This window comes from Perognathus longimembris, chromosome 13, assembly GCF_023159225.1.
Source record: "Perognathus longimembris pacificus isolate PPM17 chromosome 13, ASM2315922v1, whole genome shotgun sequence".
Lineage (NCBI taxonomy): Eukaryota > Metazoa > Chordata > Mammalia > Rodentia > Heteromyidae > Perognathus > Perognathus longimembris.
Window position 1 is genome coordinate 55,090,446 of NC_063173.1, and position 70,103 is coordinate 55,160,548.

The 70,103-nt window shown below is 47.1% G+C and overlaps 3 protein-coding genes across 5 annotated transcripts; 1 reads left to right on the forward strand and 2 right to left on the reverse strand.

The window, feature by feature from the left end:
- The first annotated feature begins 15,238 nt into the window (after positions 1-15,238).
- Positions 15,239-41,990, forward strand: LOC125361816 (inner centromere protein). 3 transcript variants are annotated; one of them, XM_048360418.1, is made up of 19 exons: positions 15,239-15,380; positions 18,255-18,405; positions 18,849-18,962; positions 20,034-20,794; positions 28,184-28,235; positions 29,327-29,381; positions 29,499-29,595; positions 31,818-31,869; positions 32,272-32,389; positions 32,470-32,604; positions 33,061-33,072; positions 35,215-35,324; positions 35,398-35,518; positions 35,869-35,991; positions 37,117-37,292; positions 38,477-38,543; positions 38,711-38,815; positions 40,094-40,244; positions 41,447-41,990. In XM_048360418.1, exons 2-19 carry the CDS (start codon positions 18,266-18,268, stop codon positions 41,656-41,658), a joined length of 2,601 nt encoding a protein of 866 aa, XP_048216375.1. In that variant the 5' UTR covers positions 15,239-15,380; positions 18,255-18,265; the 3' UTR covers positions 41,659-41,990. The 3 variants fall into 3 exon arrangements, with proteins under 3 accessions (XP_048216375.1, XP_048216374.1, XP_048216376.1); XM_048360417.1 differs by having other exon boundaries at positions 38,477-38,542; positions 38,707-38,815; XM_048360419.1 differs by lacking the exon at positions 33,061-33,072.
- Positions 41,991-48,460: 6,470 nt separating this feature from the next.
- On the reverse strand, positions 48,461-48,730 carry LOC125361797 (60S ribosomal protein L37a-like). Its single transcript, XM_048360399.1, has one exon. The coding sequence runs from the start codon at positions 48,713-48,715 to the stop codon at positions 48,509-48,511; it is 207 nt and encodes a 68-aa protein (XP_048216356.1). The 5' UTR covers positions 48,716-48,730; the 3' UTR covers positions 48,461-48,508.
- Positions 48,731-52,159: 3,429 nt separating this feature from the next.
- Positions 52,160-54,720, reverse strand: LOC125362610 (secretoglobin family 1D member 2-like). Its single transcript, XM_048361428.1, has 2 exons — positions 54,666-54,720; positions 52,160-52,386 (listed from the first exon to the last, which is right to left on the reverse strand). Exons 1-2 carry the CDS (start codon positions 54,718-54,720, stop codon positions 52,160-52,162), a joined length of 282 nt encoding a protein of 93 aa, XP_048217385.1.
- Between the last annotated feature and the right edge of the window lie 15,383 nt (positions 54,721-70,103).

Below are 70,103 nucleotides of genomic sequence, written 5' to 3' on the forward strand. Positions count from 1 at the left end.
AATCTTTGGCCATTGGTGAGTCAATCCACCTTCTCAGTCTTCACTGAAGGTGTGTGTGTTGGGGGGGTGGGTGGGGAGGACTGAAAGTTCCAATCCTGTCATCATCCTTTGGTCTTTATGGCAACCAACTCCTATATAGAGCTATCTATAGGCTTCTGCCCCTGAACATCTTGCCATGTAAAGGTCACTTCATTCTGGAGATTCCATGAGTCTTAGAAGATCAGAACTGATGATGATGATGATGATGATGATGATGTGTGTGTGTGTGTGTGTGTGTGACTGTATAAGGGCTTGTACACAGGGTCTCATACGCTCATTTGGCTTTTTCTCTCAGGTCTGGCCCTCTACCACTGGAGCCACACTTCCACTTCTGGCTTTTTTTTTTTTTCTTGCTTAATTGGAGATAAGAGTCTCAGACTTTCCTGCCCAGGCTGACTTTGATCCACAATTCTCAGGTCATAACCTCTTGAGTAACTAGGATAACCAGTGTGAGCTACTAGGACCTGGCTTTAAATTAATTAATAATTAAAATTTAAAAAGCTATCACCTCAATAATAACAATAAACAGATCTTTTTAAATTACAAAGCTATATAAGTGAGACAGTCTTGGAGAATCCTGACACGACTTCTGTAGAAGATGCTAGAGGGTGCCACTTGGGTCACTCCATTGAGATGAGGAATTCATTGGCTCCTCCCCCCTCCTCAGGAGTGCTGGATGCTCATGCCACATAGCCCATTCCCTCTTAGAGATCCGCTCTTGGCCAAGAGAAATGCCTGGACCAATGTGTTCCTATACCCACACCCAGCGGCTGGCTGCCCCCAGCTATCTATCTGCCTGTTGTTCCCATGTGGGACAAATCGGATGCCCCGTGGTAGCTGCACAGAACTCCTGTGGTGGTCCTTGTGTTCTGATCAGCAGTCACAGTCACGTGAGGGCGCTCTGAAGGTCTCTGGAATCCCCTCTGAGCAGCTCTCTCCTCTCCAGTATTCTGTGAAGTCCTACAGTTTTATCCTCTCCAGACTCATCACTTCCTTTAGATGCCCAGTGTCCAACATCGTGGAAACTTGTTCCATGTTATTTTGTCTGTGTTTTGGTTATTATGTTCTGGAAGATAAATTTAGTCCTCTTGTAACTCTATCTTGGCCCAAAATACAAATCTAGCACTCCCTGACTCTTGACTTTATATCCTTCTGTATGTACACGTTGTAGGCCTGTATTATTTGAAAATAAAAGATTAAACACTAAAAATGTTTTTGAGACAGATATTGGTGGCTCATGCCTGTAACCCCAGCTACTCAGGAGGTTGAGATCCAATGACTGTGGTTTGAAGCCAGCCAGGGCAGGAAGTCCATGAGATTCATATCTCCAATTAACCACCAAAGAGCTAGAAGTGGAGCCGTGGCTCAAGTAGTAGAGCATTAGGCCTTGAACGAAGAAGCTAAAGGGTCTCAGAACACAAGCTCTGAGTTCCAGCCCCAGGATTGGTACACACATCAAAAGGGTTTTGATTTGACCCAAAATAGAGACAAGTGATGAGAAACGACCAAAGGTAGCAAAGGAAGAGGAGCAGCTTGATTTCTGCCTTACTCATAGAAGAAAGAATGTAGTAAGAGAGCAAAATGCACCATTGTTAGTATATCAGTCAGTTTTCTGTCACTGTCACAAAATATCCAACAGAAGAACCTATAAGGAGGAAAGGCTTAATTTGGCTAGTGGCCAGAGTTTATAGAGTTTATGGTTGATAGGCTCCATTGCTTTTGGGTTTGTGGCAAAAACAGAACCTCATGGTGGGAGCATATGGTGGAGAATATATCTCCTGGCTGCCAGGAGGCAAAGAGAGAGACAAGAAGAGGCTCAGCCTTGATGAAATAATTTCCTCCCAGCAAGCCTGATCTCTTAAGGTACCACCTTCTGATTGGGCCAAGTGACTCACACCTGCAATTCCAGTAACTTGGGAGGCAGACATAGGAAGGATCACAATTTGAGGCAAGCCCCAGATGAAAAAGTCAATGAGATTTTGTCTGAACAAATAAATCAAGCATGGTGGCAGGCAAGGGGGACCCCAGCCGTGTGGGAGGCATAGATAGAGGATTGCAGTATGAGGCTGCCTCAGGCAAAACAAATATACTTGAAAAAAAAAACGAAAAGTGTTTTTTTTTTTTTGTTTTTGTTTTTTTTTGCCAGTCCTGGGCCTTAGACTCAGGGCCTGAGCACTGTCCCTGGCTTCTTTTTGCTCAAGGCTAGCACTCTGCCACTTGAGCCACAGCTCCACTCCTGGCCATTTTCTATGTATGTGGTGCTGGGGAATCGAACCCAGGGCTTCATGTATATGAGACAAGCACTCTTGCCACTAGGCCATATTCCTAGCCCCGAAAGTTCTTAAAAAAAGAAAGCCTAGGGACACAGCTCAAGTGGTAAAGTGCCTGACTTATTTATTTTGTTGGTTGTGGGGCTTGAACTCAGGGCCTGGGTATTGTCCCTAAGCTCTTTTGCTTAAGGCTAGTGCTCTACCACTTTGAGCGACAGCTCCACTTCTGTTTTTTGTTTTTTGGGTTTTTTTTTTTGAGTGGTTAATTGAAGATAAGAGTCTCCTGGACTTTTCTGCCTAGGCTGGCTTTGAACCACAATCTTCAGAGCCCAGCCTCCAGAGCAGCTAGGATGACAGGCGTGAGCCACCAGCATCCAACAAGTGCCCAACTTCCAAGCACAAGGTCCTGCATTCAAAGTTTGCTACCATCCTGCCCTCCAAATAAAGTTTCCCTTTAGGAATATTACCTGTTCTGTTCTCCCCACACCCCCATCTTTGAACGGGAAGAGGTCTTAAACCACTGCTCTGGGACTGAATCTGCCGTTTACTGGTGAGGAACATTTACATTCCAGAAAGGAGCCCCGCCCCACCCCTTTCTTCTACGTTAGGTACATTTTAGGCCTCAAATGTTATACATTTTCTGTCAGAAAGGTGTTTATTTTTTCCTTCATATTCTCCTATCTTCATGATTTTCCCTCTCATGCAGTTGGAAAAGTCTTTGGCCTTTGTGATTTCCTGATCAAACAACAACAAAACTCTATTTCTTTTCTTATTGCCTGAAGTCCCTCGGCCTTACAAGGCTTTATTGTAGAGGAGCTTGGTATGGAGGGAAAAGCCAAGCGCAGATTCCTTACCCTCCCACCCACATGGAAAAGAACCACACTAGTTGAAGGACAGTAAATCCAAATGCAGGAAGCTACTGCCCCCTAGTGAGCACACAGCAGGCCGCTCCTCTAAATACAGAGATGAAAAGCTGATTTCCCGGATGCTGTAAGCATTTCTCCTAAGGGATGGAACTGGGAACATAAGTTTCAACTCCTTCATCTTGAGGTGGGGGAGACTGGCGACCTCAGGCACACAGCTGGGTCAGGGGTCATTCCACCCCATCACACCACATTAGACCACGTGGACTCCAGCCAGTTCGGTGGGCTCTTGAGCGCCATCCGCCATCCGTGGCAGCATAAAGAAGTGCAGCAGTTCAGGTAATGGCATCCCCAACTTGTTATTTCTATGGTGATCATTCCAAAGAGGGAGTCCTTGAGACCCCAGCGAGGCCCTGTTTTCCCTGAAGTTTCCTTATCTGACTAAAGGTAGAACCTCCAAATACCACAGGAGAGGAAACAGGATTGTTACCTGTTCTGCCCAGAAACCTGTTATTATCTGAACCACATGATCTTTATTCACTATAAATTCCACCTTGCACCTTCCCAGAACGATGTACAAATCTCACTCCCATAAGTCACTAGCCCGGATCCCTTTCTGTAGCTTGGGATGCTGCACAAACTTCAGCTTCTGGTTCTCTTCCCGTCTCAGATTTGGTAGGATTCCTGCCAGGCTTGGTGGTATACACTTGAAAGTCCAGCACTGGAGAGCCAGAAGTGGCAGGATTCTGAGTTCAAGGCCCACCTGGGTTATATAGCAAAACCTTATCTTTATTTTAAAAAAAATCCTGCTGGGCATTAATGCCTTATTCCTATAATCCCACCCATTCAAGAGGCCGAGCTCTAAGGATTGAAGTTCAAAGCCAGCTCAGGAGTTTCTGTGAGACTCTTTATTTCCAATTAATCACCCAAAAGTCAGAAGTGCAGCTGTGGTATATGTGGTAGAGCACTAGCCTTGAATAAAAAAGCTCAGGGACAGTGCCTAGGTTCTGAGTTCAAGTTCTAGGATGGGTAAACACACACACACACACACACACACACACACACACACACACACTTCGGGCCTTTAGAAGACATTCAAGATTCAAGCTATCCAATGAGAGTAGGATAACCCAGAGCCTGATTCTCTGTAAGAGAAGTTTGGCTGGGATGCAGTAGAAAGTGAATGTGCTCAATTACCTCCAGCACTTGCTGCCAAAGATTGGTATTTGTTGTATACCCAGAAGTAAGGGAAATAGGAAATGGGATTGACATCTGGCAAAAGAACTCTGAGATCACTGATAAAAGATCGGGGCAGAGATCTACATGGTCACCTGAACAGAATGAAAGGAAAGTCAGAGGCTCATGCTGCCATTTCCAATCCAGTGGTTATAGGGGCCACTAGCCAGAAGCATTTCCTGTTCCAAAGGGAAAGAGGGCTCAGAGTTACCAACTTCATGTGTGTTTGATCTCATAGGCAAGACTGTCCCCATCATACACTGGATGCATCTGCAAACCATCAACATCCATGCTGATTCCATGAGTATAGTCAACCACAAGATTATATGTGGTTTCCATTGTGCTAAACTATCCCTCAGTCTATCCATCACCTGACTCATAATAAATCCTCAATAAAGAGCTTGATTAGGATTTCACTGACCGGCCTAGGAAAGAGATGGTGTGGATAAATTTACACAAGGATTTTTTTGAGTGTGTGTGTTTATATGTGTGTCAATAGTGGCACTTGAACTCAGGACCTGAGTGTTACCTTAACTGTTTTGCTCAAGGCTGGAACCCTGCTACTAAAGCTTCACTTCTGGATTTTTGCTGGTTAATTGGAGGTAGAAGTCGCATGAACTTTCCTGCCCCAAATGCCTTCGAACTGTCATCCTCAGATCTAAGCCTCCTGAGTAGCTAGGATTACAGGTCTAAGCCACTGGTACATGACTAATGTTTGAGGTTTATTCTTTACTGTAAGTTACTGACACACAAGCACTCTTCTATATATCTTCCTTTCATATGTGCTTTAGCATAGGTAAAGTCTCCTCTCCTAGTCACCAATATTAGGTAGTAACAGACAGGCCTGAATCTTTGAGGTTTTAACAGATTGCAATGCCCCGCCCCAATACAACGCAGCCTGAGGTACTTCTGCAATCAGCTCCATGCAGGAACAGATACAGAATTAGCACTCCTGTCATAAATAACAGTAAAACTAGACAAAACGAAAACACCCCCCCCTGGTGACTCATTTTTTTTTTTTTCATGGAATCATTCTTCTGAAAGAAGAATCTTCTGGGAAAAAAAAGGGACGCCTTATTCGTTGCGGCTGATCATGGAGGGAGCTGAATCTGAGCGAATAGGTGGTGGAGACCTACATTTCTCTGGGGCTCTGGGTCAGGAGCCAAGCGCTGTTAAATATTATCAACACATGGTTAATGATAAGCTTGTAATTTCTTTTGCCAGTTCTGGGACTTGAACTCAGGGCCTGGGCACTGCTGCTGAGCTTCTTTTGCTCATGGCTAGCCCTTTACGACTTGAGAGCCACAGTGCTATTTCCGGCATTTTCTGTTTATGTGGTACTGAGGAATCGAACCTGGGGCTTCATGCATATTAGGCAAGCACTCTACCGCTAAGCCACATTCCCAGCCCCAAGCTTGTGTTTTATGGTACAGGGGGTTTGAACCTCACACTAGGCAGGTGAGCCATGTCCCAACCCCATGAGCCTATATTTAAAGTGTCTTCTGCAGCAGTTATTTCTTTTTCATTCTTTAAATGTGCTCAGCCGCTATGTGCTGGTGGCTACCCCTATAATCCTAGCAACTTGGGCTGGGAATGTGGCTTAGCAGCTGAATGCTTGCATAGCATGCATGAAGCCCTGGGTTTGATTCCTCAGCACCACATAAATAGAAAAAGCCAGAAGTGGCGCTGTGGCTTAAGTGGCAGAGTGCTAGCCTTGAGCAAAAAGAAGCCAGGGACAGTGCTCAGGCCCTGAGTCCAAGCCCCAGAACTGGCAACAAAACAAAACAACAAAAAAGTCCTCGCAACTTGGGAGGCAGAGGTCAGGTGGGTCATGGTTCCAGGCCATCCAGGCACAAAAGGTTCCGGAGTCACCACCTGAAGAGCAAAAGCTCAGTGTGGTAGCCACGTGCCTGTCATCCCACAGCTCCGCTTCTGACTGGTGGCTGGTAAACTGGAGGTGAGAGTCCTGTAGACTGGCTTCTAAGGTTGAGCCACAGAGCAGCCTCCTGAGTAGCTAGGATTACAGACATGAGCCGGAGTTGCTCGCGCTATCACTTTTTGGTTTTGAGCACACACACACACACAAAATCTAAAGGCAGTAAGACCAGATCTCATAGTGTGGCCATCTGTTTCTGTGGCTTTGAGTTATTCTGATTCTGATGTAATGTCTCAGTCTCTTTTCACCTGAGAACAATAAGCGCACCTTTTTCCTGGACTTTGTCCACTCTCGGGTCTAATCTGGTGCCACCACAGTTCCATTCTCCAAACGGGTACCAAGGCAGCCCGAGTGTTAAAACAAACAAGGTCCTAGACATGGAGGGAAGGCATCTGACTCAGAGGGAAATCTTGTTTTGGTCACCTAGACCTAGAGACTGGCTCTATCCTGCTTGCTGCTGACCTGCTCAAGTTCAACCGAGGCAGCAACTCCTACATGGTCAGAACAGAATTCCACCTTATGTCCAACCCAGCACTTTCTGCATGCTCTATGTGGTAGAACTTGTTCTGGACCCTTCCCTATGTATTGTGCTCTCACAACAAGCCATAAGGTTTTATCTGCATGTTATCCGATGCACAGTGGACAAAGAACTGCCAAGACATATAGCTAGAAGTGACAGAGAACTCGAACAAGCCTCATGCCTCTGAGGTAGCTCACATCTGTAATCCTAGCTACTTGGGAAGCTGAGATCTGAGGACAGAGTTTCCAAACCAGCCCTGGCAGACAAACTAAGAAGACTATCTCCAACTAATCAGCAAAAAACACCCAACTGGAGCTATGGCTCACGTGGTAGAGTACCAGTCTTGAGTGAAAAAGCTAAGGGACAGCACTCAGGCCTTCATTTTTTTTTTATTAATTGGACATAAATTTTTTTACAAGGTGTTGTGCAAAGAGGGTGCAGTTACATAGTAGGGCAGTGTGTACATTTTTTATGATATCTTACAACCTGTTTTTCTATCCCTTGTCTAGGTCAGGTTGACATATATGCAATATACAATGTATCAAGAACATATACAGTATTCACAGACTTGGTCTCTACTGTCTCTCCGTCTCCCTTTGTTAACAGTCATATATCAGGGAGATCATGCCCCTTTGTTTTCTGTGTTCTAGGCTTGTCTCACTCAACATTATTTGTTCGAGTTCCGACCATTTCCCTGCAAATAACAATATTTCACCATTCCTAATCGCTATGTAGTATTCCATTGTGTATAAGTACCATGTTTTTTGGATCCATTCGTCTGTGGAGGGGCATCTGGGTTGTTTCCATATTTTAGCTATTGTGAATTGTGCCGCGATAAACATGGTAGTACAAATGCCTTTTTGATATCTTGGATTTTGCTGTTTAGGATAGATGCCTAGGAGTGGTATGGCTGGGTCATAGGGTAGGTCTATATTGAGCTTTTTGAGAAACCTCCATACTGTTCTCCAAAGTGGTTGTACTAATTTGCACTCCCACCAACAATGGAGAAGGGTTCCTCTTTCCCCACAGCCCCTCCAGCATTTGTTGTTTCCTGAGTTCAGAGTATAGGCCATTCTAACTGGGGTGAGGTGGTATCTCAGGGTTGTTTTTATTTGCATTTCCTTTACTAGCAGGGATGTTGAGCATTTCCTCATATGTTTCTTTGCCATTTTTATATCTTCTCTTGTGAAGTCTCTCTTTAGCTCTTTTGCCCATTTCCTAATAGGTTTATTGGGCTTGGAGGGGCTTAGTTTTTTGAGTTCTCTGTAGATGACCGATATCAGGCCTTTGTCTGTTGCTGTGCTGGTAAATATCCTTTCCCATATCGTTGGCTGTCTTTCTATTTTGGTGGCTATGTCCTTAGCTGTGCAGAAACTTTTTAATTTGTAGTAGTCCCATTTGTCGAGTCTTTCTCCTATTTGTTGTGCCCCTGGGACTCTATTCAGGAAGTTCCTTCCTGTGCCTATAAGTTCTAGTGTCTTTCCTACTCTGTCCTTCAGTAGTTTCAAGGATTCAGGTCTGATGTTGAGGTCCTTGATCCATTTTGAGTTGATCTTGGTTCAGGCCTTCATTTTAAGCCCCAGTATTGGCGCGTGCGCGCGCGCGCACACACACACACACAATCAAAAACATTTGATGTGTCAACAGAGCTAAGACCAAGAACCACATCATCATCTCAGCTGATGCCCAAAAAGCCTTTGACAAAATACAACATCCATACTTAATAAAAGCCCTGGAGAGAACAGGAATAGAGGGAACATTTTTTAAAACAATAAAAGCCATATACAACAGACCAACGGCTAATATCATATTAAATGGGGAGAAACTAAAACGATTTCCCCTAAACTCGGGAACAAGACAAGGATGCCCACTCTCTTCACTTCTATTCAACATAGTGCTGGAATCCCTAGCCAAAGCAATAAGGCAAGAGAAGGGCATCAAAGGGATCCACATTGGTAAAGAAGAAATCTAATGATCCCTATTCGCAGACGACATGATCTTATAGCTGAAGGACCCAAACAATCAGTCCTCAAACTCCTAGACCTAATAAACCATTTTGGCAAAGTAGCAGGATACAAAATCAACCCACAAAAGTCAGCAGCTTTTCTGTACACCAGCAATGTACAAGCAGAAAAGGAAATTATGGAAATATTACCATTTACAATAGCTAAAAAAGATTAACCTAACTAAAGACGTGAATGACCTATTTAATGAGAACTATAAAAATCTAAAAAGGGAAATCAAAGAGGACACAAGGAGATGGAAAGACCTCCCATGCTCATGGGTAGGCAGAATCAATATAGTGAAAATGGCCATATTGCCCAAAATGTCATACAAATTCAATGCAATTCCCATCAAAATCCCAGCTACATTCTTCATTGAAATAGAGAAAGCAGGGCTGGGGATATGGCCTAGTGGCAAGAGAGCCTGCCTCGTATACATGAGGCCCTGGGTTCGATTCCCCAGCACCACATATACAGAAAACGGCCAGAAGTGGCGCTGTGGCTCAAGTGGCAGAGTGCTAGCCTTGAGCAAAAGGAAGCCAGGGACAGTGCTCAGGCCCTGAGTCCAAGGCCCAGGACTGGCCAAAAAAAAAAAAAAAAAAAGAAATAGAGAAAGCAACCCATAAATTCATATGGAACAGCAAAAGACCTAGAATAGCCAAAGCAATTCTAGGCAAAAGAAGCAGTGCAGGAGGTATCACAATACCAGATTTCAAGCTCTATTATAGAGCCATCATAACAAAAACAGCCTGGTATTGGTATAAAAACAGACCTGAAGACTAATGGAACAGAATAGAAGACCCAGAAATAAAGCCGCATTCTTACAGTCAGCTGATATTCGACAAAGGAGCTAAAGACATACAATGGAAAAAACATAGCCTCTTCAACTACTGGTGCTGGGAAAACTGGGCAGCTATATGTAGAAAACTCAAAGTAGACCCAAGCCTATCACCATGCACCAAGATCAACTCAAAATGGATTAAGGACCTGAATCCTTGAAATTACTAAAGGACAGAGTAGGAAAGACGATAGAACTTATAGGCACTCTGAATAGAGTCCCAGGGGCACAACAGATAGGGGAGAGACTCGACAAATAGGACTACTACAAAATAAAAAGTTTCTGAACAGCTAAAGACATAGTCACCAATCTAGAAAAACAGCCAACCATATGGGAAAGGATCTTCACCAGCACAGCAACAGACAATGGCCTAATATCTGTCATCTACAGAGAACTCAAAAAATGAAGGCCCTCCAAACCCAGTAAACCAATTATTAAATGGGCAAAGGAGCTAAAGAGAGACTTCACAAGAGAAGAGATAAAAATGGCAAAGAAACATATGAGGAAATGTTCAACATCGCTGGCAGTAAAAGAAATGCAAATAAAAACAACCCTGAGATACCACCTCACTCCAGTTAGAATGGCCTATACTCTGAACTCAGGCAACAACAAATACTGGAGGGGCTGTGGGGAAAGAGGAACGCTTCTCCACTGTTGGTGGGAGTGCAAATTAGTACAACTACTTTGGAGAACAGTATGGGGATTCTTGAAAAAGCTCAGCATAGGAGCTGGGGATATGGCCTAGTGGCAAGAGTGCTTGCCTCGTATACATGAGGCCTTGGGTTCGATTCCCCAGCACCACATATACAGAAAACGGCCAGAAGTGGCGCTGTGGCTCAAGTGGCAGAGTGCTAGCCTTGAGCAAAAAGAAGCCAGGGACAGTGCTCAGGCCCTGAGTCCAAGCCCAGGACTGGCCAAAAAAAAAAAAAAAAAAAAAAAAGAAAAAGCTCAGCATAGACCTACCCTATGACCCAGTCATACCACTCCTATGTATCTATCCTGAACAACAGGTCTCAGGATACCATAAAGACATCTGCACATCCATGTTTATCGCTCCACAGTTCACAATAGCCAAAATAAGGAAACAACCGTGCTTCGCCATCTCTCCCGTAGGTCAGGAGAGCACTGGGGGCTAAAGACCCCGAGATTGAATGGATCCAAAAAATGTGGTACCTATACACAATGGAATACTACACAGCAATTAGAAATGATAAAATATTGGTATTCACAGGGAAATGGTCAGAACTTGAACAAATAATGCTGAGTGAGACAAGCCTAGAACACAGAGAACAAAGGGGCATGGTCTCCTTGATATATGATTGTTATGGTGGGCAGGGGGACAGTAGAGACCAGGTCTGTGAAACCAAAAACTTCTTGTCAAATGGTATTTCCACAGGTTTGGGTCAGCAACCTTACATTATGTATCTAAAACCAAACAACTACTAAACATAAAAAGGTTTAAAATAGACCTCTCAGTGGATCACAATAGCTCATCAGCTATGTATATATGATCATATAAGACAAGGATAAGCAAACTCTATTGTTGATGTTATATTTAAAGTTCTAGGTGAATTTCCTTGGCGTATGCCACATGGCTACTGTATATGATTTTGGTACACTGGGGATTATATATATGCCTACCTGATCTAGGGAAGGGAAAGAAAAACAAGGGTGTAAGATATCACAAGAAATGTACTCACTGCCCTATTATGTAACTGTACCCCTTTGCACAACACCTTGTCAACAAAATTTAATTTAAAAAGAAAACATTTGATGTGTGAAAAAAAAAATCCAGGATCCTGAACTGAGCATGCTCAGGAATGTGCCTACCTCAGCTTGTGATGCTGACCTTCCACAATGAAAGTCCCACCCCTTGATTTCTTGGTTTGGGGAGAGACTGCATTGGTAACTCTATTTTAATTTAATTTTATTGTCAAGGTGATTACAGAATGGTTACAGTTGCATACATAAGGTAGTGAGTACATTTCTTGTCATCGTATTTGTTACCCCCCCACCCTCATTTTTCTCCCACCCTCCCTTCCCCTGCATTGGTAATTTTTGCTAGTGTACTTATAACTTGCTGAAAGCAAAGACTTTTATTTTTGGTGATGGTTATGGGGCTTGAACTTGGGGCCTGGATGCAGTCCCTGAGCTCTTCTGCTCAAGGCTAGCGCTCTACCACTTTGATCCACAATGCCACTTCCACTTTTCTGGTGGTTCATTGGAGATAGAGTCTCACTTTGCTCAGGCTAGCTTTGAACCACAGCTTGGATTGCAGGTGTGAGCCACCAGCGGCCCAGCCGCTGCGTGACATGCATGAAAATGTCACAATGAAACCCACGAGTTGTGTACAGAACCAGCAGATGCCAATGAAAATATAAAAAGAATTTTAGTGTCATGATAGGTCTTCTTCATCACAAGCACCCTTTCATGTTTTCTTCTTCAAATAATTTAAGCTGCTGGGAATTGTTATTTGGCAAACCTTCCCCTGTTGAGTTTGGGAGCTGTCAATCAAGCAGCCTGTTCTTTTTTTTTTGCCAGTCCTGGGGCTTGAACTCAGGGCCTGAGCACTGTCCCTGGCTTCTTTTTGCTCAAGGCTAGCACTCTGCCACTTGAGCCACAGCGCCACTTCTGGCTGTTTTCTGTATATGTCGTGCTGAGGAATCAAACCCAGGGCTTCATCCATGCTAGGCAAGTGCTCTACCACTAAGCCACATTCCCAGCCCATGCAGCCTGTACTTTGAAGGCCATAATGGCAGCCTGGCTGCTTTGAACGCTTTCAAGGAGTGAGGAGATCCAGTCACCTGGAAAGACCACTGTGCCTATGTCTGTGTGAAGGTGGTGACTTATACTTTCAGAGGTTTTGCTCTGACCACTGACTCTGGGTCTTGGAAACTTCATTCTCCTGCTCTGACCTTGCCTGTGGTCAATCCCGACGACTCCACTGGTGCTGCAGCTATTGTCACTGGGGGCTGGGGAAAAGCAAATGTTGTCCAGATTTAATTGGTTTATGCCACAGATGATAGCCCCCCACCCCCCAAGCCTTGTCTAAAGCAGGTTTTCAAGAGCAGCTATACTGGTCTTTGGGCATGTTGTAGAGCTGACTCCATCTTGATTAGGGAGACATGGTAGGAAATGTTGGGGGAAATAGAGCTGACTCCATCTTGATTATTGGGTCAACCTGACCCTAAAATTCTGCTTCTGTAAATGGCTTAACTTATTTGCTCTACCCTGTGTCAACTTCCTACATCTGTGCCACGCTTGCTTTGTGGCGTGCTCTACCCCCTGTGTCAACACCCTACATCAGATTTTACCTTGATAAACCCCAATTTGAGGACTGCTGGGGTGTAGTTTCAGCTCCCGAGTCTGTGCTGCATCCCTGATCAGCCAGTTCGCTTTTTACTTCCCCAAAGAAACCAATCTTTTTGCTTAAGACTGTCTCTGAGTGGTGGACTCTGGGAGGGATGGGGAATTCCCCACCTCGAACCTCATAACATATCTGGTTCCTTGACTGGGAAGAGTCCTTAACCACTTTCTTCTTTTTGGGGAAGACGCCCGGATGAGGAAAAGACATCTCCAGAGGTGTAGGTGTGTGTATCTGAGCTTGGCCAACCAACCTGTTTCTGTGTCTGTGGGCCTGTCTGATTGGCCCTGTCTATAAAAGTGTGCTGTAAAGAGCACTGTGTCTGTGGACCCGCCTGGGTGGGTTGTCTGAATGTCTGTGGGCCCATCTGTGTTGGTCCATTTGAATCTGAAGGTACATTGTCTGGTATCAAGGCACTTCATCAAGCTCTAAGAAGTGGGATGGGTGAGTATATGCCCATTCTGTAGGACAGGTCAGTGGAGGCCTTTCTTTGTCCTGTCTCTTTTGTTTGCAGATAAACACTGGAAACCTGATGGAAATATGAATGATTTGATTGATATTTCTAAAACTGCCCCTTAGGATGAATTAAAGTTGGAAAAATCTTATGAAGAGGGTTAAAAAGGTTTATTTGTATGATGCAACTTGATTTCTGTGCTATTTTGCTAAGTCTGTTTATAATTCTGGTGTTTATAAGTCTTGCATTAAGGAAAAATTGTCATTTGAGTTTAAAGGTCTTCTAGGCAGTAATTCAGACTGAAGAAAGATAAAATTGGGTCTTTTAAAACAGGTAGCCTGGAGGGATTAGGATGTGTCCAGGTACATTAGGGTGAGTCCAGATGGATTAGGGTGTGACCTCAGAAGGGAGGGAGGTAACTGCCTCCAGGTGTACCAGTTACCTAGGTAACCAGAGAGCATCTGCATGGAGCCCCCCTGGGGGTGGACCTCACAGATAGCACTGACCAACCTTGGGCACTTAGAGGCACAGGAAGTAAGTCAAGAGTTTGACTAGGCTGAAAGAAAAGTGTGTGTGTGTGTGGGGGCATTGTAGAGCTGACTCCATCTTGAATAGGAAAACATGGTATGAAATGTTGGGGGGAATATAGCTGACTCCATCTTGATTATTAGGTCAACCTGACCCCAAAAATTCTGCTTCTGTAAATGGCTTGTTTAACTTATTTGCTCTACCCCCTGTGTCAACTTCCTACATCTGTGCCACGCTTGCTTTGTGGCGTGCTCTACCCAGTGTCAACACCCCACATCTGCGCTACGCTTTTACCTTGATAAACCTCAATTTGAGGACTGCTCAGGGTGCAGTTTCAGCTCCAGAGTCTGTGCTGCATTCCTGGTCAGTCAGTTTGCTTTTTACTTCCCCAATAAACCCACCTTCTTGCTTAAGACTGTCTCTGAGTGGGGGCCTCTTGGAGGGATGGGGAATTCCCCCCCTTGAGCCCCATAACAGGCCCAGAGGTGCGGTGGGTGGCTGTCTTATGCACTGGACTTGGCTGAGCAGGACAGCCGAAATTTTTTTTTTTTCCCTTTGCTGGTCCTGGGGTTTGAACTCAGGGACTAGGTGTTGTCGCTGAAGCCTCTTCTGTGCTCAAGGCTAGCACTCAATCACTTCCGCCACACCACCACTTCCGGTTCTCTGGTGGTTAACTGGAAATAAGTCTCACGGACTATTCTGCCTGGGCTGGCTTCGAACCACAGTCTTCAGATCTCATCCTCCTTGAGTAGCTGGGATTGCAGGCGTGAGCTACTGGCGTTCGGCTTTACCACGCATTTTCATCGGGAATGAAGTTTGGAGAAAGCCGGACGGACGTACGGCGTCTGCTTCCCCTCGAAGCCCACGTCTCGTTTCTCCAAGCAAGTGCCCGGAGGACTTCGCGGCGCCGGGCCTCTGCAGTGCACGCCGGGACTTGTAGTTCCCGGAGTCCCGCGCGTCCCAGACCAAACTCTGGAGTCCTCCGCTTTCTACGCACCGTTCCCGGAAGCCGAGGAGGCTTAAAGCGCCCGTAACTTCCTTTCCCCGCCTCTTGGTCCCGCAGACTGGCAACTCGGAAGGCCAATAGGTGGTCAGGCTGATGCTTCCTGTTACTTTATTGGCTTGGGGTTTTGTAACTGCCCTGACAAGCTTGCCAACCATTGGCTGAGCCTTCAAGTTTGAAAATCGTAGATTTCGCCCGCGCTGCACCACCCGGTGAAGTGAGCCTCTGAAGGCTCCGAGCCGTGGGGGTCCGGGCAGGTTTGGCTTCGAGCTCCGGGGGCCGTGGAATTGGGTCGGAACAGCTCTCCGGAGACGCGGTGCGGTCGGGTGAGTGCGCGCGGGCGGCCGGCGGGGTGCAGGGGTGGCGCCTCGACCGTCCTCGGTTCTGGCCTCCGTCCCTGCCCAGGCCAGGTCGGGGGTGTGACCCATTCCTTCACTCCCGCCGCTTCCGGCCGGGGAACCTAGGGGGTCGTCCTGCCCCGGGCGCGAGGGGACCCGAGGTGACGCCCCGGCTTCCCATCTGGGCTCCCGGGACAGACTTCCCGGGTGCCTGACACCGTGCTCCGTGTCTGGGAGATGGTTGACACCCCGGGAGCTGGGAACGAACCGGGCTGTCGGGCCCCTGTGTGCCGGGCGGCCTCTGCGTGCCGTGAAGCCCCGGTCTAAGCGCCCCACGCTTGCCGAGCCGCCTTTTAAAATGTCCAGTTCCATTTCCGGAGGCCCAGACCGCCCGTTACTTTGGCACAAGCCCGTGCAGACTCCGGGGGCTGCTCCTGGGGGTGGCCCGGAACCAAGCCTCGACGCCCACCTCTCTGAAGCTGAAGTGCTGGAGACCCCTAGCTAGTGATTTTATATAATAATAATAATAATTATTATTATTATCCAGTCCCGGGGCTTGAACACAGGGCCTGGGGGCTTCTTTTGCTCAAGGTTTAGCTAGTGATGCTAGTGATGAAAGAGCGCCCTTTCACGCTTCGCCCTCGATTTTGGAGAGACTGATTTAAACGGGTTGCCTCCGTTTCCTTATCTGGCATGAGGGAGAACTCAGTAAATGAGAGCAACTCTTAGAATAGTCCATTCTGCATGGAGGTGTGGTAGGGGAGGTGCTGAACTTCCTGCACCTTTTTTTTTCTTTTTAAAAATTTAAGGAGTTGTACAAAGGAGTTTTATTTCAGCGTTCCAGTTTATGACTTTGATGCATCTCAGTCAATGTCTACCTTCTCATGTGTGTACAGGTTCTTAAACAGGTTAAAGATAAGGATTTTGCTACTGTTCTTAGGAGCCTAATTGTCATTCTGACTGTTCCCAGGGTCACCTCTGTTCTGACAGTGACATTTTCTTTTTTTAATGGCCAAATCATGGTCTACTAAAACCCATTTCCCCATGGGAAGTATTGCTTTGGATTTTGTGAGCAAGGAAATTTGCAGGTTTGAACTGGGTACCCATTGTTGCTCTCTGTAGCTCCTTTGCCTGTCTTTGGTTTCCTTGAATCATTTTTTTTTTCTCCTCCTGGCCTTCAACTGGTGTTTTGCACTTTACCAGGGCTGTGATCTGGGTGCAGAGGAACTAGAGAGATGGCAGAGGAAAAGCTGTTCCCTTGGTTAGTTGGCTGCAGGGCAAAGATCTTTGTCTAAACTGTTTCAATTAGTGCTGCCCTTGGCACCCAAGAGCAGGGCCACTGGATGTGTATTGGCCTGCTCTAACCTGTGCTGAGTTGTTCATTTAGCGTTCCTGTGTGTGGTGCTGGTGGTAGGAGGGTGTGGCAAGGAGAATATGTGGGATTAGTTGATGGCTGGATTAATTTATTTGAGTACAAGGCACTATGATGAACTCTTTTATTGTGTGTGGGGGCTGAACTCTTAAGCTTTGGTTGATGAGCAAAGTGAAGGGCTTGTCCTGGGAAGCAGTAAGTGGGCAAAGACAAGCAATAAACGTACATAAACAATCTCTCATGTACTGTACATAGAATTGGAAACAATGGATGCAGTTGTGGCCTGGGTGATTCTTCAGATGGGTGTTTGTGTTCTCCCTGAGGATCTGAGATCTGAGGGAGGAAGCCATACAAAATGGGAGAATGTACCAGATGGAGGGCAGAACTTGTTTTAGTGACAATGGCTAGTGTTCCCCAATATCAGGCCCAGAAAACCCTCCTGAGGCTGCACTCTGACATGGTGTGAAGCTCCAGAATGATCAAAGATTCTGCATCCTGGTCCTTCCATCCTGTATGGGATGCTGAGCTGGGCATGATTCTTTTTGCTTTTCGCAGTCTGAATCGGGATGGTGGGCACTGCCTGACGCAGGATTGCAATCTGATGGCTTGAGCATGCATTCATCATTCTATGATTGTAGCAATCTTCCTTCTGGCTTGGGGTTTTTGCAGTGATTTTATGATCAGGTCCTAAGCTCCCAAGCAGGATGCCCAAGCTCCCAATCATGTAAAAAATTAAGAAAAATTTGGGCGCTGGGGTTCAGGTGGCAGAGTGCCGTAGAATGAACAAAAGTATCAGATACTGAATGAATCCTTATCTTAGACCAAAAAAAAAAAAAATAAAATAAAGGTGTCCCTCCCCTCCCCCTGGCCTGATATTTGTAGACAAGTTTTCCTTAAAGCAAGACTTTGTTTAGCAACACTTGTCTCAGTTTCCTCCATCCATTTATAGGTCATTTCAGTTGTGGAGGATGTCTCTGATCCCCTTTCTAGTCACTGAGCTTTTAAAGAGACAGATGGGGTCAGTGTCAGATGTGGTCAGCTGGTCACCTTAGTCCTTTCTTACCCATTTACAAACAGTAGGAGGAGAGCCCACAGAGGAGTAAGAGCAGGCCTGTGTTTGGGGCAGATCTAGGAAGGCAGGTGGCCATATCCAATTATCTTAAGCCCCCAGAAGGCCATTTGTAAGGTTCAAATCCAAATTAGTTGGGAAGTGGGACTCTTTTAAGGACAGCCATGATCTGCATGTGGGGAACTGTGTGTGTGTGTGTGTGGTGTTGAAGCTTCTTTTTGTAGAAATGAGGCCACTGGCTTGGCATTTGGAGTTGTGTACTGGGAAGGGGATGTATTCAGAAGGGCCCTGGGTGTGGTCTGGCATTAGGTGTTTTATGGTGATTTATGGGTGAGGGCTGTGGCCTGGTAGACTCTTCCTCTATTTCAGGTCCTGGTCCCTAATCTCAAGTCCTTGTGCCCCTTGTCTCTGCCTTTCCCAGACAAAGCCAACATGGGGACCACAGCCCCAGGGCCCATTCACCTGCTGGAGCTATGTGACCAAAAGCTTATGGACTTTGTCTGCAACATAGATGATAAAGACATGCTGTGGCTCCAGGAGATTGAAGAGGAGGCCAAGCGCATGTTCACCAGGTGAAGGCGGGGGCCTGCTGGTGTGGGGGTGATGGGAGGGTGGTGGCCGGGGCTGCTGGGGCTTTCCTGCTCTACAGGCCAAACGGTCTGTCAGGGCTTCTCCCTGAGCACCTTGCGGGCTGGAGGTCTAGCCTAATGGTGGGCAGGGGAAGAAGGGCTTGAATACCTTGTCTGGCTCATGATGACTGGGCTGGGCCTCTCAGGAGCAGGGCTGTGGTGACGCTTCTGGAAGCTTGCTTCTTAGCTGTGTTTCCAGGAGGAAGCCCTGGGTCCCTGGCAGGTGTCTTGGACTTGGTTGAGGAGCGCTCTCTTGGTGCTGCTGACCTCAGGGTGACCTGTCACTGCCAGGAGCAGGGGACGTAGGAAGGAGGCTAGAGGCGGGGGGGGGGGGGCAGTGGTTTCCAGGGAGCCTCAAGTGTGACCTCTTTGAATTTATAAAACAGAGAATTCAGCAAAGAGCCCGAGCTGATGCCCAAGACTCCTTCTCAGAAGAACCGACAGAAGAAGAGACGTGTTTCTACTGTCCAGGATGAAAATAGAGACCCCATCAGGAAAAGGTAGGAGGGAGTGGCCAGGGGAGGGTGAGCGAGGCAGGTGGCCTCCCTAGGTAAGCTGACTTCTAACGGTGTAAATAGGGCAGTAGAGCTGGGTGTTGATGTCTCACGCCTGTAATCCTAGCTACACAGGAAGCTGAGGGCTGAGGATCATGGTTCAAAGCCAGCCCAGGCAGGCAGGAAAGTCCATAAAACTCTTACCTCCTACCAAAACTCTTACTTACCAAAAAGCTGAAATGGCGCTATGGCTTAAAGTTGGTAGAGCGCTAGCCTTGAGCACAAGAAGCTCAGGGACAGAGACCAAGCCCTGAGTTCAAGTCCCAGGACTGGCATGAAAAGGGGGGCGGGGTGCAGTAGGCTATGGCAGTGGGGTGGCCCCCTTGCCTGGGATGACATGTCACAGGGAAATGAAGTGCTCTTCGAGACCAGCTTAGGTGTGTCCCTTCTTGTGTAGATATGTGTTGGGAGTGGGTTTGGTATTGGTGGGGGTTGATCTGAGCCTTGGAGGAGGGGGAAGAAAGAACAGCTGACCTTCTCCCTGTTGATCCCCAACCTTCCCGTTTCTGAGTTTGGTACAGTTGGGCATAGGAATAGTGGTGATTGGAGTATTAAGAGTGGAAGCCCTGGGTCTGAGAGGGCAGGCCTGGCTCCTAGCTCTGTGCCTTAGCAGCTCCATGCCCTGGGGAGTAATCTTTAACTTCTCTGACTCTCTTCAATCCTCCTCCGAAATGGGAATCATGGGGTCTGTCTTCCTGGACTATCTTGTAGCAAAAACAAGAGCATAAATGACATTTGAAGCCAGGTTTCTTAGCACAGCATCACTAAGATGTCAGTTCCGTGAAGACGAGGTGTCGTTTCTAGTTAGACTGGATCTCAGAGAGGAGCAACTGGGATCTGGTGGCTTGAGGTGGAAGAGCTTGCTCTGTGACCCCAATCTTTGTCTCCTAGCCCTTTGATCCATATTTCATCCAAGCTAGTGGCCACTGGGGGTATCTGGTTTGCCCTAACTTGTTTATAAGCATGCCCCCTTGCCCTCCTGGATGGCCAGCAGTCTCTGTTCTGTTGCACTAATAGGTTGTCACGCAGAAAGACTCGGAGCAGCCAGCTAAGCACCCGACAACTCCGCAGCAGAGACAAGGTGGAGAAGCTGGCCACAGCAGTGGTGGAGAACGGCTCCCCTGTCCTGCGGCGGATAACCAGGGCAGCTGCTGCAGCGGCAGTGGCGGCTTCTGTGCCATCGGCTGCTCCTTTGCCCGCCTCTGAGTCTCCCACAGGACTGACCAAGAAGGCCATGGTGAAGATAGGCGTCAGTGACCGCCAGAGCGCAGAGATGCACCTCACCGAGCTCATAGCTGCCCTGCCTTTGTCAGAAGCTGGGTCTCCAACCCCAGCTTCTCAGGACATCTTGATTTCAGACAAAGAACTAACATCCAAGAAATCAGAGGCTGGGAGACTGGAGTCTGTTACAGTGAGCTCCCTGATGACAACCCCCCAGGACCCTAAGAATGGAGGGGCTGGGACCGGGCGATCTGCCTCCAAGCTCAAGATTGCTCAAGCTTCCCGGGACTCCACTGGCTCTCCGCATTGTCTGCCAGACCGAGTGTTGGCCCCCATCCTGCCAGATAACTGCTCCACGGCCAACGGCTCCCGCAGGAGCACGCGGTCATCGCGGCGTAGCCTGATCCCTGCAGGGTCCCAAGTCTCGCTGGCCCAAAAGTACTCCCTGGCCCACAAGTACTCCCTGGTGGCCAAACAGGACCAAACCAGCCGCAGATCAAGCAAAAGGCTTGCCAAGAAGGCCACCAAAGAGCCAGCTGCCTCTGCCCGCATCATCTGTGAGTATAGAGTATCCCGGGTCGGGGGGTGGTCGCTGGTGCCAAGCTCAGCTAGAGGGGTTCTGAGGGACTTGCTATGGATCTTTCTGTGGTGATGTAAGTTTTCTGTATTTTTGCTTTTCTGTGTGATGTATGGGGCCTAGCTAGCCATGTCTGGTCACTGAACTCTTAATTTGGTTGCGGAATTGAGGTTATTTATATCTTATGTTTTTGGTGGTGCTGGAGCTTGAACTCAGGGCCTTGCATACAGTAGACAAGTACTCTATCAGTGAGTTATATCCCCATACTTTCATATTTTAGAGATCAGGGTCTTTGCTGTGTAGCCCAGGCTAGCTTCAAACTCAGAATCATCTTCTTTCTGTCTCCTGTGTGCTGGGATTTTAGGAGTGGTCTAAGGAGGTAAATTTAAATGTTACCACATTTTACTCAATTTCAATATCAATGACTACCCATAGCTGGTGGCTGCTATATTGGATAAGATGTAGTTCAACCTTGTTTTTGTAGAGGGAACCGAGGCCCAGCAGGTTGGTCCCAGTGTCCCTATGGTAGGTACATGGCTACACTGAAGCTTGAACCTGGGCCCTTTCCCTAGAGCCAGAGGTTTCCTCCCCCTTCCTGGTTTTGCAGAGACTGACTTAAATTCTTCATTCGTTCATTCCTATGAACGAAACCGTGTTTGGTCTAGAAATGTGAGCTCTCCTTGCAGCAGGCTTTTTGTAAAAGCCGGTGCCTTGCATATCTGCAGAGAGGAGAGGAGGGGAGAATCAAGTGACTTGAGTCGAATGGCCTGGTTTTGAGTGCAGCTGGACCATCATCTACCCAACTCTATCACCTTGGGCAGGTTATGGAAATACCTTCACGGGCCTCAGAGCTTTATCTGTGAATTGGGCTATGTGTCACTTCATGAGGATGTTGGTAGTTTTTCTTTAATTGGTCCAGATAGAATGTCTAGGATAGCTCCTGGTATAGGAAGGGCACTATAGTGTTGGCTGCTTTGGTTATTATCAGATCTCAACTCAGGATGTTGAGTTGATGTCCTAGTAGGAGCAGGAGTTATGACACAGAGGAGAGGTGACAGCTCTGGGGGTCAAGGCTAGATGCATGATGGGGTGAGACTGAGCTGGGAGGGTTTGGAAGGATGCTTGTAACCATAGCTTCTCAGGAGGCAGAGATCTCAGGATTGCAGTTCAAAGCCAGCCCAGGTAGGATAGTCTGTGAGACCCTTATCTCCAGTTCAAAAGATTTGTCATGGGCTGGGAATATGGCTTAGTGGTAGAGTGCTTGCCTAGCATGCATGAAGCCCTGGGTTTGATCCCTCAGTACCACATAAACAGAAAAGCCTGGGAGTAGCGCTGTGGCTCAAATGGTAGAGTGCTAGCCTTGAGCTAAAGAACTAGCTCAGGGATAGTGCCCAGGCCCTGAGTTCAAGCCCCAGAACTAGAGGGAAAAAAAAGATTGGTCAGCTTTGTCCGAAATAGCTTACAGCCTTGAGTTCAAGCCCTAGTTCGAGTGAGAGAGCACGCCCGTGACAGACAGACAGACCGACAGACACACACACACCTAGCCAAGAGGAAGGGAGAAGAGAGGTAGGCATGAAGACTAGGTAGGACAACTTACAGGGTCCAAGCCAGAGAATGGACCTCACAGTGGGGCTGATGGAGGAGCGATGTGCCATGGTGTAGTCACTAGTAACTGGATTTGGCTGGCACTTTAAGACTTACGAAAGAAAGCCTGTGTAATTTTTTTTTTTTTTATTCTTTGGGTCTGTGTAATTTTATCTGTAGTACCACTGTGTCTTGTTAGAATTTCTGCACTTTGTTTGTTTGTTTTTGTAGCCAGTCCTGGGGCTTGAACTCACAGCCTGAGCACTGTCCCTGGCTTCTTTTTGCTCAAGGCTAGCACTCTACCACTTGAGCCACAGCGCCACTTCTGGCTTTTTCTATATATCTGTGGTACTGAGGACTCGAACCCAGGGAGGGCTTCATGTATATGAGACGAGCACTTTACCACTAGGCCATGTTCCCAGCCCCCAGGATTTCTGCACTTTGATTATTTGTTTTTGTTTTTGTTGCCAGTCCTGGGGCATGGACTCACGGCCTGAGCACTGTCCCTGGCTTCTTTTTGCTCAAGGCTAGCACTCTACCTCTTGAGCCACAGCGCCACTTCTGGCTTTTTTCTAGATATGTGGTGCTGAGGAATCGAACCCAGGGCTTCATGTATATGAGGCGAGCACTTTACCACTAGGCCATATTCCCAGCCCCAATTTCTGCACTTTGAACAGAGGAGAAAACTGAGGTATAAGGAGACCATAGAACCTGACAGTCAGGAAGATGAAGCCCAGCTCTGACCTGGCAGTTTTTAAGCCCTTTTTGTTCCTGTTCAGTCTCTTCCTGCACGTGAGGGGGTCTCTGAGCTGATTGGTGCATGAACAAGTCTGTCTGCTGCTAATTCTAGTTCATTTCCTGACTTGAGAGGGATGTAAGAGGAAGATGAGAAAGCGGAGTCCAGGATCTGGAGTCAACAAGCCACTGGGTGGTTTTGGGTGTACCCCTTCACTAATCTTATCCATCTATGAAATGGTGATGACCTGTGGCTTGAAGGTGGAGAGAGGCCTCAGTGCTTGTGTGTGTGAAATTTGGTTTAAATACAAGAGCCCTGGAAGGACTGTGTGGCTAAAGCTCAAGGGAGAGGTGACCAGGCTGTCCCAGAACAGGGACCTGCAAGTAGGAAGATGCTTTCTGGGTACCATCAGACACCAGGCTCTGGGGTGGGGCCTGGGTTCCCATGGAAGCAACCTTTCACCTTAGGATTTGCAGGAACATCTGCAGCAGTGGAGTGGGGAAGCACAGGCAGGGGATGGAGACAGGCAGTGAAGGGTGGGCACAGGGGACCTGGGCACAGGGGACCTCAGGAAGCCAGTGTGGAGCCCTGCAGGGTGCGTCTTCTGGGGAGGGGCTGCCTGGAAGCAGTTCACTAGAGTGGAGAGGCAGCAAGGGACAGTGGCCACTGCTGCAGGGTCTCTAGAGGGTTCTCTGCCAGCCTCATTGGGGCTCCTTGTCCACCTCTGTATTTACAAACAGCTCCTCAATCTCTTGCCAGGGAGGGCCACCTACTTCCTATCAGACCTGCTACGAGGTCAGAATGGCACAAAAGAGGCATTTACCCTTCCAGGAAGTCCTTGCATTGGTCATATGGGCATCTTTTCACTCATCAGGGATGGATCTGGAGAGAGCAGCAGGAGAGATGAGGGAAGCCATAGCTTCTGGCTACAGTGGGAACCGTTTCCCCCTGTTGCTGCAAGGCTCACTGTATCTACTTTCTCCCTGTTTCCCAGCCTGACTGCTGTACCCCAGAAAGGAGAGGCCCTGGCTTCCTACTTCCTGCTTCTTGCTTGGTTCTCTCTGTGTCTTGCCACTTGGCTGTTCCAATATCTTGCCTTTCTTCCCTTTTTCCTTCAGGCCCTGGGTGCTGCCTGGCCTCACCCTGGCTGCCTGTCAGTCCTAGCTCTGGTCATCTTGAGCTGGCCCTTTTCTCTACCCTACCAGTCTTTTTCCTACCCGTGGTCTTGGCAGGTGCTTTTCCTTCTTTCTAGACCAGTGGTTCTCAAGTTTTGGTTTTAGTACTGGCCTCCAGTTTTACAAATTATAAAGGCCTCAAGGTTTTTTATTGTGAGATTATATCTATTGATAGTTACTCTTTTAGAAATAAAAGCTGAAATTAAACATTTATAATACTACTTAAGTGTGTGTGTTTATGTGTGTGTGTGTGAGAGAGAGACTTGGGGCTTAAACTCAAGGCCTGGGCACTGACAGCTTTTGTGCTCAATGCTAGTGCTCTCACTTGAGCCACAGCTCCACTTCTGGCTTTTTGGTGGTTCATTGGAGATAAGAGTCTCATGGACCTTTCTCCCTGGGCTGGCTTTGAACCAAGATCCTCAGATCTTAGCTTCCCAAGTAGCCAGGATTACAAGTGTGAGCTGCTGGCTTCTGACTCTTAATATTTTAGTTTACAGCTTAATACTTTATTATTAAAGATTTAAAATATTACTTAGGAGCCAGGTGTGGTTATGTACACCAGTAATACAAACTACGTGAGTGATGGAGACAGGAGGATTGTGAGAGGCCAGTTCTGGCAAAAGTAGCAAACTCTATCATAAAAACAAAATAAAAAGCCTGGTGGCATAGGTTAATGACAGAGCACTTGCCTTGTTGGGTTAAATCCTAGCACTGCCCCCCCGCCCCACAAAAAAGTATCTTATTACTTAAAAAGAAATCAAAATACGTTGCAAATTTTTTAAAATTTTATTTTATTATTATAGAGATGATGAACAGAGGGGTTACATTTACATGAGTCAGGTAATGAGTACATTTCCTTTCGTACAGTGTCATCTGTTCCCTCATTTTCTGCTGTTCCCTCCCTCCCATCTCTACCCACGAGTTGTATAGTTCACTTTTATCAAGTGTGCTCTACTGCTGCACTTTTTTACTTTTAAGTTCTGCAGACATACATATGAATACACTGTATATATGGTAAAGAATACAGAATCATCAGAAAAAAAAACAGATTTTTAAAAAAGTCCTTATATGTCTTAGGAGTCTGTTTCAGTATGTATGCTGTTTTGCATAAGGCGTTCCACCATTGTGATTCTCTCCTAAGACCATCTTCTTTTGGTCTTACCGTATGTATGTAGAACCCTGTGTAATTTGTCATATCCCAGTGCGTTTTAGATCTAACTAACATATATCAGAACATGTACCACCTCACTTAACATGATTGATTGAACATATGACTTTAAAACAATTAAATGAAAATACCTTTTCCAAAACAAAAACGCAGAGAGGAGACTGGCTTCATTGGATACTTTACACATCTCTTTATTGTGTGGCTTGGCTGAAGATAGCCAGATCTGCATCTGATCTGTCTTATTAAAGTGGTTTGGGTTAAAGTATCTGGAGAAAATCTGGCTTCATATACTCATGTAATTGTAATAAGATTTTTCAAATAACTGCATATTGTTTATTACATCTAATACAATGAGACAGCTCATTGGTATACCATGCTCTTTGAATGGATTGTTTAGCTGTGTGGTTGTATAACTTCATACATTAGTCACTTGGAAGCTGTGTTTTGCTGAATTATGTACACTTCCAAATGTCCGCATGCTATTAGATAATATTTTTTTGAGAGTTTATTTGTCTTGGTTGCCAGTCCTGGGGCTTGGACTCAGGGCGTGTCCCTGGCTTCCTTTTGCTTAAGGCTAGCACTCTACCTCTTGAGCCACAGCTCCACTTCTGGCTTTTTTTTAGATATGTGGTGCTGAGGAATCAAACCCAGGGCTTCTTGTATACGAGATGAGCACTTTATCACTAGACCATATTCCCAGCCCTAGGTATTTTTTTGAAAAACACATTTAGATTGCTGTGCTATTTACCACAGCCAAATTATGGAAACAGCTCAGATGCTGTACAACAGATGAGTGGATTAGTAAAATGTGGTATAGATACCCAGTAGAATTTTACTCATCCACTAGAAAAAATAAGGTTATGTCATTTGCAAGGAAATGGATGGAACTAGAACAAATCATGCTAAGTGAGGTAAGCCAAGCTCAGCAAGACAAATGGCTCATATGTGGAAGCTAGATCTAAAATATAACTGGACATGATAACTCATGGACTCTAGGCCTTCATACACAGTCAGACTAAAGGAGCATACCTTTAGGTGTATACCTTTAGGTGTAACTTCTCCGAACATATAAAATATTACTTATTGAAAAGAAATTTTTTTTGGCCAGGTCTGGAGTTTGAACTAGGTGCCTGAGTACTGTCCCTGACTTCTTTTTTGCTCAAGGCGAGTACTCTAGCACTTGAACCCATAGCGCTACTTCTAGCTTTTTGTATATATGTGGTCTGAGGAATTGAACCCAGGGCTTCATATATTCAAGGCAAGCACTCTATCATTAGGCCATATTCCCAGCCCCCTTATTGACATTTAAAAAAAAAAGCATATTTGTTTTCTGATTTCTCAGGTATATCTTTAGGTATGAGAAAGCTGTGGTGCTTCTGTGTTTTTCAGAGTTCTACTTTTGGTTTTTCTTTAGCTCAATTTATTATTGTCAGTGAATATGTTGTGTAACAGACTTCATTCAGTCTTAAGAAGATGGCTTCTCTGAATATCCAACAGTGAACCACCACAGATCGCCAGCCATTCTTTTTTTTTTCACCAGCCATTCTTTCAGTTAGAAATAGTGCTTTATGAAGGACAGGGCTAGGTCAGCTAGTAACTCAAACCTAGGCACTTTTCATAGAGACTTGGGTTTGGAGCAAATGGGTATCTTGCGTATGTCCACCTTTGTCATGCAGGCTATTACAAAGACACACACTGGAGTGCATATATAATACAACTGATACCTCTTCAGAGCAATGGCTCTGAAGTGTTTAATAGGATGAGAGTGTTCAGTGACACCCTTGATTGGTGCTAACCTTCGTTTTCTCCTTGCCCTATGACTTCATGAATGCAGAGCAAAGGGGCAGTAATACTTGAAGATTATAATGCAAACAGGACCCACGAAATGCTCTGAAATGCTCTTGGGAATTTGTAGAGGTCAGGGAATACTCTGCAAACCACTCTCCTGGCCATCTTCCATCCTTGATCTTTGTATCAGATTGTCTAGGCCAGTTCAGGTACGGCCATTTTAGGCTTTGAGAATCCTTTGCTCTTTTCTGTCATTGCACATACCACAGTGTCCTTTATAGGATCCTTTGGCAGTGGCTCTGTTGGTTTACCATTGAATCCCCAAAGCTGTGTCAGAGCCCAGTACATTAGTAAGTAGACACTTGGTGAATATTGTTGTCTTGTTTAGGGCCCCATGCTGGGAGCTGGACCTAGAGCTCTGGCAGACATTGTCCTTTTTCCTAAGAAACTCGTAGCCCAGTGAAGGAGCAGAGATGTGCCCTTGGATGAGTGTGTTGTCAGCGAGGCAGCTGCAGGAGACATAAAGCCAGCAGCTCTGCTGAGGATGTGAGGATGATTACAAGCCTGTGGCCCAGGCGACAGCTGAGGCTTGGTCTGTGACAGGAGTGGTGGCCATACTCCTGCTGGAAGCCCAGCTCTAGACCTTTGATGTGGCACCTGGCTGTTTCTGTTTGTTTTTTTGCCAGTCCTGGGGCTTGGGACTCAGGGCCTGAGCACTGTCCCTGGCATCTTTTTTGCTCAAGGCTAGCACTCTACCACTTGAACCACAGTGCCACTTCTGGCTTTTTCTGTTTATGTGGTGCTGAGGAATTGGACCCAGGGCTTCATGCATGCAAGGCAAGCACTCTACCACTAAGCCATATCCCAGCCCACCTGGCTGTTTCTGATAGCATCTTTTGTTCCTTTGTTTTCCCTCAGGTCACAGTTACTTGGAGAGGCTCCTGAATGTTGAGGTACCCCAGAAAGCTGGGTGAGTTCAGTTTCAGGGCTTGGGGATAATCCTATAATGAGCAGGACACATTGAGCTAAAGGGTGGAGTGAAGACTGTGGCAGAGGCATTTCCTAGGGGCTGAACCTACCCTCCTCATCCTGGGCTGCCCAGGGCCCTACTGCAGTCCTTCACCCTTAGCCTGCCTGCCATTGAACTAGGCAGTGAGCAACGTGTGTACCTGTAACCCACATTGTGGCACTTGTCTGCCCTGGCTAGCCCTGACCTCTGGAGTGTAGACTCCTTGGGTTGTAAATACAGCTGAGCAGCCATGAGAAGCTGCCTTCAGACAGGAGTGGGGTGGGATGGAGGGTATTAGGGGATGATCTCTGCTCTAGGGTTACATCAGGGTTACTTCTGGGGGCCAGGACACTGAGGCCATGTCTTATCATCATTAAAACCAGCTCCTTCCCTCCCTTGCTCTAGGGCAGAAGTCAGTGCTTGAGATAGGAAGATGAGTAGTGAGCAGCCTCAAAAGAGGTGGCGCTCATCTGGGCCCAGGAGACTGAGGCAGAGGCTGGAAGTGAAGCTCTCCATGACTGTAACACATAACTCAAAATCAATAACTTAAAAGGAGAAAAGTTTTGGAGATTTCAGTCCATGACCAGCTAGGCTGTGTTTCCTTGGGTCTGTGGCGGTATAGACCATCTTGTGCTAATGTGTGGTGGAGTAGAGCCCTTCACCTCATGGGACTGGGGTCCTGTAATTTCCCCAGTGACCTGAAGGCCTCCCATTGGGCTCTACCCCTAAAGTTTCCACCACCTCCCACTACGCTGAGAAAGAAGCCTTTAACTCCTAGGCCTTTGGAAGACACTTAAGATCCAGAATATAGAGGTTCTTGCCCTGAATCAGCTCTGACAGGACATGATGAAGGACATGATGAAGTACAATTCAGAAACTGACATCCTTCTTCTGCCCAGGAAGCTACTATTTATGGCTGTTGTCCTTGTATTCCGGCCTGGGGACTAGGTTTTGTGGTCCAGGTTAGGTCATCCCACACCCACCACATCCCAGAGAGCCAGAGAGCTTTGATTCCCTGGGCAGTTCTCACAGATCCTTTGTTCTGCTTTCAGTCCTGAGCAGAATCCCAGCAAGGAGGCTGAACCCATAGAGGCAGCTGAGACCGAGGTAAGGTGGGAAAGACAGGGAGGGCCTGGAGGCCTCCAGGGCTCAAGCTCTGCACCATGGCTGTCTTGAGTCCTAGGTTCAGGTACAATGCTCCTCAAGACTCAGTTCTTCCCCTAGGTCTCCAAGAATGATGAGAGCATGTCGTGTACCATCAGTACACCCAACGCGAAGCCTGTGGCAGGTGGGCAAGAAACGTCGCCTGAACAGCAGCAGAGTGAGTATGCTTAACTGCAGGCAGATCCCCAGAGCCGCAGGGGGCCTGGAGTGGGGGGTGGGGCTCAGCTCGTCCCTATGTCTAGGGACCAAGAGCTCCCTTTTGTGGGCGGATAGGTCTTTAGCTGGAGCTCCTGATGGGTGCTTTGTGAATAACTGTAGCTGGCTAGACCGGGCAGCAGGGGCAGACTTGAATTAGAGTATGACTGTAAAGGTGCCAGTGCCACTCTAGGTTAAATCAGGAAGAGCTGTTGGTTGGGGGTCTGAGCTCTTACATGCCCTCTCACTGGTCTCTTACATGGCCTCTTCTACTGGCCTACTTTTTTAAACCTTATGTTTTCAAATTTTAATTTTTTGGTGTTACTGGGGTTTGAACTCCCAGCCTTTTTTGCTTTAGTTTGTTTTTAAGATAATCTTAAGTAACAGTCTTTCTATCTTCACCTCTTGAGTAGCTAGGATTACAGGCATGAACCACTATGCTGGGTCTTCTGGCTCACTTCTGACCTCCCCCCACCTCTTGTTTTTTGCTTTCACTTTCACTTCCTTTTTCTGCTGTTATTATTATTAATTTTTTGGCCAGTCCTGGGCCTTGGACTCAGGGCCTGAGCACTGTCCCTGACTTCTTTTTGCTCAAGGCTAGCACTCTACCACTTGAGCCACAGCACTACTTCTGGCTTTTTCTATATATGTGGTGCTGAGGAATTGAACCCAGGACTTCATGTATACGAAGCAAGCACTCTACCACTAGGCCATATTCCCAGCCCCTCTCTGTTCGTTCTTGACCAAAGAGGACAGAGGACTCTGAGAGCTGGTCTGGGTTTCTACTTGGCTTCCCAGGGTCCTGGAACAGTCTTAGAGTGGCTACTGTCTCCTTGGCCAGGGTTTTTTTTTTTCCTCTCGTGGGAAAATTCTATCAGCTATGACTTTTTTTGTTGTTAGTGGTGATGGTTGGAGAGCTGGTATGGGGGCTTGAACTTAGGGCCTTATGTTTTTACTTGCCTTTTTTGCTCATGTCTGGTGCTCTACCACTTAAGCCATACTTCCCTTTCTGGCTTCTTGTTGGTTACTTGGAAATAAGAGTCTCTCAGACTTTTCTGCCTCGGCTGGCTTCAAATGGTGATCCTCAAAACCTCAGCCTCCTGAGCAGCAGGGATTATAGGCATGAGCTGTGAGATTTTTGAATGCTGGTTTGAAAATCTTCCACATAGACTTAAGAGATAGTAGTCACATTAGCCTCCAGGGGTTCTGTAAGGACCCTTTGGAATAAAAGGTCCTTTCTTTATTGGGGCTAGGAATGTGGTAGAATACTTGCCTATCACTCATGAAACCCTGGGTTCGATTCCTCAGCACCACATATATAGAAAAGGCCAGAAGTGGTGCTGTGGCTCAAGTGGTAGAGTGCTAGCCTTGAGCAAAAAGAAGCCAGAGACAGTGCTCAGGCCCTGAGTCCAAGCCCCAGGACTGGCAAAAAAGAAAAAGAAAAAAAAAAAAAAGGTTTACTGCATTGTTAAAAAGATGATGTTTAAGGGGATTACAATTACATGAGTCAGGTAATGAGTACATTCCCTCTCATACAGAGTCTTCCCTCACTCAAGGGTACTTTCTTAAATGATGGTGAAACAGATTGTATGGACTGTATGCTCCTCATAGTGGCCCTGTGCAGGAGAGCTCCCCTCCTGTCGTGGTGGCCCTGTGCAGGAGAGCTCCCCTCCTGTCATGGTGGCCCTGTGCAGGAGAGCTCCCCTCCTGTCATGGTGGCCCTGTGCAGGAGAGCTCCCCTCCTGTCATGGTGGCCCTGTGCAGGAGAGCTCCCCTCCTGTCATGGTGGCCCTGTGCAGGAGAGCTCCCCTCCTGTCTTGGTGGCTCCAGCTGAAGGCCAGGCAGGGCGAGTACAGCAGCCATGCTAAGCACTGCTCTCTATGTCAGAGTGGGGCATGGTGAGGGCTTTGATGGGACTGCTCTTCCATTCCTGTTGCAGACAGGACTTGGTGAGTGCTTTGTCCTGGAGATGATGTGCTAGGCTCTGGCTGAATGTAGATTCCTCAAGGCCAGTTGGTGTTCGGTTTGGTACTTCTGCCACAGGCCCCCTAGCGGTTGTCAGGAAAGGTAGTCTTGCCTCTGCTATGGTCACTGCCGCTACTGTGGGCATCTTCCCTGAGCCCTTCCCGCACCCCTTACCCTCGTCATCATCAAGCTCCAACCTTGCTGAAATCTCTCCTCCAGAGTCCAGGACTGACTCAGCAGATGAACACAGAGAACCGCCCCAGAGCGTCAGGTTTGTGCTGTGAAGGGCAAGCCAGTGACCCTGGTCTGAGGGGCACAGGGGCATGACCCCAACATGAGAGGGGAAACGTGTGCTCCCAGGCTCTGCCACCTGTGGGCTGGGGTGGTGGCCTGGTGTTCTGTCGCAGCAAATGACATGGCTTGATCCTGGAGAATCGGGCTTGGGAATCAGGTGATTTGGTTGTAGGCTCTGGCTCTATCCTCCCAGCTGTGTAACCTTGGGACTGGACACCTCCCTTTCTCTGAGCGGGCTTCAGCTCCACAGTCCCTTATGGTCTAGAGTTCTGTGGCCTAGGCCTAGCCTTGCTCACAGGGGTGAGCCCTTGGGAGGTGTAGCAGGGCTGGGGGAGGGCTCCTAGGTTTGCCCTGTAACCCTGCCACCTGTCCCGGGCAGGAGGAAACGTAGCTACAAGCAGGCGGTAAGTGAGCTGGATGAGGAGAATTTCCAGGAAGACGAGGAGTTGCAGCCCCCCAGGACCAAGACCCCTTCTCCACCCTGTCCAGCCAACAAGGTGAGCAGGCTTCTGCCCTCGCCTTGCATCCTGCCCTACCTGTCTGTGTTGTGCTGACCCTTGCTTGCCCGTGTCGGCAGGTGGTGCGGCCCCTCCGGACCTTCTTGCATACAGTACAGAAGAACCAGTTGCTCATGACCCCTACCTCGGCCTCACGTAGCACCATCATGAAATCCTTCATTAAGCGCAACACTCCTCTGCACATGGACCCCAAGGTGAGAGAGGCTGCCCCCTATTGGGCTTTGCTGGACCTGGAACAGTGGCTGAAGGCTCTGGTCTTCACTCAGGCTGCTGAGGGCCTGGATCCAGGAGGAGGAAAGCCTGGCCTGGCACTGGGAAATGGCTAGATCAAGCCTCCTGACTTTGGGTGACCTGGATACTGGGGGCACTGTCTGACCTTATGGGTTCTGACTGTACCCCAGAGGCTTGGCCATCTCAGAGAGCCCTGGGCTGGCATGAGCATAGCAAACCACTGCACTGCCCACCATTCCCACAGCCCGGGGAGTGAGGATACCTTCGCTTTCGGGGGTGAGGGTTGGGGTGATGTGGAAGGTGAGAGGTGCAGGCCCAGAGCAGATGTGCTGCCGTAGTTGGGAGCGTGGCCTGCTCTGCGGGCCGTCCTGTGGCCTGGCATTAACTCTTAGCATTTTGCTGTCTCCTCTCCTCCACAGTGCAGCTTTGTCGTAAGTAAAACCTGTCCTGTCCTATAACCGTGCTGTGTGTAGTGGTTTTCCTGTGTAGCCCTGCCTGCTTAGCTTACAGCCCTTATAAAATCACTAACATCACTGGAAGAGAGAGGAGATCATGGGGGCACTGGAGCTGTTCATCGGTGCTGGGGTCTGCGTCCTCCCTCTGCAGACCCTGCTATCTCTGGTCTTGACACTGCCTTGCTCTGGGGAGGACACAATGGGGTGTGACAGAGCCACTGTTTGAAGTGCTTCCCGTGCCATCTCTCTCCCCTCTCCCCAGCACTGGAGCCTGTGCGTCTATGAAGAGAACAGACAGGTTGTTGCTGGTCCCCAGAGCCTCTGAGGTTTATTGGGTCACAGGCCTGAGCAGTGACTGCTAGAGAGGAATGGAGGGTGGGAGGGGGGGTCTGGCTACTGAACCCAGGCTGGTCTCCTGGTTACAGTGGAATTGTCTGCAGTGGCCTTTGGAAAAAGATCACTCCAACTGTTCTCTTCTTAGACACCTCCGAGCTGGGCACAGCCAGGCTGCGGGCCAAGAGCAAGAGCCGCAGGTTGCTCACCTCCTGGCTCTATGTCTGTTGCCAAGCTACAGTGCCTCCCTTTATTCCCATAGGAGTTCTGAGAAGCCACTCACTGCCACCTTGAGGTCTTCTGCCTCCTGCCGAGGGCCTGGGCAGGTGGGAGGGGCTTCTCGGCAGCTGGTCAGTGGGCCCTGAGCTTGCTTCCCTGGCTGGACAAGGCGACAGCACATGCCTTCCAGTATGCTGACCAGTAGTGGGCTTTGTGGCCTTAGGCTCAGGAGGGGCCGTGTGTGCTCATCCCTCAGGCCAGCCTCATGGGCCTGACTGTGAGGCCCAGGAAATTACCCAGATCTCTTTGGGGAGTTGAGGGCTCTGGAAGGGCATCTGGTGGATGTAGCTAGCCCTCAGCTGGGAAACCAGGGGCCTAGGAAGGTTATAGAATTCTGGGATTGTGGACACATTTCCCAATTCTGGACCTAAGTTTCCAGGGCTCCAAAAAGAAGAGACTTGTGAGTACTTTGTGGAGCTCTGGTGGCCCCAGGCGTGACTGAGTCAGGCACCGAGGGCAGGGTCTGGAATAAAGTGGGTGGTTGGTTCATGGCAGAGAGAGTGGACAGTCAGGTGAGGCCTCTGGAGGAGGGAGGTGGGTGGCTCTGGGGAATGGGGATGACCCGGCTCACCTGAGGGCTGAGACGGAGGAGACATTAATTCTGAGACCGGAAGCCTTGAATTTTCTTAGAAAAGTGGTGAAATGCAGAATGTCAGAGCATAAGCAGTGAAAGCCTGTGTCCCAGTCTTTTTGAAATGAGTTTAAAATTTTCAGTTACTATATTAGTTCCCAAGTCTCCCTTAGGTTTTTCCCTCAAGGCTGGTACTGTACCACTTGGATTTCTGGCTTTTTGGTGGTTAGTTGGAGATAAACTTTCCTGGTTTCCAGGCTGGTTTTTTTTTTTTTTTTTTGCCAGTCCTGGGGCCTTGGACTCAGGGCCTGAGCACTGTCCCTGGCTTCTGTTTGCTCAAGGTTAGCACTCCGCCACTTGAGCCACAGCGCCACTTCTGGCCATTTTCTATATATGTGTTGCTTGGGAATCGAACCCAGGGCTTCATGTATATGAGGCAAGAACTCTTGCCACTAGGCTATATTCCCAGCCCCTCCAGGCTGGTTTTGAACTGCTGTCTTTAGATCTCAGCCTCCTGAGTAGCTAAGATTACAAGTACGAGCCACCAGCACCCAACTTAAAAATGGTAGTTCTGCAATCAGGCATCAGCTGTAACTTTCTTTCTAAGCTGCCTCTCTATCTCGGCCCTCATTCTCTTTTCAAGTGCACTGTTTATCTAACCGCAGTATATAGGTTTAGTTTTGAGCTAGAGTTTTGTGCTGCCACAGCTTGGCAGGACCCAGTTGAAGGCACTTGGGGCTACATGGCTCCTGGTAACAGAGCTGAAGCCTCGGGGCTGGGCTAGCTGGGCACAGAGGGCCCGCTGGAGCCATCTCTGCTTTTAAGAAGCAATCAGATGCCGTTGCGCACTGGGCTGAGGGTTGATGCACACAGCTGGCAGCCTTTGGGGTTGGGTTTGTCCTCACTCACTGCCCAGTTCACCCCTAAACCCCCAGGAGAAGGAGCGGCAGCGCCTGGAGAACCTTCGGCGGAAGGAGGTGGCAGAGCAGCTGCGCAGGCAGAAGGTGGAGGAGGACAAGCGACGGCGGCTGGAGGAAGTGAAGCTGTAAGTGGCTGGGCATCTGGCGTGCCCCGCGCTAACCCTGGCAGGGCTCCTCACGACTGCCCTGTGCCCCCAGGAAGCGGGAAGAGCGCCTCCGCAAGGTGCTGCAGGCCCGAGAGCGGGTGCAACAGATGAAGGAGGAGAAGAAGAAGCAGATTGAGCAGAAGTTCGCTCAGCTCGATGAGAAGACTGAGAAGGTTTTGAGCCTGGGTTGGTGGTGGCCGACTTGTTAGGTGGGCTGGGTCCTAGTTGAGCCCACACATCTCAGACTTAGTGACCTCAAGGTCCCCTCCTGCAGTTTATGGGTTTGGCCTTGTCTGTCCCTTGGGTCTTTTAGGGTCCATTCTGAGCTGAGAATTCGGTGTCCGGCCTCTGGATTTTTGCAGAGCGCTTGATGCATGGGCGGTCCCAGGCAGGAATGGCTGCCAGTGCCCTCTCCTGTGGGCAGCAGCAGGGAAGCAGGGTGCCCATCAAGCAGAGCTCAGGGCCCCACTGCAGAGCTGAGAGATGGCCTGCTCCAGTAAGCACCTGTGGGTGGGCTCTGCAGGCCAAAGAGGAGCGGCTAGCAGAGGAGAAGGCCAAGAAGAAGGCTGCGGCCAAGAGGATGGAAGAGATGGAGGCCCGCAGGAAACAGGAGGAGGAGGCGCGCAGGCTCAAGTGGCTCCAACAGGTTTGTGCGCACAGGACAGGCACTGTCTCTGCTGTGAGGATGCGCCAGGGGCACTCCGCCTTGTGGGGTTGAGCCCGGTGAGTCTTCCAGCCCAGAGGAGGTACAGCCAGCACCTTGGAGATAAGGTGGTGAGTGTCACCCACACCCTACCTTCTCTAGAAGCCACATTCCCATCTCTGCAATGCCATGTATTGCTACATGACCTTGGGCAGGCTACTTGACCTTTCTCTGCTTCTGTTACTACAAGGAGCAGTGGTATTTTCCTGAGGGTTAGGTGAGTTAATGGATGTATGCAATAATAGATGTAGTGCTTAGGTCGTTCTGCACATGGTTGCTGCTAAGATTCATCTTAAATGTTACACCTGGAAGGGTAGCAACTTGCCTCTTTCTAGGAACTGTTACTCTTTCCATGGTAAGAAACCAAAGTTCATCACTGAGAAGTTCTGTTACTATTAGGATTTATTACATACTGTGCTAGGCACCGTTTAAAGGATGTTATGTTAACTCAATGACCCCATGAGACGTAGGTACTACTGCTGTCCCTGCTTTATGGAGGAGAAAGTCAAGGCTACAGGAATCAAGCAAGTTGCCCAAAGTCCCATAGTTCTTTGTGGTTTTTTTTTTTTGATGCCAGTACTGGGGCTTGAACTCAGTGGCTGGATGTGGTCCCTGAGCATTTTCACTCAAGGCTTGGTGCTCTCCCACTTGAGCCATAGTTCTGCTTTTGGCTTTTGGGGGGGTTCATTGGAGATAAGAGTCTTGTGGACTTTCCTGCCTGGGCTGGCTTTGAACAGCCATCCTCAGGTCTCAGCCTCCTAAGTAGCTAGGATTACAGGTGTAAGCCACTGGTGCCTGGCTTCCCATAGCTCTTGAGTCTAGCTGCATGGCGCTAAACTCCCCTTGCTGGATCTGGTCCTGTAGGGCTGTTGCTAGCTGCCTTTCGGGCCAGCTGTGGCAGTCCTTGCGGTGTCTTGGGGCGGGGGTCTGGTGGCGCAGCCTCTACTCTTGTGCTGGCGGCTGCCTCGGAGAGGAGCAGGCCCTGAGCCCTCCAGCCGGCCTTTTCCCCTCTCTGCGGGCCCCGGCCTGGCCCCAGCGTCCTGACCATTCCCTGCATCCTGGTCTCAGGAGGAGGAGGAGCGGCGCCACCAAGAGCTGCTGCAGAAGAAGAAGGAGGAGGAGGAGCAGGAGCGGCTACACAAGGCCGCCGAGGCCAGGCGGCTGGCAGAGCAGCGGGAGCGAGAAAGGCAGCAGGCCGAGCAGGAGCGACGGCGCCTGGAGCAAGAGCGGCTCCAGGCCGAGAGGTAGGAAGCCTTCAGGAGAGGATGAGCAGAAGTGTGGCCCTCGCCTCTTTTTGGTTCCCCACGTCACTCTGTGGTTAGCAGGCGTTCTCCTTGGTTTCCAAGTCAGATGTCTCAGCTGGGGAACACTGAGTTGGGTGCACTTTGGCTCTGGAAAGTCAAGAAGCCTGAATTTGGGTTCTTGTGTCTGCCTTTAACCTAGTGTCCTTTCCTCAAGTGTCTGGGTCGGATGGAGGGGTCTTAGGCTGAGGTAGCACTCATCAAAAGGGCGGTCATGGCCAGCTTCAGCCAGAAGATCGTTAAGAGACCAAAGTCATCGCATATTTAGGGTGTTTTTGTGTTTTGTGTTTTTTCTTTTTTGGTACCAGTCCTGGGGCCTGGGTGATATCCCTGAGCTCTGTTGCTCAAGGCTAGTGCTCTACCACTTGAGCTCTACACCTGGTTGTTGTTGTTGGGTGTTAATTGGAGATAAGAGTCTCATGGACTTTTCCTGCCCAGCCCGGCTTTAAACCATGATCCTTAAGATCTCAGCCTCTCGAGTAGCTAGGATTACAGGCGTGAGCCACTGGCACCTGACCCCACGTTTAGTTCTTTTTAGTGTTTATCCAAGGCCCCTCCTGTGCCTGGTTGTGATGAGCCCTGGGGACCTCTAGTTGGATAGTCCCTACTTACTGTGGGCCAGGAGGTCTGTGAGAACTGTGCCATGGGTATGTGCAGGCAGGGAGGGCCAGGGAGGCTAACGGATGCCCTGCTCCTCTGGGGACAGTTGGAGTTGAGTGGGAAGGAGAGATGGGGGAGGTGGCAGGCAACTACTGTGGCTTCAGAATTGGGTGGCACAGGACAGTACTGGGGCCCTGCCCCACAGGTGGGGAGGACTAGGAGTAGTACAGATGGTCCCATGTGGTTCTTGTGACGGTGATGGGGGCCAGGTGTCACAGAAGAGGAGGCCTGGAGCTCCAAGTCCGCTGCCTCTTGAGTGGGCTCTGGCTCCGCTTGCGCTCCAGATGCTCTCAAGAGTGTGTATCCCAGTGTGAGTGTTGAAGGCGCAGCTGGTGGCCGTAAGCCAGTGTCCTATTTTGCCGTCTCACTCTCTAAAGGATGCCTGCGGGTCCCAGTAGGCATGGGGCCAGGGCCTAGACTCTTGCACCTTGCTTGGTCCTTAGGGAGAAGGAGAAGGAGAAGGAGAAGGAGAAGGAGAAGGCCCTGCGGCTACAGAAGGAGCGGCTGCAGAAGGAACTGGAGGAGAAGAAGAAGGTAGGGGTCTGGGGTGGCGGGCTCCCCCACACAGCCTGTGTGAGCTGCGGGACGGAGAGGCCTGGTCTCGTGGGAGCAGGGCTCCCCTGGCTTGCTTTGCTGCACGGGCTGCAGTGTGTTGGGGTGAGGGGAGATCACATACACTTGCTTTGGGGGGGGTGTCGCAGGAGGAGGCGCAGCGTCTGGTTGAGCAGCGGCTGCAGGAGGAGCAGAAGAAAGCCAAGGAGGAGGCTAGGGCTGGCAGAAATCTGAATGTGACCGTGGATGTGCAGGTGAGGTTCGCGCCCCTCAGCTCTGGCTGTTCTGATTACTTTCTGCCTACTAGTTACAGGGGCAGCCTGTGCTCTAAGAAAGAGGAGGAGACTCTTAGGGGAGGCGCCTAGGGGTTTCATAACTCCTCTGAACATCTAAAATACTATTTATCAAGATGAATTCCAGGAAATGGGGTAGTGTTTTTGTTGTTATTGTTGGTGATTTTCTTTTAGGGCAAAAGGGGAGCACAGAAATGGAGGGAGGAAGGGATGAATGAATACAGTCATGGTATTGAATATACAGTATGTCAAAAGTGAACTGTGCAGCTGTGGGCAGGGATGGAACGGGGAGGCTGCGGCAAAGCGTAGGAAGGGGTGACTCTGTCTAAGATTTGTACTCATTACCTGACTTGTGGAATCGTGACCCCTGTGTACAACACCTTGATGATAACAATAAAGCCATATTTAATAATAAAAAAGAAGGGATGGTTCATGTCCCTTGATTTTGTTTTTGGGGGTGGCAGTGACAAGAGTATAGCCCACACTGGCCTCCTGAGTCCAGGATTTTATGTGTAACACTGTGGTAGGATTCTGCTTTTAATATATATATATATATAATTTATTTATTTATTTTGCCAGTCCTGGGGTTTGAACTAGGGGCCTGAGCACTGTCCCTGGCTTCTTTTTGCTCAAGGCTAGCTAGCACTCGGCCACTTGAGCCACAGCGCCACTTCTAAGCCACATTCCACTGCTAAGCCACATTCCCAGCCCAATGTCTTTAAATTTTTTTTTATTATTATAAAGGTGATGTTCAGAGGGGTTATGGTTACTAAGTTGGGTAAAGAATACATTTCTTTTTGGACAGTGTCCCCCCTTCCTTAGCTCTCTCTCAGCTGATGTCTTATTTTGGTGTCTATTCCAGTTAATTGTACTGGAATTTCACTAGCTCTTGTTGAAGAAAATTTAAGCTCTTTCCAGTTGGGTGCTAACATCAAGCCAAAAAAAAAAAAGTAATATGAGGAGAGATTTTTTTCATTGCAGCTAAGTTAGGATGGTGAAAACTGGAAGGTAGCTAAATGGCCATCCGTGAAGATAGGTCAATCACATGGTCTACGGGAGCCATTCTGAAGGTGACATATCAGCCTGGAAAGATAAAGATACAAAGAGGTGCACAGTCTGTGACTCGGTTTCTCTTGAGAGATGAAGGGCAGTTGTCAGAGCCCAGTGCCCTAGCAGTGAGATACAAGAGTACAGGATAGGAGAGTTGACAGCCATGTTGATTTCTTTCTTTCTCTTCAGTCTCCAGTTTGTACCTCATATCCAATGACTCCCCAAGGGCCTAAAAGCCACCCCAAAGTGAACTCAGATAACTATGGGATGGATCTGAATAGTGATGACTCCACTGATGATGAGGCCCATCCCCGGAAGCCCATCCCCTCCTGGGCCAGAGGTAAGTGGGGCCTGGAGCTCCCCAGATGATGTGGACCCCCTCCTGACCTTACCTGCCATGGCCTTGTAGACACGGGGCTGCCTGGTGTAAGGGGTTCAGGCTGTCGTGCCAGTACCTGGCAGGCAGTGAGGTACTGACCTAACAAACCCGCCTCGGCCCTTGGCCGTCTATTTGCAGACCAGACCTAGGATATTGGGGTCCTTTCTTTTCCGAATACAAACGTGTTGCATGCTCTGACCTGGACTCCAGTCCTCTCCTTGGAGTCTTGCCCAGTCAGGCTGTAAGGCGTGGAGCCCCATGGCAGCCTGGGTGAGCGGAGAGCTCGGAGCACTAGCAGAGCTGCGGTGGTGTGCCTTTCCTAAGGCCTGGAGAAGAGGCCGGACCCTGTAGGCGAGCAGCAGGCTTGGGCTCTATGATGGGTGCGTTGCAGATGTGCTGATCTGGAGGCTAGAGCAGGGCCTAGGCCCTAAAGGGAAGAGTGTGGAACTCCACGGCAGCTCGTCCTGTACAGATTGCTCATTCTTCATTTGAACCCCACAATAACTGAAACCTTAAGTCTCCTTAGCCACTGGTCTCAGGTCACTTGAGAAGTGGCAAGCAGGTGTCATGTGACCAGCAAAGTCACCTGATGGTGGCTGTCCTTGGGTAGCCCGCTTACATTCTCCTCTGAAGGGATGGTGGGGGGTCCTCAACCCAGTGGAAATTTAGAGAGCAGCACCTGCTGCTGGACACGGACTAGCTACATGTCCCTAGGGTCTTCCTCAGCCTGGCTGGCAGGGTTGTGCTGGGGGCGGGGGGCGGGGGGCTTCCTTAGCCCAGCCTCCACCCCCAGCCTGCACCCTGCACCTTGGCCTGAGGGCTTGGTGAGAGTAGGTGACCCACAGCAGGTGGGAGGGAGAAGGCTTTGTGTGCCTCTGGCACCGGACTCGTCTTTACAACCTGTCTCTGCCACTTGCTTGCTGTGTGCCCTGAGCTAAGTCTCCCTGTGTACAAAACCGGGTGAGCACTACCTCAGCTGGAGCTCCTGGAGCTCAGCCTGGCCTCTGGGTCTTCCCCAGGAGGCCTGTTTGGCTCTGGCTGCCAGCAGATGCCAGTGAGGAGGACAAGAACACAGTGTTAGGTGCTGCTATGGGCAAGGGCCTGGCTCAGGAGAGGAAGCGGAAGGAAGCAGGCAGTGACCCAGCCTTCTGTGTTCCTTGCAGGCACCCAGCTCAGCCAGGCCATCGTCCACCAGTACTATCACCCCCCGAACCTTGCTGAGCTCTTCGGAACCATTCTCCCCTTGGACCTGGAGGACATCTTCAAGAAGAACAAGCCCCGCTACCACAAGCGCACCAGCTCTGCCGTCTGGAACTCGCCGCCCTTGCAGGGTCCCCGGGCCCCTAGCAGCCTGGCCTACAGCCTGAAGTACTGAGACGCGCACGCACTCAGCCCTCGTGGCAGCCTCAGGACCTGTCTGTGGCTGTCTGTCTGTCTGTTGTCTGTGTTTGGCCGGTGCCTTCCCACCTGCTCTGCTGCTGCTGAGGGCCCCGTCCAGTGGCCGTCACTGTCCTCTGGGGCAGGGTTGTGTCCTGCCTGGGGAAAGGTGGCCGCAGGCCCATCGGGAGGATGGGCTTGGGAGTGGTTCAAGAACTAGGAGCAGCCCCCACCAGTCCTCTGCAGCACTGTGTATATAGATTCTTCTACTTCCTGTTGGATTTTAGTTTCTAGTGTCTGAGAGGTAGATTAATAAAGTATATTCCTTGAAGCCTGCTGTGGATATCGTGGAGATGGGGGTTCTCAGTAGAATGCTCTGGATCCTGGCCCTGCAGTCCCATTCTGGGCCTCTGGATGGGCTGGAAGCGCTACAGTGTACCTCAGGATGACCTGTGGGGATGGGCCCACCCCGAGGTGCTGGTGTGGGGGCCATCCTGGTGCCAGACAGCTCTCCCCCCACCCCCTGGAAGCATCTCAGTATCTGTCATGATGGGCCAGGTAGAGTTGTTTCCTGTTTTTTTTTTTTGTGGGTTTTTTTTGGGGTGGGGGAGATACTTCCTGTTAAAGGGGCTTGTTCCCCAGCGTGTTCACTCCCGAGTCCACTCTTGCTGAGGCCAAGTCTGTGTGGAAGCAGGAGACCCAAGGAGAAGAGCCCCCTTGGGATCAGCACTTGCAAGCAGTGCTCAACGAATGCTTAGTACCAGTGACGGCTGGCCTTGGGCCTGCCCGCTAGCTGCCCACTGCTCTAGCCCCTAACATGGGGATTGGCAAACTGGCCTGTGGGTCCAATCAGGCTGTCATCAGTGTTCTAGTTAGATGAGAACACACCTAATAGAAAGGCCCGTTTGTTTACCCCTTGTCCCCAGCTGTGCAAGCAGTGACTGAACAGAAGACTTGTGTCCTGAAAAGTTGAAACATTTTCTGTCTGAACTTATTCCAGAAAAGTTTGCCAACTCCTGACCTAGGATAAATAAACTAAAGGCTTGAGTGCTTTAAGTGAGGAACTACTGGCCCTGCATGGGAGAGTGAAGGCTGAGAAGGCTCTGCCCGTGGAAAGGAGAGTTTTCCATGGTTCATCTCATTCCAGTTGGTTCCACATGTTATTGGAGACTGCCGTAGACTGAAAGGCAGGTCCCGTCTAAAACCACAATACCAAAACATCACTTCTTGTAAAGTGTATTTATGTAGTATCTTAAGAAAAAGTCATTCAGCAGAAAGGCAATGAGTATTGTATTTTTTGTTTTGGCCACTCTGGTATGTCATGGTTTTGGATTGCTTTGCCCTCTTGACTTATGGTCATCAGTTATCTTTTTGGGTCTTGGAATCTGTTGCAGTGCTTTCATTCTTTAAATTTGGGTTGTTTTTTTCACTGTTGAGTTTAAGTGTTCGTTGTATTATGAATGCTGTCTTGTCAGACATGGGCCCTGCAGTATTTGCTTCCATCTGCAGCTTGCTTTTCATTGAACAATTTCCTTCACAGAACAGACTAAGACCAATTTATTACTATGTTTTGCTTTATATTCTGATGTCATGTCTAAGAAATCTTTATCAAGCCCCAGATCCCAAAGGTTTTCTTCAATGCTGTCTTCTAAATGTGTGCTTATTTTACATGTTACATCTTGATATATGACCTTGAATTACTTAAAAAATATTATTATTATTAAAGGGTGAGATTTGTGTTTTGTTTGTGTTTGGTGACTTATGGGTAGTTGTTCCAGCAAATTTTGTTTAAAACACTGCCTTTTCTCCTTTGGATTTCTCTTGTCTTAGTCCAAATTCAGTTCATCAAGGCATATCCCTGAGTTCAAACCCCAGTAGTGGAGTACTAGGGACTGGGTAAGACAGGAAGAAAGAATTAGCCACACTGATGTCTAGTTTCTGACTTTTTTTTTTTGTACCAGTACTGGGTCTTAAACTCAGGACCTGGGTACTATCCCTTCACTTAAGGCTGGTGCTCTACCACTTGACCACAGTTCCACTTTCAGGTTTTTTGCTGATGAATCAGTCTCCTGGTCTTTCCTGCCTGGGCCAGTTTCTCAGAACACAGTCTCCTGAGAAGCTAGCATTACAGGTGTGAGCCACCAGTGCCTGGCAGCTTCTACTTCTTACCTCCTCCACTGATGCTTGTTTCTCCTTTCCCACGTGTTCCTTGGTCAAGACACCAGGACCGTGTAATAAGTCTTAATCTGGTGGTACAGTCTGTTTTAACATTCCATGTACAGTTTGGAATTTTGCCTATCTATATAAAAATTTCACTTGATTTTGGCTGGAATTGCATTGCGTCCTTAGATAAGTTTTGGAGAAAAGGATATGATTCTTTCACCCATCCCATGAGCCCCATAGCTCCTCTTTGGCCTCTTTGGTTTCTTTGCCAGCACTGTGGTTTCACCATCCATAAACTGTATGTATTTTGTTAAATATTTATTCTCTTGGAGTTACTGTAAATGGTATTGTTTGCCAGATTTTGATTGTTTGTTTTGTTCCTTTGCTGGCATGTAGAAATACAATTGATTTTGTGTTGGACCTTGTGTGTCGTAATGCAACTAAAGCAACACTCAGGGAAGTTTGCAGCCCCAAGTGCTTGCATGAGGAGAACGCAAGGCCTCATCAGTGAACTGTTTACTAGAAAAGAGCAAATTCAAGAGAAATAGCCGTGGCAGAAAAGAAACCACTGATATTGGAAAAAGAAAAATTAGGAAAATCAAAGCTGGCTATTGAGAAATTCAAGATCATTGTATGCCTTCTAGATGGACTGGTCAGGTGCTCAGAAGTGAGACACCCACTTGCAGAGTCCAGGGACAGTGGCATCGCTACCATTGGTGCTGTGCAGGAAGTGTCAGAGGCCGGCCTTGGCTACATTGTACGACACTGTCGCAAACACAATGAGCAAAACAATACAAGCCCCAAACAAAATAATCTAGCAATATAAATGAGATTGGAAAAGTGCATATCTCCGTTTACTGAAGAAATAGAAGACCTAACTGGAATTTTAATCTCACAAAGAAAACTAGAGGCTAGAGAGTTGTAGTGAATATTGCCACACTTTTGTGGAGAGGAAAAGAAAGTTGGTTTTGAATCCTCCATTCCTTCTGCAAAGCCCACATTGCCCTGGCCCCAAACCAGACAAAGACATGTCAGAAGGTAGACCATTAGCCCGCATAAACCAAGCACCCTGTTGGGGGCGGGATGGGGGAGACAGACCTGCTATGTACCCTTGGCTGTCCTTGTCTTTCCGTCTCCGCTCCTGAGTGCTGGCATTACAGGTCTGTGCCACCACGCCTGTCAATTCCTCATATAGTTTTAGCGATTCGAGCGTGACAAAATAGATTTCACACTCAAAAGTTAGTGTTGGGCTGGGAATATGGTCTAGTGGCAAGAGTGATTGCCTCATATACATGAAGCCCTGGGTTCGATTCCTCAGCACCACATATATAGAAAAGGCCAGAGGTGGCAGTGTGGCTCAAGAGGCAGAGAGTGCCAGCCTTGAGCAAAAAAGCCAGGGACAGTGCTCAGGCCCTGAGTTCAAGCCCCAGGACTGGCAAAAAAAAAAAAAAATCAAAAGTTAGTGTCACTCACCTCATTACTAATGCAAGAGGAGAACTGGGACTAAGATAATAGGTGCAGAAACTGGAAAAGTAAGGTGTACTTTAAGAGGTTTTTGAGTGCAAGTGAAAACCTGTACCAACAGGGGAATGGATGTGTTCTTTCTCAGGCTCAGTGCATGGGCACCCACTCTTCTGAATAGTTAAGGTTGTAGCTGGTGCACTAAGGAAAAATGAATGTATTAGGAAGGAAGAATTAAACTCTTCCAGGCTTAGGGATAATAGGTCAGCGGTAGAGTGTTGTGTTTAGCATGCAAAACAGTTTGAGTTCAATTGCCAGCATCAGCCACGCCAAACCTGAGTTGACTTGTAGAAAATCCAATAATATTTACTGGAAAGTTGTTAGAACCGTTTGGTGTGGTTGCAGAATACAAGATGTAAACTATTATATATTTCCATATGTTAACTGTAATCAGAAATAGAGATGATGAATTATTGAAGCATCTGTAATTATAAAAACATGAGGAATAAATTTGACAAGAGATCTATAAGACCAGTGCAGGGAAAACTACAAAGCATTGCTGAGAGAGAGAGATGACAAATGGGATCTCCTTACTGTGTTCATGGGCTGGACATGTCAGTATCTGCACCTCCAAATGTTTTAAATCCATCTTAACCTAGTGGTAGAATACATGAGCAAGAAATCTGAGAGATAGCACCCAGGCCCTGAGTTCAAGCCCCACAAACTGGAAAAAAAGATAGTAAAACCTTAAGTTACTTACAGTTGGGTGTCAGTGACTCACGCCTATAAACCTAACTACTCAGGAGGCTGAGATCTGAGGATTGTGGTTTGAGGCCCACCTAGGCAGGAAAGTTCAGGGGATTCACATACAATCAACCACCAAAAAAAGTCACAAGTGGAGCTATGGCTCAAGTAGTAGAGTGCTAGCCTTGAGCAAAAATGCTCAGGGACAATGCCCAGGCCATGAGTTCAAGAAACACTCCCCCCCCGCCACCAAAAAAAAAGTTACTTGTATTGGTCATCTGTCATTTTCATTCACCTTGGAGAGGGATGGTGTGAATAGCATTCATATTCCCAGGAATGGCATGGGGCCCAATCTTCACCCTGTGGTCAGAGAAGATAAACAGGTTCTCTTGCTTCAGCAGGACCCATTCAGGAATACCCACCCCCTGGCTGTACTCCACCCTCTGCCCTACCTGATCCAGACCCCCCCAGTTTACCTGTCAGGTGAGGCTTGCCTGTCTCCCTCACTCAGGTGGACAAGGATGTACCCCCTTCCTGGCTCCAGCTGAGGTTCTCACAGTGCCAACCCCATGTAGACCAGCATCCTCTTCAACAATAACTTCTGTGTGGGCAAGGCTATTTTGACACTTCAGGATGGGCCCGTCTGGGTATTATCAGTCCAGTGTTCCCTGGATTTGTCCTGTCTGCACTGAGGTGGGCCTCAAGTGGTAGAGTGCTGTCCTTGTGCAAAGAAGCTAAGCCAGAGCACAAGGTCCTGAGTTCAAGCCGCCATACCAGCATGGGGGTGGGGGAAGTCAGTTGGAGCAGAAAAGTCCATGAGACTATATCCGTAAGCAAGATAGCTGCGTGAGAGGCTGACCTTCTGAGTTCAAGCTCTTTGGCAAATTTTATGATTAAAAAGCTGTAAGGAGAATAGTAGTATATCTCAGAAAAAGAAATTGTCACTATACAAATGACCAGTGAAATTAGAGGGCACAACAGAAGACCAAATGTATGAATTACATGTATACAGGAAGGAGAAAAGATGTAAGACAAAGTCATAGAAAACACAGTCTTTTTTTTTTTTAATTCACTCCTTTTTGTGCCTCTTACACTCTCAAAGACATATAAAGAAACTACAAAAAAACCCCTCTTCATATCCTAGAGTTTATTCTGATAAATATTATTTTGTATGATCCAATGCACATAGGCATTGGGCCTTTCTGTCTCTCCTAAGCATATCCTCCTTTGGTCTCACTGTGTGGATACTAGAGTCCTGTATCATTTATCATGTCCCAGTATTTTAGCTCCAGCTTTCACATAGGAGAGAAAACCTCTCTGAGCTTGGCTTACATCACTTAACATGACTTGTTCTAGGCCATCCATTTCCTTGCAAATGATTATATTACTAATATTCTTTCTAAAGGCCATGTGAAATTCCATTGTGCAGGGATACCACATGTTTTGGGTCCACTCATCGATTGTAGGCCCTCTGGGCTGTTTCCACAACTTGGCTACTGTGAATAGTGCAACAATGAACACGGATAGGAAAGTGCCTTTATGGTGTCCTGGCTTACGATGTCCTGGGCAGACACCCAGGAGTGCTATGGCTGGGTCACTGGATCTATGTTTTTTGAGGAACCTCCAGACAGCTGTCCTGAGTGGCTATACTAGTTTACATTCCCACCAACAGTGTAATAGGGTTTCTTTCCCCACATCCCTGCCAACATTTGTGGTTTGAATTTACAATGTTGGCTAATCTAACTGGGGTGAGATGGACTCTCAGAGTTGTTTTGATTTATATTTCCTTAATGGACAGACGTGATGAGCAATTTCCTCCTGTGTTTCTTTGGCCTTCTTACTTCTTGTGAGAAGTCTCTCCTTGGCAACTCTGCCCATTTGGCAATTAGTTTATATTAGCTTTGGGAGAGGTTTGTTTCTTGAGCTCCTTGTATATTGGATATTAGGCCTGTGTCTGATATATTGCTGGTAAAGACCTTCTCCCAGTCTTCTGGCTGTCTTTCTAGTTTAGAAACTATGTAATTTGCTATGCAGAAACTTTTATTTTGATGCAATCCCATTTGTCAAGTCTCCTATCTGCTGTGCCTCTGAGACTCTTTTTAATAAGTTTCTGCCCATGTCTATGAGTTCAAGTGTTACTCCTGCAAAACTATCAACGTTTTTATTTTTATTTTTTGCCAGTCCTGGGGCTTGGACTTAGGGCCTGAAAACTTTCCCTGGCTTCTTTTTACTCAAGACTGGCACTCTGCCACTTGAGCCACAGCGCCACTTCTGGCCTTTTTCTATATATGTGGTGCTGGGGAATCGAACCCAGGGCCTCATGTATACGAGACAAGCACTCTTGCCACTAGGCCATATTCCCAGCCTTATGAGCTCTTTTTAAAGGATTATTTCACTTCATTAACCTAATTCATTCATGTATCTTTTTGTTATATAAATTAACCCATTTATTGTAGAGATAAACTCAGATAGTAGAGCTTTTACTGGTCTTTTAATTCCTTCAGTCTTCTAATGGCAGACTTCACTGTGATGGCAGAAGTGGTGTTGTAGGTCCAGGCACCCCCTGCAACTGTTTTCATGCAGGAACCACAGTGCCAGATGCCCACCGCTCGCCTCTTCATCTTGGTCTTGCCACAGAAGGAGCAGGTGTACTTGGCATGCTGACTGATTTCTATTTTTTTCACCATCTTCTGGAGTGAGGCACCGTAGCAGGTGCTGTATTTACTGACGATGCCGACGATGTGCGTTTGGCCATGTTGCCGCAACTCAGGTCCAGGCCCAGAGAGAGGAAGATCATGTTTCTTTAAACTGATTTCCTGTGGCATTTATTGGGTTTTTAGGGGTTTCCTTCAATTTCTGAAGCATGTGATTGATAAGGCAATTGATCCAGCAAGGTCTGTGAGTGAATACTAGGAAGTGGTTGAGCCTTTATAATTTGAAGATTAAGGTTCAAAGCAGCCCAGGCAGGAAAGTCTGTGAAACTCTTATTTCCAATTAATTACTAAAAAGCCAGAAATGGAGCTGTAGCTCAATGTGGTTGAGCACAAAAGTTCAGTGACAAGGCCCAGGCCCTGAGTTCAAGTCCTAGGTTTGGCACCAAAAAAGAAAGAAAGAGAGAGAGAGAGAGACAGACAGACAGACAGACAAGAGGAAGAGGAGGAGGAGGAGGAGGAGGAGGGGGAAGGAAGGAAGGAAGAAAGGAAGGAAGGAAGAAAGGAAGGAAGGAAGAAAAAAAGAAGGAAAGAAGCAAGAGAAAGGGAGAGAGAGAAGGAAGAGGAAGAGGAGGGGGGAAGGAAAGAAGGAAGGAAGAAAGGAAGGAAGGGAGAAAGTAAGGAAGAAAGCAAGAGAGAATGTAATGCCTTTAGGGGAAGGCTGCATGGGCTGTTAAAAGCATTGTGTTATAGTCCAGGTACACACGTCTCATATGCACTAGGTAACTCGAAGGGACTGGTGAGGCTGGGAGAGAAAGCAGGAATGGCGCTCGGGGTGACAATGCTCAGATACATTGTACTCATACATGGACATGTTGAGTTGAAACCTATTTGTACAGTTACTTCAAGATGATCTTTAAAGACTTTAGAAAAACATGCATTTCTCAGTGTTACACATGGTAGCCAGTCATAGGCTAAGGACCATATCCATCAAGAGACATCACGAAACTTCCTTTGTGGGCGGGACAACCCCATCATGGTGGCACGCACGTGTTCACCTCCCAAGGGGTGGAGGCCAGAAGGTGGGAGGGACTTCCATTGTCCCAAGGCTGGTGGAAGGGCAGCCTTCCCAAGGCCATAATAATCCCCAACAGTGCATCAGGCCTGAGTTCAGAGTTCTCATTCCGGAGGAAACCACACTGTGTGGGGAAGCAGATTTACAGGCCATTTCTAGGCAGTCCACTGGCGTGGCTCCAAGCCCTCACTCCTCAGTCACCATTAAGTGGTGGGGCTCCTGGGTGTCTCAGATGACAGTGCCGGTGACCCCCACGCCCTCAGCTACCCGACCTTCTGCTGCTTTGCTCCCCAGGGGGTCCTTTTGTGACACCCTACCGCTGCAAGACCATCCCCGTGACCACCTCCCACCCAGACCCGAGGCAGGGTGCCCTCCTGCTCCCTGCCTTGAAAAGCCCTCCTAGAAGGAAGGCCAGAGAAATCTCTAACACGGGGGTGACAGAAGCGCTGGTCCGCCATCCAGGACCATTACTCTCCCTGGAAGGCACCCCCCCCCCCCCCCGCTTGAATGAAAGCATGCCTGAGGTGAGAGGGGGAATGAGGGCGTGCGGCAGAGGGGTGACCGCACAGGTGAAGGTGGACTGCACTCGTAATGCGACTGACAGTCTGTGAGACTCTTATCTCCAATAAACTACTCAGAAAAAGCCAGAAGCGACACTATGGCTTAAGCAGTAGAACACTAGTCTTGAATACAAAGAGACTCAGGGACAGCCCATAGGCCCAGAGTTCAAGCTCTATGACCAGTGGAGGCGGGGAGACCATAGGCTGTGACAGCTTACCCTAGAGTCCATTTGAGATGTATTCAGTTAAAATTAAGTACAACAATTTAAAAATGGGGTTATTTTCTGTATAGGAGGAACCTTGCCAAAGGGCAGGTTGATGGTTTAAATGGGTAAGATAGAAGAGAAGCAGATAGTCAGAGACTGTATGCTCTCTAGGGGGCAGTATTGAGACTTGGCCTTGGCCTTGCCCAGTGGTATGAGGTGATCACTGCTGGTTACCTTTGCCATCATTTGCACCACTGTCTATGGAAAGGAGAAAGCAGCATGGCATTGCAGAACCATTCCTGACAAAGATCTACCTTTCTGTTGCCCGATGATTTGGTGTCCATTGGTCATGCGGTTTTGCCCCACTAAGAGATTTATTGACAGTCCGAAAGTTCACTTTACAATCAAAACACTATCAACGAAAGACCAAACCCTGTATGAGAGTAGACACATAGAAAGGTGCAATGCAAGTAATTTATTGAAGCATCCCAATTTTCAGAGCTGTGTGGTTTGTTATGTGATTGTATCCATGAATGGTGGTAGATGCCAGAAAAATATATTCTTAGTTAGCACCATAATAGCCTTTAACTATAACTTTTCCCTGAAAATAAAAGGGAAGGAAAAAAAAGTGAGATCAGACAAAAAGGTTCTAGAGATATGATAATAACAAGTATAGAGAGTCATGGAATTTTGTCAAGAAAAAAACCAAAAAACTTTGGATGGCAGAAGTCACAAAAATCAGAGTATGTGAGGAAAACTCTGGACTAGTTCAACAGCCATCCCAAACAATGCACAACGGAGAAACCAAGTAAATCCCAGCTGAGCTGACTCACGGCTATTTCTACTGTCCAGCTAGAGAAGGTATCATCCTGTCTATAAATCACCTGTGGAATGTCCTGCCCCGGCTCTCTGCTATCGCCGTGCTCAGCTGTGACTACAGAAGACTTGCTGTTCCCAGCCCCTTCTGCCTTCAGCCTCCTTGGTACTGTATAACTACCCTCTGCCTGAGAGCAGGCTGCTAATCTACCCCGGGGAGAGCTAGCCTGTCAGCCTCGGCTGGCATTAAAATGCTCTCTTCTTCTACATGACTGTGTGTCCGTGTGGTTTCTGGGCTGGTGCTTACTGTCGAAAGGGGTGACATGGATCAAGATATATTGGATTTGTAAAGATAACTTTAAAAAATGAAAAAAAAGAAAGAATAAGACTATGTCAGGCCGGGAATCCAAGCCCCCTTCCCCCCCCCCCCGCCCCCGCCCCAGGCAGTGGCTAGCTCTGTCTCTCCCATTGGCTCCCTGTTCCTATGCTCCATGTTCTGCATAACATTCCACTCTCCTCAGGAAAGCTGCACGGCAGAGGCAGCCAGGCTGAGCCCGGAAAGATCCCTTCCTGGTGCCAAATTTGTCTTTCTCGGGATGTGATGGGGAACACAGCGTGAAGGGCTGTGCTCTGAGAAGGACGGGTCTACCACCGGGGCTGTGCGTCGCTGGCTTTGGTTGAGCAGTTTAAGTCAGCTTCCTCCCTGTAGCTTCAGATCAACCTCCCATGGGTGAACAGAAAGCCAGGTGCCTGCTCTTCTGGGTGCCCCCAGGGGGTGGCGACAGACCAGCCATGTTCCTGTATCCCGGGCTGATCAGAATTCTCAATGCATAAAGGAGAAAGGAATTACCAGTGCTAATGAAACTAGTACTCTCTCCTTAATGGACATGTTGTCTGTGCATTCCTTCACTTTCAGCAAAGCCTCCGGAGCTCCTGGAGGGGCATTGTAGATTCCAAGTTGCTTCCTCAGGCTCTTCTCAGTGCCAAACAAGAAGTTGAAATTTTCAGCGAGAATGTGTGGGCACGGTCTGGTGTCGGCTTTGGCGTGAGCTTAAAAAGATCATTTTGTTTATGAAGTCCATAACTTTCCCACTGACACAGACCTGACACCAGAAACGAGGAAGAAATACCAGGGCTCCCTGCTCCTGTCTAAAGAGAGGGTCAGGCTGGTATTCCAGGAGTCTCCTCGAAGCTCCCATAGCAATGGTAAAACTAGGATTTCATTATCTTGGTTTGACTTTGCTTAAAAATTACCCATCGTCAGGGCTGGGAATATGGCCTAGAGGTAGAGTGCTTGCCTCGTATACATGTAACCCTAAGTTTGATTCCTCAGCACCACATATATGGGGAAAGCCAGAACTGGCGCTGTGGCTCAAGTGGCAGAGTGCTAGCCTTGAGCAAGAAGAAGCCAGGGACAGTGCTCAGGCCCTGAGTCCAAGCCCCAGCACTTGCAAAAAAAAAAAAATTGTGCATATTCACTCTGAAGGCTGCTTCTCTAGCTGGCTTTAATTCCCTTCCCTTTATTTGGGGGAAAATTATTCTATCCCACCAATGGAGCTGTACATTGTTAGTTTTTGGATAGTAGATTAGTGGATCTTCTATGTGACATTAATTTTAAGGTAAATTATAGAGTCAGACTCTTGTGAAAAATAAAAAAAAACTAAACCTTGAGAGAAGCAGTTTCTTAAATTATGGAAAACTGATGTTCAAAATTTGGATATTGTTTGTGCCATTACTGAACTCAGAGCCTGAGCACTGTTCCTTAGGTATTTTCCTCTAGGCTAGAACTCTACCACTTGAGCCACAGCCCCATTTATGGCTTTTTGGGGGGGGTTAATTGGAAATTAGAGTCTCACTGACTTTTTCTGCCTGGGGTGGCTTCAAACCACAATTCTCAGATCTTAGCTTCCTAATCAGCCACAAATACAGACAGGCATGAGCTATTGGCTCCTGGCTCTTGCCAACTTGGATGGTTGACCAAGTTAAATTGTATATTTTTTTCTTTGTTACTTGCACTATTACTGTCATCAAATAACCATTACCTGAATCAAAACAATAACAATGGTATAAAAATTAATTCAGATCTAGTTTATGTTCTTAGATACAGATTGTCCTGTAAAGCTAAAATTAGGGATAATATGTTTTAACAAAGATCAGAGCTTCTTCAGAAAACTGGGACATTCTATTTTCTTCTATACTAATGCCCAGATTATTGGTGAGAGTGAGGAAGAAAATGAATTTATTTGGTTCCTTTTCATATTGTGGGGATGTGCAGAAGAACCAATTTTCATACCCTGGATTTCAAAATGTTCAAAGGGCTTCTAGTTTTCTTCTTTTGCTCTTGTCTCTGTGTAATTCATGCTGGGCATAAACACATAGGCCTCAAGCTTTATCTTAATTGGAATGACCGGTTGTCCCCAACAGATCAAGCTCTCAAGGTTTGGCATTCCCGGGGCTGAAAGGTTTATTTTACAGTCTTCCTTAGTGTTCTGACCAAGTAATATCATACAGTGGGAAGTAGCTGGACAGGGTAAGGCCTGGAACCACATGGGAGGGCAGGAGGAATTTCAGAAGTCAAATGAGAAGTAACTGGGTTTCCTTTTCATGGTAGGAATGACATACCATGTATGTATGGTTGAAAGAATGGCTAGAATTAAATCTGGAATCAATGAAATTCTTCATAATAATGATTGCACGGCTTTTACCTCTGTTGCTATTAAGATTCCCAGAATGCAAGGCAGGACTGTGCTGAATCGCAAAAGCTATTCAAGTAGTTTTATTCAGAGATTCAGAGACCATGGATCTTTAGACTGTGGGCCCTCCTATCGACATGGGAAGAGTTGGAATTTAGGAGTTCAAAAGCTATCGGTTGAATTGACACCTTGCAGTCTCTGCTGTAGAAAAAAGCTGATAATGCCCTGCTCATGAATATGCTTAGCCTCATCATAGTCACCTGTGGCTGTACCTGTATGCACCAGCAATCATGAGAAATTCACAGAATTTAAACATTTGTCCTAAACTGAAAGTAGATGGGAAGGGATAGAGCCTAGACTCCCAGTACACCCACGACTTCAGAAATACAGGTCAGTCTCGAAGGGGCCATACACAGAATCATCCCTCAGTCCTCAAACAGCCTCGTTTTGAAGAAAAATAAAACCACTATGCTTTGACATTAGGCTGTCTTAAGAACCTCAGGAAAAACACGTGCCTCAGGAAAAACACGTGAGAATACCGAAATTCCCTCAGTTCAACCCCACCACAAGCAAATGTTAGTGTTGAGAGATGGGACTTAGCAAAGCTGGTGCTGGCTGGCTATAAACAATACTGACCTTCGTAGCAGCAAAGGGCCAACGTGACCAGCAGGAGAGACACCAGCAGCCTCATGGTTCTGGATTTGCTCTAGGCTATCAGCTTTAGGAAATGCGGAGTGAGAGGTTTGGTCTTGAGCTCCCTGTCCTGTGGTGTGTAAGGAGTTCACTTTTTTTTTTTTTTTTTTTTTTTATACCTGGTGAGCCCCGCTGAAGCTCTCTACAGATGTGTGTGTCAGATCCCAAGCTTTGTGTCAGAACCCATCACTCTGTGGGAACATCGTTCTCTTCCTCCATCCTGTTTGCGCTGAAGCCCAGGAAAGTGACTTCATAGGAACTCTGTCCTGCGTGGCAGGTGACAGTTTAGGCTCCCTACAAACGGATCCCCAAAACTTCCATTTGCTTTTGTTTGTTTTTTTTGCCAGTCCTGGGGCTTGAACTCAGGGCCTAAGCACTGTCCCTGTCTTCTTTTTGCTCAAGGCTAGCACTCTACCAGTTGAGCCACAGTGCCACGTCTGGCTTTTTCTACATAGATGGTGCCGAGGGATTGAACCCAGGGCTTCATGTATACGAGGCGAGCACTTTACCACTAGGCCATATTCCCAGCCTTCCATTTGCTTTTGAGATTTTAATGATGGTGCCTGTTTCTGTCTCCGTTCTTGGACACAGGTGGGGATGGGAAAGAAGAGGACAAATCCCCAGCACATGAGAAAGTGGGGAGCACTTGAGTTTCAGGGGAGCTTGTTTATAAGCTGGCCAACTTTGGATTCTTTAATTGAGATTTGTGACAGCAGACAAGGTGTGGCTCCCCCCCTCCCCCGCACATTCCTACACAGAAAGAATCCTCACTCACTGAGACCCCACCAGTACCACCTCCTCATCGTATATGTGCCTGGAAACTTTTCTTCTTCTTCCTCCTCCTCCTCTTCCTCCTTCTCCTGCTGCTGCTGCTGGTCCTGAGGCTTGAACTCAGCCTGGGTACTTATTTTCAAATTGATCAATTGACATCTTTGGCGAGCTTCAAGTTCTCAGTTCAGCAAAAATGTTGTCTGGGAGTGAAATCTACCACAAGGAGGCATAGTAAGAAAAGTAGACGTAGCAATACTATATATTTCTCTCTGGAGAAACAGAAATAACAAGAGATATTTCAATAATTCATAGACCCAGTCCCTTTCTGAGGAATCATAAACCAACTGGAAGACCTTTGTGTCCCCAGATGTGGAAGCAACTGTACTGTCCTTAATTAGGTAAATCGATAAACATCTGTGCATCTGTAATAGGGTTTTATTGCCACTAAACTGATTGGAAATAACTGAAAGAAGCGCATATCAAAAGCTATTGAGTTAGCATGGTAAGATATGCAAGAACTACAGAATGAAGGAAACAGTCACATGATCAGTGGGGACCAGGGATGTGGGAAGATGTGGGGTAATGAGAGCCCAGAAGATTTGGGGGCCGTGAGGTTATTCTGGGTGCCAAATCATGAATGCACAGCTTTCCACATGTGTCCAAGCTATGAAATACAGAAGAGAAAATGCATTTCAGAGGTCAGCTCTTGACCTGTGTGGCATCTACATGTCACTCTGTGTGTGTGTGTGTGTGTGTGTGTGTGTGTGTGTGTGCCCCTACCTTATACATAAATGGTGTTCTGTGGCAAGCTGTACACAGTACTGAAGGATATAGTAGTGTTGCTGTTCTGAAATCCAGCAGAAAGCCCTGTTCCAGAACTTCAGACTGTTGTGAATGTAACACTTGCCTTATAAAAACACCTACATCTCAAATTACCTGTACTAATAATTAAAAGTAAAGTGAAAAAGCCATATCAAAAGGCATTTTTAAAAAGTTAGAGGATGAGGAGATTGAATATTGTCAAAACAGATTTGCAACTACGAGAACAGAATAACAGAAACTGTTGAAATCATTTATGGAGGCAGGTAGAGTGAGAGACACATGAGATTTGATGGAATAACTAGAAGTGTTGGTGGGAAAGTAACAATGTAAGCCCCTAGTCCCTGCATGATGAATGTAAGCTAATGTCAACCCATCATGGATTCTTGATCAACTACCACTTGTACATAAATAATTGGTTGACCAAAATCAGTTCATACAGAAAAGCCTTTATCAGCATTGCTGGATTCCAAGCCCACCTCACTCTAGCAATGTCTTCCTTCACACTTAACTATTGTAGCCGGTGCCAGTGGTGCATGCTTATAGTCCTGGCTACAAAGGAGGTTTGTGGTTCAAAGCCAGGCCCTGGCAGAAAAGTCCATAAGACTCTTATCTGCCACAATAAGCAGAAGGCAGAGCTGTGGCTCACGTGGTAGAGCTCTAGCCGTCAACAGAATAGCTTACGGACAGAGTGAGAGGCTCTTGACTTTGTATCTTGGTTTCCCAGGTTGGAGCTGAGCTCTGACAGTCTCTACCCCAGGATCCTTAGCGGGTGCTTTACCTCGCGGCCTCAGCTTCCTGTTCTGTTCAATAAAGGCGAGGGTAGGGAGAGGCCTAAGGGGAGGGTAAGATGATGGTAAGGAATGGAGGGAGGAAGGATGAAGGCCATCGTGGTGTTCAAGGATCCTATGTAAAAAATAAACTATGAAACTTGTGGGCAGGGACAGAGGGGAAAATGGGGGAGCATGAAGGAAGAAGAACCATTGCACTCATTACCAGACTTATGGAATTGTCACCCCTTTGTGTAACTCCTTAACAATAATAACAAAAACCAAACTAAAAAAATGAAATGCAAACTAATAAGAAAGTGATGATAATACCCTCTGATGGTATTTGTGCGGGGGGGGGGAGGGAAGAATTGTTACAATAAAAACAACACCTGACTGTAAAGGTCAGTAGTGTTGGTTGTGTAACCAAAAGGAAATACAAATAAATCAAGCGAAAAGAATCATTTGTTTCCCCAACAAAATGACAAACCAACTTTCCTCTGTCAACAAGGAAGGTTTATTTATTCTAAAGGTAAACAAAGTACACTTCAAAGTCTAGCTCAGGTTCCAATGGAATTCTTGTGTTAGTGTAGATAGTTACCTTATTATTTTATAGTCAGGTCCCCTTGGACTATAAAGACCCAAGCTGTTACTTGGGTCTTATTTTGCTTCTGGTGTCAGCAAACCTGGGTGGATCATTTGGACATCTTCATGGCCACGCGGAATTTCATACTACACACTTTGTGTGCAGACACTGAACCTCATTTTTTTCTCCCTTATCATCAGCCATCTTTTCAAAGTCAGTAGAGACCGACCCATTCCTATGCTCCATGAGAATGTTTGCCCGAAATTGATTTTAATGTAGACATCTTTAGTCTTCAAGCAGTAACTAAATTACAATTTTGTGGCACAAAATCATTGATTCATGACAAGTGTTTTCTTATGTGTTTTATCTCATACAACCAAGAATTGGCCCAGAAGTAATTTCAAAGAATTTTGAGTGAACTACAAAAATGTCATTTTTAGCCACTGGCTCTGAGGATTCAAAGAATCAGTGATATGACTACAACAAAATTCATACCTTCTCCTGTGCCCATTTAGTGGTTCAGTATTCTAACAGTAAAATATCTGAATGGGCTTTTACCTACAGAGATGAAAACAGAAATAAAAATGACTGAATTATTGATAAATAATAATATCCAAAAAACATACCACATAATTGCCATATTCTGCTTTCAAAGTGATATATTTTAATAAAATTTAATTTATATAATCTACAATTATCAAGAATTGCTACAAATATGCTAAAACATCGCCCAAATATGCACCAATCTCCACTGATAATCTAATTACTAGAACATTATCGGTTGGCACATTTATCACTTCTTCCCGATTGTTCCCCTGAGCCCTCGAGTCCCAGGCCCTGAAATCAGCTCTGCGTGAACCGAGGCAGCCACCACGCATCCTCAACACAGCGCCTTCCCACCCCGCACACGGAGGCGCGGAGATGCCACGCGAGTGCACAGCATGGAAAGCGCACTGCGCATTGGCGCTTCCTTCCTTCACCTTGAACCTCAAATCTTGGCACAAACGGATGGGCTTCTGATGTCTCAGTCACTGATCTCGCAACACCCAAGACGGAAATGAGAGGAAAACATAACAGTGGATTTGATTGTGAATTATCAAGTGAAGCAGCCATCGGTGTGTGCGTGTGTGTGCTCCTGCGTGCACGTACATGTGCATTGTTCTACTCACACAATTCCTACTGGAAGTTACTCCTCACAGCACAACCTAGAATGTGGTGGAACTTTCCTAAGCCCAGCGTGGGCTCCACAGAGTGGGGCCTTCCCTGGACTCCGCTCTCAGGCCTTTGTCTCTGGATGGGGAATTTTCAGCACGACACACTTGGCTTCTGAGAGAAGATTTTTAGATGGAGACCCACGCTAGAGTTGCACAGGTTGCTATTGCTGGTGACCCAAAGAACCACCATGCTCCCTGCTTCCCACAAAGTACTGTGCAGCCCGGCCATGTCACCTTGTCATTGAGGCTTCATTCTCAGCAGTGTCTGCACCTGACAGGTGAAGTCCTCCACTTGAGGCCGTCCAGAGTGTTCCAGTGCTTTCCATGCTGCGTGCAGTGGCGAGTACTGCACCGTGAAGGACCCGCTTTCCATCCTGTGCCCCAAGTGTTAGGAGTCCAGGATGGGAGAGCAGCCTGAGGCTCTGCTCCCAACCTCTGTTCTGCTGTGGAACTGCTGTCCCTAGAAGGGATTGGAATGGAGAGCTACCTGCAGCCACGTGGCCCAGGCCTCCCACCCCGTGCGGGCATAGCAAGGCAGGAGTTTCTGGGCTTTGCAGGAGATGATGCAGCGAGTCATTAGACTACCCAGAGCAAGAACCGGACGTGGAGGGCAATGAGTCCCCAACACAGTGAACTTCCCGACTGGGGAGGGACTGTGGGGGCTGCAGACAATGGGCACCAAGAAGGATGATGAAAGACAGATTTTTCACAATTAGCTAGGAGGGAAAAGGCAGTCGTGTGGGAGAATAACTTCTCTGACTGGTGGAAAATTTAGCCTCAGCACACTTACTCTGATGCCTGATTAGCACACTCATAGGCCATTGGGGAAAACTCTCCTTTAAAGAGTCTCATGTGTTTTTTGGCCAAAGGATTCCACTTTTGTTATGAGACTCTCCCTTCCCCTGTATACAGCCTCCCTGGGGAAACTTCTTTGCCCAGCTGCTTTATTTTATTTTATTTTAATTTTTATTGTCAAACTGATGTACAGAGAGGTTACAGTTTCATATGTTAGGCATTGGATAAATTTCTTGTACTGTATGTTACCTCCTCCCTCATTCCCGCTTCCCCCCTCTTCCTTTCCCTCCCCCCCTCCCCATGAGCTGTTCAGTTCATTTACACCAAACAGTTTTGCAAGTATTGCTTTTGTAGTCATTTGTCTTTTTTATCCTGTGTCTCTTGATTTTGGTATTCCCTTTCAGTTTCCTAGTTCTAATACCAGTATACATGGTTTCCAATGTACTCAGATACAGAGATAGTGCAGGTACACCACAGGAAGGGGATACAAGAAGATCATCAATAATAGAAGCTACGGTTACACATAGCACATTGAAAGTACAACAGTGATATAACAATTGTTTCCATAACATAGAGTTCATTTCACTTAGCATCATCTTATGTGTTCATAAGCATTGGGCTCTTGTGATCCTCTGCTGTGACTTGCCTAAAATTGTGCTAATTATTCCCAATGAGGGAGACCATAAAGTGCATGTTTCTTTGGGTCTGGATCACTTCAATTAGTATAATTTTTTCCAAGTCCTTCCATTTTCTTACAAATGGGGCAATGTCATTCTTTCTGATAGAGGCATAAAATTCCATTGTGTATATGTACCACATTTTCCTGATCCATTCATCTACTGAGGGGCATCTGGGTTGGTTACATATTCTAGCTATGGCAAATTGTGCTGCGATGAACATTGTTGTGCTGGTGGTGTTAGTGTGTGCTTGTTTGTGGTCTTTTGGGTAGATGCCCAAAAGTGGGCCTGCCCAGCTGCTTTAGTGAAAGCTTTTCACTGTAAATAGGAAAGTCTCTTCACAGTAAATAGAGAAGTCATGGTCAAAGATAATTAATCTTGAGGAAATAGTAGCTAGGTGATAGAGTTCTGCTTTGACTGGTTTAATCCTTTGTTTTAGTATCAACAATCTTTGTAGAAACTAAGCCCTTTATAGTAGCCACCCTTTGTAGTAGCAAAAACCTCTGTAATAGCCTCCTCCCTCCCAGCAGCGACATCCGCAACTTTTGGATTGATATGGATATCATGCTGTATTAATTTTTACTCTTGAAGTTGTGAATTGATTTCTAACCCTATATAAACCCTGGCCCTCCTGAAATAAACTGAATTGGTCCACTCGCCTCTCCATCCCCCGTGTCCTGACTATGGTTGCAGTTACCTGGGTCCAACACACTCGGGCTGATAGAAATTGTCAGTGGCTTCTAGAAGACCTGTGTACACATTCAGAAAAAATGCAAAGATGTCTGAAATCAGGAATCTTCCAGTTGACCTTGACTTAGAATCTTTGACATTGTGTACCATCTTTAATTTTATGGCTTGCTGACAGGAGGAAATTTTCTCTCTGTCCTTTCGTTTAGGGCAATGATCAAATCCATTTTACATATCAGCCTTTATGAATGGCCCACCATCTAATATCATAGGTAAACTAAGCATAGGACACCCACCAAATGATCTTTAAATGCAAATGAGAGAGATTGAGAGAAAATGAGGTTAAAGTCTTGTAGGAAGGCAAAGAATGAAGGCTTTTCATTTGTAGGTTGTCCAGGAAGGAATGAATTATGGAGAGGGTGACCATGGGCTTAGACAGAAGGCTTCTGGATGAGGAGGTTTCTGGATGAGGATGGCGGCAGGAGGAAGGCATGGCCCACTCTTGCTTGGGGAACTGTGGAATCACCTGGGCTTTGGGCCTGGCTCACGAGAGGAACAATGTGGACACACTAGTGCTCTGATTTTGCCATACTGACGCTCCATTGCTGGATGAGGAGTCTTGCCCTTGCCCGGTGATCACTTGTCACCAGCTCAGTTACTTCTCCAGCATAGTCTTCACCTGGTCCCCTGTGGTGGCACTGGAGGCTGACCCATGACCCTAGGAGCTCAGCAGCATGCGTGGCTTCCCCACACATGATGGCACTGCCACACCACCGCCATTCAGTTGGGACAAACATGACACCTCCAGACAGCTCCCACTGAAAAGGGAAGGAAAGGACAAAACCTTGATATGAATTAACATTTCTTCATCTATAAAGACGGGTACTCAAAAGAGTTGGCGGTTATGGATCACAGGAATTAGAAGGCACTGCTGTGAGAAATAAGTCTAACTGTGGGGGAAGATACTGGTTTAGGCACCTGCATAAATGGAATAAATGGTCTCTTTGCTCTGGGATTAAAGGCTTAACCACAAATAATTGGCAGTGCCCACTTCTGCAAAGTTCAGAGTTTTAGAGCAGAAGCCAATGAGAATTGGTTGGAAGCTGCCCCTGCTCTTTGCACTGCTTGGGAATCTGGCTTCTGATGCCCTGTCATTTATTTGATGTGGCTTAGATCATATCACAGCAAAGATAACTTTTGTTTTTTCCTGGTCTGACACCACAGTCCTTATCCTGGAACAAAAAAGATGCCTTTAGTGCCCAGAATGTGACGCTATCTGATTTGGGGATTAGGTCTGATCACTCCTCTTACCTAGGATTACAAATCAAGTGAGTTTCAAGTTCTAAATAAGACTGGTAACACACTAGACTATATATATTTAATTCATTGAGCCATAGTATTTTATTTAATGATAAATTACATCTGCAATTCATTTCAACATTCCACACAATTATATTTCTTCTCTTTATTTTTTGTTTAAAGACTGAGACTAAAAGTTGGTACCTGATGCTTTGCCTATTGGCTGGTGCTCTACAAACGGAGTCATATTTACAATACCACAGCACAATTATAATAACAACATATATTACATTATGTGTATTTCAATACAAAAAATTAAATGCCATCCTTATTAATACTGGACAATACAATACTTACATGTTATACACACACTTTTCTCCATATGGCTCCTTTAAAAAATGATAATGCAAATAATACATTTCCATTCAATTTGAAGACAAGTACAGGAGTTGACATCAGTGGGATTTTCATGAATAATGGCTGTCTTCAATATAACATAATAAATTAGAGATGAATATCTATTGTTGATATTCATTTGCACGTCTATGACCTACCACATAGGCGATACATTTGACACATGCATTGTCCAACATAATACTACTTCCCTGGGAATCAGCCCGGCTAGTGTGTATGAAGCACTAACTGGTTGATGTTTCCACAGGAACAAGGAAGCTTACCCTCTCTGTCCTCATGGAACATGTGTTTTCCACGCAGGGTGATTTGGGCATGTCTAGGACGAAGAGAATGCACAAAGATCAAAGGCCTGGAGCAGAAACTGGAGGTAAACAAAACAACCAAGCCAGAATTCACATCCACACTAGAAGACCTAAGGCCACGGGGGAACACATCACACAAGGCTTCGTTTGGCAATCAGGAACAGATTCACCTCTCTGGCTCCTGTGTATATTTCCTTGTTCTTGTTTTTACACCCCTACCCCCCAAATCTGTTTATCTTGTCACAACCTCCTTTATGGTGTTGCTCTATCATTTGTTTTCAATTATATAAGTCTCTGAACTGAAAAATTTCTTCCTCTTCTACTTCTTGTGACCTTGGCAAGAGCCATCTGCCTTCTGCTCCTCCGCACCTCATGTCCTTTCTGCTGAAATACTCTCCCACTCGGCCCCTGGAGGGCAGTGTTCAGCTGTCAAAAGGTGGACAAAGATGGCGCCTGGCTCCCTGTGCTGACCTGCTCTGCTTCCAGGATTCTGTCTTTCATTAGTCACTTCAAATTTCATCTCCTCTTTGTGTGTGGAAATTATCTTGATCCCATATATATTAGCACTTGCTTCTCTGTCTCTGTCTCTGTCTCTCTCTCGAAGGAATCCATGTTACCTTTGCAGTGACAAAGAGAGCTGGACATTGGGGCTGGGGATATAGCCTAGTGGCAAGAGTGCCTGCCTCGGATACACGAGGCCCTAGGTTCGATTCCCCAGCACCACATATACAGAAAAAGGCCAGAAGTGGCGCTGTGGCTCAAGTGGCAGAGTGCTAGCCTTGAGCGGGAAGAAGCCAGGGACAGTGCTCAGGCCCTGAGTCCAAGGCCCAGGACTGGCCAAAAAAAAAAAAAGAGAGCTGGACAGATAAGGGCCTAGGTTAACTTTTTTCCCAAAGTGGAATGTGCACACACTACTGAAGAGAGTTCACAGGAAATTCTCCTTTGATATTTGTTCAATAGATAACAAAGTAGTGGAACAGAATGGATCGCTGGGTGCCACTCATGACTGATTCCCTTACTGTAGGCCTGTGATGAAGTGGTGCCCACAGGCCTACTCACATTGCTATCAAATGTCAGCACGGACACACTTGCTCTTGTCTCTTTGATGGAAATGGAGGCTGTCAGAGACTAGTGCTATAACTTGGAAAAGGATGGGCCATGACCAGCTGCTTCCTCCTGGATGTGAACACACATCTTCCTCATCCCAAATCCATGAACCATGGACCCTTCCAACCCTCAGCATTAAGGAATTCTTCTAAACTCACGTTATTACCCCTTGAATCCACTGGAGGAAAGTCCTAAGATCTAACAAAGATGAAAGAATATCAGTTTACAGATTCATGAATAAGTTAGTGAAATTCACTACATGGACCCATGCGTCCAATGTGTCCAAAATACAGGTTACCAGTGAAATCTCCCCAAAAGTCCGCACCAAGAGAAAGGAGTGCTACCTGCTCAGCCCTATGGGTTTGTATTCCAGGCACCCTTTTAAGCCAGCACACAACATGAAAATGAACCCCTTTAAATTGGAAACAAAATTGAATAGAAACAAGAGTAAAAGGAGAGTTTTTTTTTTTCTTTGCCAGTCCTGAGCCTTGGAGTCAGGGTCTGAGAATTGTCCCTGGCTTCTTTTTGTTCAAGGCTAGCACTCTGCCACTTGAGCCACAGCACCACTTCTGGCTTTTTCTATAAATGTGATAAGGAGGAATTGAACCCAGGGCTTCATGCACGCTAGGTAAGCACCCTACCACCAGGCCACATTTCTAGCCCAAGATGTTGATCTTAAAAATATATACATTTTAAAAACTGAAATTATATGAGGGGAATGGGGATATCATCCACAAAGATATGTACTCTCTACTGACTTATGTGACTGTAAACACTCTGTACAGCACTGACAAAAATGTCAGTGATACTCTGTTTTTTTTAAGCGGGGAGCGGCTGGGTGCTGTACTGAGATTTTCTGCTCAAGGCTATGGCTCCACCTCAGTCTCAGACTTTCCTGCCTGGCCTGGCTTTGAGCTGAGATCCATAGATCTCTGTCTCCTCAGTAGTTAGGATGACAGGCATGAACCACCAGCGAGTGGTGTCCCTGACCTTCTTATCACCAATTAACCACCCAAAAGCTCATGAGTGCTCGTGTGCTGTCATGGATACAGCGAGGCTATTGATGCTCTTCACATGGCTCCTCTCTTCTTCCTCTTGTTAAAAGCAACCAGCACCAGTGTTACAAAGAAACTCAGAGCATTTACATCTGTCACTCAACATTAAGGAATGGTACGTGAGGAGCCCATTTCCCCATTGTACCAGTGGTACCTGGTATAATCCTCGCTACTCAGAAGGCTCAGACAGAATAGATTTCCCCAGTCAAAACATTAATTACAGAGAAGAAATGACACAGACATGTGATTTCCTGTCAGTACCCTGCCTTGTGGTTCCCAATCCCCAGTCTTGCCATTGGCTACAGGAATTGTGTGCATTGGTAATTCTTAACAATAATAATAAACTAACAGGAATATGTGATGCAAGTAATTTATTGGAGCAAAACTTTGAAACCTCTATATTTTGTGGTGAAGATTGGTGGATCCATGAAAGACAGCAGAAACCAGGAATCAATACTTTTATCCATATAAACTTGATACTCTTTGGCCAAGTATACACTTGGCCAAAACTTTACCCTGAAATTGAACAAAGAGAGGAAAGTAAAAATCAGCCATACTATGTGCAGAGTACGCACATGCGTGCACGCGCGCACACACACACACCAGTGAAGGATCTGATGCAGTTACAGCAATTGTTGTACATAAGTCAATATCCTCTTTATCATTGGGTGAATGCAGTCTGAGGGACTCAGGTTTGTGGGAATGTGCGAGGCCCCAGGAGGATATAGCAGTTCAGTTGCTACTTTCTTTGCTAAGTCATAAAAGCAGGCTCTCCTTTCTTTCCAAGGAGGGAGCCAGGTCGGAGACTTGGACAGGGATGAGAGGGAGTTTTGAAAAGCCCCGTTTGGAGGAACTTTTCTCAGCCAGTGTGGTGGGCAGAATACCAGAGCCCAGCATGACTAGTGCAGAGCCCTCATCTAGCTCTTTCTTCCCCACCTGTCCCCTGCCCATTCTCATCCTCTCAGCTCTGGGAAACACCACAAGGGTTGGGACTCCCTCGTCCTGCAGAACTCAACTGCACACACTGCAAGTTCAAAGCCACAGGGCCAGACTGGGAATGTGGCACCATGGGAAATATCAGGCCCAAGGCAGAGTCTGAGGGGAGGGGCTAGGCAAGAGGTGATGGCCGCGTGTGGTGAGCTCAGTGTTGACATCAGTAGCTGCCTCCTTGCAGCTGTGGGTGAACTTTCCATGAGAAGGCCAGGAATTTGGAAAGCTTCCTATCTATGTGTCCTGTGATTGGCAGGCCAACCTCATTGTGGATGATCTGACTGAGAAAACCTCTATGCATAAAGAAGAAAGAAATGACCAGTACTGGGGTGCAGGAATGGAGGGAGGAAGGGGGAGATAATGTCGCCATTGTGCTCAATATACATTATGTAAAAAATGGACTATTTAACTTGTGGGTAGGGACAGGAGGGAGAAAATGGGGAGAGGACCAATAAGGAAGGGGTGAAAACATCCAAGAAGCACCCCAGTCATAATCTGACTGATGGAATTTTAACCCCACTGTGCTAACTCCTTAATAATAGCAATAAAGGGCAGGGAATGTGGTGTGGGGTAGGGTGATTGCCTAGCATGTGTGAAGACCTGGGTTCGATTCCTCAGCAACACATGTGTAGTAAAAGCCTGAAGTGGTGCTGTGGCTCAAGTGGCAGAGTGCTAGCCTTGAGCAAATTGAAGACAAGGACAGTGCTCAGGCCCTGAGTTCTAGCCCAAGGACTGGAAAATCATAATAACAATAAAAATGATAATGATGATGATAATAATAAATAGCAATTAAGAATAAATTACCAATACTCCTTTAAGTAAGGCTCTCTTCTTCAAGCCCATGCCATCTACACACTGCTTCACTTCCATATTTGCTTCCACAGCTTCTTGGGGTGCACCGTATTTCTCAAGGTGTTTCTTTAGCGTCCAACTGGGTCCTGCTATAAAGAGGTCATTTTCCAAAACAAGACTCGGGCAGGGCGTGGAATTTGCTGTGGAATGACAGTAAAAAGAAATTTAGTTTTTTGCAATCTATCATTTTCTCCCTTTGCCAAGCCTTGAGACTACTGAATAGATGGGTTCCCTGGGGCTTTATGTTTTCTTGCCCAGAATTGTAAGGCTATGGTGGCTTTATGACACTTCAACAGCCAGGACGGAGAGCTAGGAGCACTTTTCTTTTCTTCCTGGTCTTGTTGCTCAAACTCAGGACATGTGTTGTGGGCTCTCTCTCGACTTCCCCTCGCTTGGGGGGGGGGGAAGGGGCTTGCCCGGCCCTACCTGGTTGGTCCTTTATCGCTCTCACGTGGGAGCGATGGCCACAGGAGGCCTCGTCTCTCTCTCGACTTCCCCTCGCTTGGAGGGGGTAGGGGCTTGTCCGCCCCTTCCTGGGTGGTCCATGATCACTCACGTGGGAGCGATGGCCACGGGTAGCCTCGGTGGTGTGTGGTCGCAGGGTGCCCCAAAGCCGCCAAGAACGACACGGACGTGTGGGCCCCTGGCGAAAACCTCTAGGGATTCTGTTTATTCAAATGAGGAGCCTCACAGATATATCCCAAAGGCGGGCACAAGAGAGGGGCCCCTGATTGGTCCCAAGGGGTTGTCCCTCAAGTGATGTCATACTTCCTTCTCTTCCTGTTAAAGACAGGAAGCGGAGGGACAGGCTGAGGTCAGCTGTGGCCCCTTAAAGATGCAGCTGTCCCTAACATCTGCTACTCTTTTTTTAAAAAAAATTAGTAGGGGGTGTTGTAAACATACATGTTGGCATAAGGTAAATGCTGACATAAGACATATATATATATATATAAATATATAGGGGGCCTCTTCTACAGAGGGAAGGGGTAGGTAAGGTGGCCGTCCGTCTGGCTTTGTCCAGAGAAGCTGGAATCCTCATCTGGTTTCTGCCAAGTGCAGGAAGTTGCAGACATCAGCCCTCTTTTGGTGGTGAAGTAGAAGTAGGCTGGAGCTCTGGCATCGCTGGTAGTTCACAGTAGCTGATAATTTAAACATAAGTGATTAGTAAAACATTCTTTTTATATATAAACATTGAAGCGAAGGCGTTAAACCTTTGCGCTTACTTTTTAAAAATATTAAGGTTGGGTGTCAAACCCTCAGCTCCTATTTCCCCATAACGGGACTCCCTAAACCAAACAGTAGGGGGAGAGGAGTGGAAGAAACATGGTGCAAAATTTCTTTAATTTTTTGTACAAAACTGCAAGCGACACTGCCACAGCTAAATATTGCGCCTCAAGAAGCGCTTATTCTCTTTAGAAGAGCAGAAGAATTGCAGTATATTCCTTGTTTTCCTGAAGAGGACAAGAAGAGACATTTCTCCAGAGCAAGTGCTCTGGGTTTTTAATTTTCCAATCTGTAAAAGCATTTACATGGCTCTTTCCCACTGTTTTGGGAAGATTTAAATTTTCTTAAGATATTTTCTTAAGATATATTGAGGTGCCAGACTTTGAAGTCAGGCCCCACCACGTGAACCCCATTTTAGAATCGAACCCTGAGCCAATCAGATTTGTACCTGTGTTCTAATCTCGTTTGCACAGCTGATTGTTGTAACCTTGTTCTTTGCCTTTATAAGCCCTGTGTAATCACAGCTTGGGGCTTCCTCCTAACCTCCGCTGTGTCGGTGAGTAGGACGAGGCCCGAGTTGGCAGCTCGTTAAATAAAGCCTTGTCTTGCTTTTGCATTTCGGAGTGTCTGAATCTCGGTGGTCTTCTTGGGGGTGGTCTTGCAACTTGGCACAACAATATAATATAAGCATAGCTATCCTTACTAATCATGGGGTCTACTCTCCTTTCTCTCCCTCTCCCTTTTTTTTTTTTCAATTTTTATTTTTATCTATTTTTTTTTTCTTATGACATGGCAGGGCACCAGGCTGGGTCCAGGGAAGAAACAGGGCCGACACTGGGTCCATTGCTGGTACAGGCAGGATTTCCCATTTCTCCATGGAAAAATCCACTACGGTCTTTGTTATCCTGAAGAGAAAACAAGGGGAGACATTTCTCCAGAGCAAGTGCTCTGGGCTTAGTTTTCCAATCTGTAAAGGCATATACAAAGCTCTGGGGATTTAGTTCAGCGGAAGAGCGCTTTCCTGATGAGCGCAAGGTTCGTGGTTCGGCTTGGGGGGGGAGGGGAGGGAAACAACAACTATAGGTCAGAGAAAAAAAAAAAAACAAGGCAGTTTGGGAACAGACTGTGGAGTCAGCTTCCTGTAGCCACAGACTGCCACAGTCCATGCAGCTAGCACACATCGACCTGCATCCTATAAAGCAAAGTATTAATCCTGAGTCAGGAAAATCAAGGTTTGCGCAGTTGTTACAAAATGACTCTGGTCCCTTGATCTTAAAAGAGTTTATGAGAGTCCAGGAGAGAAAGAATAACCTTTTTTTTTTCTTTCTTTTGGCTTGGAGTTTGGTGATGAGAGTCACACCTGCCTCCAGGCTGTTTACTGTGACTCCACCCACAGGCTGCAAAGAACAGTTTAACATTAAGAATTAAAGTTAAATTAGTAGTCAAAAGGCAAGTAACTTTGAAACCATGTTTTACTAACACACACGGACAGACATACTGATACTTGTGCACAAGTTTTGAGGCATGCTTAGAATTTTTTTTTTTTAAATTGGCCATGTAAGTTTTCGAATTCCAGTGGCAAATGGTATTATTTTTCCCATAATAGAACCACGTGGTTGATAAAAACAAAAAGGAACCTCTCCTCACTCAACAGAAACACTCAGACTCACACAGATGCATGCTGTAGACTCACAATGCCTCTTTGCACGTTGCCGCCAGCGTTAGGATCCACGCGGCCCGCGCTCTCCGAGACCCGAACATTGCTGGGGCCGTGACCCCCTGTGGCTCCTGCCGCCACCTTGGGTCCCGCGTCCCTGGACGC

What these genes read in the sequence shown, in the direction of transcription:
- LOC125361816 (XM_048360417.1), top strand. Translation starts at nt 18,266, where the DNA reads ATGGGGACCACAGCCCCAGGGCCCATTCACCTGCTGGAGCTATGTGAC. An exon ending in TCGATGAGAAGACTGAGAAG is followed by an intron (nt 35,519 to 35,868) that starts GTTTTGAGCCTG and finishes TGGGCTCTGCAG; the next exon opens with GCCAAAGAGGAGCGGCTAGC. An exon ending in ATGTGACCGTGGATGTGCAG is followed by an intron (nt 38,816 to 40,093) that starts GTGAGGTTCGCG and finishes CTTTCTCTTCAG; the next exon opens with TCTCCAGTTTGTACCTCATA.
- LOC125361797 (XM_048360399.1), bottom strand. Translation starts at nt 48,715, where the DNA reads ATGGTGAAAAAAATAGAAATCAGTCAGCATGCCAAGTACACCTGCTCC.
- LOC125362610 (XM_048361428.1), bottom strand. Translation starts at nt 54,720, where the DNA reads ATGAGGCTGCTGGTGTCTCTCCTGCTGGTCACGTTGGCCCTTTGCTGC. An exon ending in GGCCCTTTGCTGCTACGAAG is followed by an intron (nt 52,387 to 54,665) that starts GTCAGTATTGTT and finishes GATCTTTTTAAG; the next exon opens with CTCACGCCAAAGCCGACACC.